General features: G+C 39.4%; 1 protein-coding gene and 1 pseudogene across 1 annotated transcript; one reads left to right on the top strand and one right to left on the bottom strand.

Annotated features, from left to right (window-relative positions):
- Positions 1 to 39,281: 39,281 nt before the first annotated feature.
- On the bottom strand, positions 39,282 to 51,954 carry LOC127232715 (acidic mammalian chitinase). The gene is made up of 9 exons (XM_051198914.1): positions 51,758 to 51,954; positions 46,838 to 46,894; positions 45,981 to 46,146; positions 42,387 to 42,511; positions 42,088 to 42,211; positions 41,401 to 41,586; positions 40,503 to 40,622; positions 40,276 to 40,417; positions 39,282 to 39,540 (listed from the first exon to the last, which is right to left on the bottom strand). Exons 1-9 carry the CDS (start codon positions 51,832 to 51,834, stop codon positions 39,296 to 39,298), a joined length of 1,242 nt encoding a protein of 413 aa, XP_051054871.1. The 5' UTR covers positions 51,835 to 51,954; the 3' UTR covers positions 39,282 to 39,295.
- A 5,625-nt stretch (positions 51,955 to 57,579) lies between these two features.
- On the top strand, positions 57,580 to 59,713 carry LOC127232647 (eIF5-mimic protein 2-like; annotated as a pseudogene).
- Positions 59,714 to 72,089: the final 12,376 nt, after the last annotated feature.

Genomic DNA, 72,089 nt, shown 5'->3' with positions numbered 1-72,089 from the left:
GTCTGCTATCTCTAATTGTACTGCCCTAGATAATCTTTCTAGAAAGATACTAAAACGTTCTCTAGGTCCTTGCTTTATCTTGGTATAGGGTTCTATCCTCTCTCCTAATTCATGAACCTTATCCCAAGCATTCAAAGCTGCTGTACTGCATAGAGACAAGATGTGTTCATCATAGGCAGCTTGGGTTTCTGGGTCAGCATAGAGACCCTCACCAAGAATTTTATCTTGGGGAGCTTTATAACCTTTCTTTAAGCCCTGAAGTTCAAGAGCTTTTGCTTCCTCTCTCCATAAAGCCCTCCATTCTATTTGAGAGGAGCTTTCAAGGACAGCTGCACACGCACGCACACACGCATGCACACAGCATACATGTACATGCTAATGGCATTATCCAACACAGAATTATATTATTCCCTCAAAGAACCAAAGCCTATGTAACAAAATAACTCCAGGCCCAGTTATGGCAAATATCTCTTCAAGTTATTGTTTGGGGAAATAAAAGAGGATTCCCCCCAAAAAAAATACTGGTTATTGACACTGCTATTAGTTCCCTGCTGGATCTTGAAAAATTTTGGACACAGGATTTGGAGGAAATAATCTGAAACTAACATAGAATTACAAGAGCAAACCTGGCTTCTACAAAGCAGGTGGCCATTCTTTCCTCTTTCTTTGCTCTTTTGAACATTATGTTGTAATATATAAATGTATGCATATATATGTATATATATTTTTAGATGACTTATAGATGTTACATAGTTACATACTCTATGTTTCCAATGATCCAATGATCACTCCACTTTATGATGCCATCCCTGACAGAGCAACAGGAAAAGTTAGGCTACAACAAAAGGAACCACAATAATCAGGAAGTCATTCTGAAATTCAGTTTTAGTTCTCAACTAATACTACATACTGATTTCACTGAGTACTAAGTGTTTGTTTCTTCTTTATTTACTAGCATTTACCCCCAGATTGTACTGCTGGTGGAGATTTTCCTAGGTAGATTTGTTCACTTACCAAACAATTCCTCCTCTGTGCTCTATATTTAAACTTTAAAATAAATAAAGTAAACTGGACAAAAAGCTGTTTTTGCCAATGGACAGGCAGGATATAGCCAGGCAGGAAACCCAAACATGGAAGAGAAAGGTATTAGGCACAGTCAAAGAGATGACATGCAACTTCTGAGAAAATAAGAGGCCCAGGCATCACCAGTAAGCCAAGACCACACAAAGATACACAGACTAATATAAATGGATTAATGTTTAAGAGAGAGCTAACTAAAAAGAAGCCTGAGCAATAGGCCAAACAGTTTATAATTAATATAAACCTCTGTGTGTTTATTTGGCCAGGGAGGGACAGATACTTCCATCTACACAGTGGTGATAGGGAATACAATTAAGAGTCACAAGGAGAACTTAGATTCCAGGAGACACAAGCCTGGGTCTTGATAAACAGGGAAATACAGACCCTATGGAGATGGCAAAGGGAGTCAATAGGATGATTGTAGTATCCGAAGTGGAGCTATTTACAGAAGTGTAGCTATGACAAGAGATAGCGGCCTAGGGGAAACAATCCCATGTACTAGACTCAATGTTGCGTTTCAAGGCAGAAGAACTCAGCAAAGGCCATATTGTGGGTCCAGAGTGGAAAAGAGAAAAGGAATAGAACAGTGAAATTAATGAAAAGGAGATAATGCACTTGAATACAAAGAATAGACCACAATCACCCACATATTTGTTTAAGTAAAGATGGTATTCTTTAATGATTAGAATGACTTATAAGAATGAGTGGGACATAAGTCAATATGCATGAGTGACACAGAGTGATAAAATAGTTAATTAGTTCCTTCACTCTAATACTGTGAACTGTATATAATCTTTAATTTGTTAGCTATTTCACTAATGTAGCCCATTAATACGATTCATGTGTTTGAGAAGATTCTTTCCTCCTAATAAAAGAGAACCAATACAGTATTATTTTCCTGTCAATAATGTGTTCTCAAATAGTCTTGATTTTTGTGAGCCTTGCCGAGGTGAATATGTTGGAGAATTGGAGCTCAGGAAAATTTGAAAAGGCACAGAAGAGGAGACAGAGAGTGTAAAGGCAGGCTGAGTGCAGGCAGATATCCACTTACATAAGTGACCAAGCTCTCCCTACCCAGGAACAGGACCTATTTTAGATCCATAACCCTGAGCTACGTTATTTCTCTAGTTTTCCAGCATCTTTAAAAATATGCTTATATATAAATACAAACCAAAGATTCTAATATTGCTTTTTGGATAAAGAATGGAAACAAAATTTCTTTCTTGATGACTCATCTCCCAGTGCATTGCAGTCTTCTTCCCCTAACTAAATCTCATAGTCTTATTTATTGGAGTGAAAGGGTGTATTTATAAGAGAGACCTTTAACCTTTGATGACTTTAGTTGGCTTGGAGCTAGCTGAGGGGCTTTTATTTTTTTTTCAATTTTATTCATTCACTTAATGGGTATGGATGTTTTGCCTGCACGTTTGTCTGCATGCTACTTGCGTGTTTGATGCAGAACAGAAGAGGGCATCAAATACCCTGGAACTGTAGTTACAGATGGTTATTAGCCTTCCAGTATATGCTGGAAATTGAATCTGGGTCCTTTAGAAGAAAAGCCAGTGCTTTTACCCACCAAGCCATCTCTCCAGCCCTGAAAGTGTTTTTTAAAAAAAAATAAAATAACTACCCACAGAGACAGCTGACCTGAACAAGGGGAAGTTCATGGACCCCCAGACTGATAGCTGGGAAACCAGCATTGGACTGACTCAGACCCCCTGAACATGGGTCTCAGTTAGAAGGCCTAGGCAGTCTAAGAGACCTCTCTGACAGTGGAACCAGGATGTATCCCTGGTGTATGAAAAGACTTTGGGAGTACATTCCCCATGGAGGTATATTCCCTTAGCCTAGAGACAGGTGGGAGAGCATAGACTCTACTCCAAATGACTGACAGATTTTGATGATCCCTCCTGGAAAGCATCACCCTCCCTGTGGAGTGGGGGGAAATGGGATGGGAGGGTGGTTGGGGGGGGCATGGGAGGGAGGGAGAGAGGAAAAGAGGGAGGAAGAAAGGGAGGGAGAGGGAACTGGGATTGACATGTAAAATAAGAAATATATATATTAAAGAAACCATTATTGCTCATGTATTACTTCACAAAGGCTGCTCTGCTACACATGCCTCACACCAGGTCACCATTCTTTGCTGTGTTGAGGTCAGCTCATTTTGTTGACAGATGAAAATGCTACAAGTTTGTAGCACTGACCAAGTGTTCCTGTCTATTTTCTTGATAACTTAAACATTTATCATGAACATTTGTCATGATTCAGTGTGTTTCTAATCCAAAATATATTACTTGTCTTTTTATTACTTGAAATTACTCTATATGAACTTAAAAGCCCAAAGATAAAATTATCTGACTGATGTTCTTAAAAGAAAATGCTGTTCGTAGACCATCAATGTAGGTGACAGTTATGTGACCTGATCTGTGTGGGGTGGGGGGTGGTGCCTGGCAGTGGCACCAGAACCTATCCCAAAGTCATGAATTGGCTTTTTGGAGCCCATTCCCTACGGTGGGATGCCTTGCTCAGCCTTGACACAGGGAGAGGAGTTTGGTCCTGCCTCAGCTTGGTACACCAGATTTTGTTGACTCCACAAGGAAGATCTTACCCTCTATGAGTAGTAGATGGTGGGAAAGAGGAGATAGGAGTGGGGAAAGGAAAAGGAGGGTGAAGTGGGTTTGGTATGTCAAATGAAAAATAATGTTTTTAATTAAAAAAGTAAATTCTATCCAGGTCTGAGGACATGATGATATTTCAGGGCTTAGAGCATCAGGGATTAAATATTAACATTGATGCATACTTAAAATGAGGCTTATATAACCTATGAGATGCTAGCAAAAAATAAAAAACTAAAACAATAAATATATGTAACAGCATCAACATGATACCTTGTGCTCTGTGAAAATCATGCTTGAATCCATTATCTTAATGATTCTTAGAAACAACTTCTGTGAAATTGGACAGAAGAGGTTTATCCATTACATTTCAACCAGGTAGACAAGGCCAAAATGAGTCATATGACCTGTCACAGGTTTAATTCCTGCCAAAAGTCCATTTTTCCATACTTTGTGGGGAGGCATTACAACAAGAGCCAAATAGCCTTGTATAACCTTCTCTTCAGTGTTATTTTCCAAGTGAATAAAATGAAGGAAGCAACACTAAGTAGCTACCTCATAATGGTTTGCAGTTATGTGCTAAGTAAACACTGGTCATTGTGACTAACCATAGCAGAGTGCTCAAAAAGAACAAAGTCACAATTTACCAGCTTCTATATTCTATTTCAGCAACAGACCATGGCTACTGAAGTTAATTGTTCCTCTTGTAAGGGGGAAGGCCTATCTAAGGAGATCTTTATCACAGAAATACCCAGTATTTCTTACATAAGTTCAATACCTAATGTTCTCACGTTATCGTCTCCATTTTCTGACCCCAGCCAGGAAAGTTCTTTAGAAACCTGTGGTTTCTTAAGAAATCTATAATCCCTGCACAACTTTCTTTGTTATGTTCTTCTGAGTAACAAGCTCTGCACACCAACTGATATCCTACCCCAGGCAAGGCCTAGTGCCTTCAACCTGGATGATATCAACTGCTGCCTGTGCACTCACATGGTCAGTGCCTTTCCTGAGATTCCAAACAAGATCTTGACCAACTCATGAAATGGTCTAACTATCTTCAAGGCATTAATTGGCCTGCAGACAAGAAAGTGCTAGAAAAATTTAGCCTCAGAGACTTTTTATCTTTAAGAACATTTAGTGAGTTTCAAGATTCCATATTTTTTTTCTCCACTGAGCAGTACTCCATTGTGTAAATGTAACACATTTTCTCTATCCCTTCTTCAGTTGAGGGGCATCTAGGTTGGTTCCAAGTTCTGGCTTTTACAAATAATGCTGCTATGAACATAGTTGAACAGATGTCCTTGTATTAATATGCATCTTTTGGGTATATGTAGTGAGATAGTCCTTCTATGGCACTGACCACGCCCATTGGGGGTGGAGCCATGGGCAGAAGTGACCTATGGAAGGAGGTAGGAGGAGAGCCGGGAAAAACTCTCTTGCTGGGGGGACTTGGACAAGAGAGCATCGGGTGGAATTTCCTGGTGTTCATCTGTCTAGGTTGTAAGTTATTTCTCCCTGAATAAGCATCTATTCGGCCTATTTGTTTATCCTGATCCTTATTTAACCACAATAGGTATATGCCTAAGAGTGGAATTACTGGATCTTGAGGCTGAGTGATGCCCATTTTTCTGAGGAACCGCCATACTGATTTCCAAAATGACTGTATGTGTTTGCACTTCAACCAGCAGTGGAGGAAGGTACCCCTCGAACTCCTGGAATCCAGTTGCAGAGAGGGAGGAGTGATGAGTAAAGGGGTCAAGACCAGACTGGAGAAACCCACAGAAACTTCTATGGAAAACCAGCATAGGACTGACCCAGACCCCCTGAATGTGGGTGTTAGTTAGGAGGAATGGAAGTCTATGGAGTCTCTGGTAGTGGATCAATATTTATCCCTACTATATGAATGGACTTTGGGAACCCATTCCACATAAAGGGATACTCTTTCAGCCTAGACACATGGGGGAGAGTCTAGGCCATGCTACAAATGATGTGACAAACATTAAAGAATCCCCATGGAAGGTATCACCCTCCCTGGGAAGCAGAAAGGAGATAGGATAGGGGTTGGAGGGGCAGGGGAGGACGGGAGGGTGCAAGAACTGGGATTGACATGTAAAACAGTCTTGTTTCAATTTTAAATTAAAAATTTATCATCAACAACAAAAAAGAACATTTATGGCAAGACATTCTTGTCATCCTCCATGCAGGTCAAAAGGAATGACATACTTTTCTTGTACCTGTTGTATTAAAGAGAATGAGTACAACATAGCTCTCTATGTATTTATAGGTCAATAGTCAATACAAACTTACTGAGTTTGACTGTGGGAAGAATGAAAATAAATCTCTCTTCTACAGATATAGCCCAGGGCTGGTACTAATGAACTATTCTACATCCGCAATAAGGAATTTCACTCCAGGACATAGAATTTTAGGAATTTTAAAGTACAATATCCTGGTCCATGTAGTCTAACTACTCACAACATGGGAGTAAGAATGAAAATGGAGACAAACCAAGATAAGGGTGTGCATAAAACATCTCATGGTCCTCCTTTATGAAAACTGCTAACTGTTGAACAAACCTTCCATTGTTCTAATACAACACTACAGCATTCTCTTACTGTTTGTTTGGAAATATTCAGCTGAGAAACTGGAGTGATGGCTCTGTGACCCTAGGCTCAATTCCTAGCACCCACATGGCAACTTGGAACTTTCTATAACTGTACTTTCATGAGATCTGATGCCTTCTTCTTGTGTGTAGATATACATGCAGAAAAAACACCCATATCCAATAATAAATAAATAAATAAATAAATCTTAAAAAGAAAAGTTGACATTCTCTTGGAGATTGGTGGTTTAAGATTGGTGGCTTTAAAAGGTTCCTTTTAATAATGATTCCCTGCACTTCCCCCCAGCCCTTGGCTAGATGTGAGTCTGGGCCCAATTCGGGCAGCCTCTCCCCTACACCCTCCCCTGGGAACTCCCTGGGTTGACCCCAGATTCCTCCCCCCCTACTGGGTTCTTTCCCCATTGAGAGCACTCTTGGAGCTCTGATACACCCCCCACCCACCCTCACCACGAGCCTGCCCTCCCCCTACCCTGTGTCACTACTCTGCCCACTTTCCTGCTGCTCTGGTTGAGTACTGCAACAGAGGGTGGAGCCAACAGTCCACACAACTTCGGGGAAATTCTCAGAGTGGCTCTGAACACAGGAGACCTGTCTATCTACGTGGGACCACCCGTAATTTCCACCTGCTTGGTCTCCAACCCCACCGCCAGTCCTCTACTGGAGTCCTGGGCCCCTTCCAGAGATCTGCCTATCTCTGCTGGATCACTCTGAGTTCCTGCTGGCAGGATCCTTGACCCCCATAGCAGGGCCTCTGCTAAAGAAGCCTCAGCTGGAGAGTACCAGACCCAGGCTAGATCTGCCGATTGGCACAAGAAACATCCAGAGTCCCAGCCTTCGGGATCTTTGACCCCCATCACCACTCTTCTACTGGAGCCTGATCACTGACCCCATCCCGGAGCCCCTGCCTGTGGAGAGACCTCCTAGAGATCTTGGACCACCCAGAGATACAGATATCAAAACTCTGACCCACATAAGTCCACTGGGGAAGTACCATAGAGAGAGGAAGAGACCCCAACAACACCTACTGTAAAAAGCTATGGGAAGACAGCAATACAAGAAAACACCTAACAACAGAAATACAAGCATGACACCAGCAGAATCTAGGGAATCTAAGTCAACTAGACCAGAACACAACAACAAAGCAAATGAAGCAGAAGGAAACAACTTAAAAATTACTGTCATAAAAATGATAGAGGCCCTCAAAGAAGATGTGAGAAAATCTCTTAAAGAAATGGAAGAAAAAAAAACAAACAAAAAAGTGGAATGTAAGGAGTAAGGATTTTCCTCCCGCCACTGGTCTGGTCCCATTGCCCCGCCTGTCCCACCAAGACTCTGTATTTGATATAATGCTGTTGGCCAGTTACTTGTTTCTTATCAGCTAACTCTGTCTTAATTATTAACCCATTTCTATGTATTTCCATGTGGTTTCACCTTACCAGGGAGTGAGGCAGGCATCTGGTCTCCCTGATCTCTCCATGCTGACTCCTCCTTACTACGTCCTCTTTTCTCCTTGTCTCCTAGTCCCTCCTATCTTACTTTCCTATTGGCCAACAGTGCTTTATTTATTAACCAGTATGAGAAACATATTTACAGAATGACATCTCCCATCATCTACTCTTTTCTGTCTAAAATAAAAAGAAGGGTTTTAACCTTAACATAGCAAAATATATCACACAACAGTTATCAAATAAGAATCACAGCTAACAATATTTAGTCCATTAACATTTAGCAAGACTAAAAAAAAAAACTATTCTATCATCTATCCTGTATTTGTGAATCTAAAGTCCTATATGTAACTTATCTTTAAGCTCAACTAAGGAAAAGTATAACCAAAACTATCTGTCTTCAACTCCTTCAAAGACCACAGAAGGATAGTATATAAACTCTAGAAATGACAGAGACATCTTGCCTTGTCAGTCACCTGACAAGTTATTCTATAATCTTCCCTCTTCAGACCATAGGCCATAGTGTGTCTGACAGACTCTTCAGCAAAGCAGGAAACTTTAAACTGTCTTCTTGTATTGGCAGTTTGTCGGTCACTTTTCTCTGTGTCCTGCAGACTGAAGCAGGAATTCTGTAGCAATGTCCATTTTGAATCAGCAGTCACTTTTCTGTGGGTCCTGCATGTCCAGTTTATACAACATAAAGTCAAACAGTCCAGACAAGAACAGTATTTTGTCCAAATGGCTAATCTTGCCATATTGGAAGTAAACTCCATAATGCCTTCTTCAATGTCCATCTTCCTTTTTGATGCAGTGGTGTTGCCTGGAGCAGTTATGTCTCACTATCAAGAAAAACCCTAAACCATTTTAAATGCCATATTCTGTAGGTCTTTGAAAGGTTTGAAGAATGCCTATTTATCTCAAATACATCTTGAAAATGTAAGTAACTTAACTCTAAGTTTTGACTATCTTAGGTAACTATAATCTGTACTAAGTTATACATTATATTTAAATGAACTATATAAACACAATGTCTAAACAAGAGGAGAAATATACATATCACAAAATTGACCTTAATTGTATCAATAAATGAAAATCCATTCCAAGGCAAAGTATTCATATCTATACTGTAATCCCATTTATACCTTTAAAAAGAGATTGATTGTTGTCATTAACCATTTATAACCAACCCCATTTAAATGAAAACAAACATTTATAAACAATATTTGGAAATTTGGGTATCATTCCTTCCAAACTACTTCCTGCTGATAGGGGGCGCTGTCATGGGGATCCAAAGAAAATACAGAAATCCTGGCTGTAGTCTGCAAGGCTGCCTTGTTCAAGCTGTTTTGAATGTTGGATCACCTGGTACTCTGTTTCACGGGGTCTGGCTTGATCAAACCACATTAGTCTGGAAGGAATCCACAGCTTTTCATTTTCTGTGGAAACAAAAATAGAAATCCATTTCCCCAGTAACTTGTCCTTCAACTTAAATTTTTGAGTCAAAGCATTTTTTAAAATATATAAATTGAATTAATTCAGCAGTGTTTCCTTTAACAGTTGTTTCCTCAACAGTCAAACGATATAAAGACAATCTAATGCCATACAGTATCCATATTCTCTCCATCTTTATGTGGCTTTTTTATTACTCTGTTTCTTTTACTTCTATTTTTTTATTTTTTGAGACAGGGTTTTTCTGTGTAACTTTTATCTGTCCTGGAATTCACTCTGCATACCAGGTTAACTTTGAAATCACAAGAGATCTGCTTGCCTCTGTCCTTTGAGTACTGGGATTAAAGGCATGTGCCACAACACCCAGTTCCTCGCTGAGATATATATATATATATACATATATATATATATGTATATATATGTATATATATATATACATATATATACATATATATATATATATATATGATTTTGGAGACAAAGCATTTTTTATTTAATTTGTTATTTTACATGTGGATCCCAATTCCCTCTCCCTCCCTACTTCACTCCCTCCCTCCCTTTTACCCTCTCTGCCCTCTCACATGTACTCTAACCACCCTCCCCTCCCATATTCCACCCCAATTCCATGTGTAGGGAAATGCCATCCATTGGGGTCATGTAGATCTGACAGGTCATGTTAAGTAGGGACTAGGGCTTCTCTCCTGTCTCTAGGTTAAGGCAGTTATCCCTCTATGGGGGATGTGTTCACAAAGTCCTTTTGTGTACCAGGGATACATTCTGGCTCCATTGTCTAAGGTCCCTTAGACTGCTCAGTCCTTCTGGCTGAGACCCATATTCAGGGGAGCCTGAGTCAGTCCCATGCTGGCTTCCCAGCTATCAGTCTAGTGGCCCGTTAGCTCCTCCTTGTTCAGGTAAGTTGTCTCTATGTGTTTCTGCTGCATGGTCTTGTCCTTTCCATCTGCATCTGGGTTCTAGTTCAACTCAGTGTTTATGTATGGGTGTTTGTTCCTGTTTCCCACAGACATTAGTTGAGGGCTCCATGAATAAGTTGTTGATCTCACTGTCTGGGAAGGGTATTTATGGTAGCCTTTCCACGAAAGCTCAAATTGTTAGTTGGCAGCAGTCTTGTAGTTCTCTAGACCATTCTTTGTGTTCAATTTTATCTTCAAACCATTTTATTCCATTTCTCTCCCAAGCCTATGTATCTTTTAAAACACACTGTAAACCTTTACAGTATTCCTTAATGTGAATCTGTCTTTACAGTAAATCTTTATCTTTTTCTGGCCACAAGTATTTATCTGGTAAACAACAACATTGCTAAAATGAAAGTTATAGTTGTTTCTGCCGTGGTTTATCAAAGATGGCGGCGGGTAACTTTACCACCAGCAATGAGAGCTATGCTCACCGTCTTTGTCTATGGTGCATCCAGCAGCATCCTGCCGGCTTGGAGATGTGCTCACTGCCATTGCCAGCTATGATTGTTAGCTGTGCTTCTTAAAAACCCTGCATTTTTTTGTCGCTTATGCTGAGTCAGGAACCCTCCCTTAAAGGAGCCATGGAAATATCTGCTTGTCTCTGGCAAATCAGAGTCTAACCGAGAAAAATGCTGTTAGTAAGAAGCCTTGCTTGTTTTTGTTCCTTTGTTTGTACACCCTTTTTTAAACTTTTGTTAAATTTTAAATGGAAGTTGTTATTAGCTACTTGGAAGCCATATGTAAGGAGTAAGGTTTTTCCTCTAACTGCTGGTCTGGTCCCAACGCAGCGCCTACCCCAAATAATACACCGAGACTCTGTATTTGATATAATGCTGTTGGCCAGTTACTTGTTTCTTATCAGCTAGCTCTGTCTTAATTATTAACACATTTCAACATATTTCCACATGGTTTCACCTTACTGGGGAGTGGGTCACTACTTCCTGTTTCTTCCTTGTTTCCTAGTCCCTCCTATTTGCTTTCCTATTGGACAAAGGTGCTTTATTCATTAACCAGTATGAGAAACATATTTACAGAATGACATCTAGCATCACTGGAAGAAATGAACAAATTTCTTAAAGAAAGTAAAAAAGTACAGAAAGCCAAGAAAAAAACAATTAAGCAGGTGAAGGAAACAGTTCAAGACTTGAAAAATAGAGAAAATAAAGGCAACACAAACCGAATAACTGCTGGAAATAGAAAAACTGAGCAAAAAATCGGGAACTACAGATACAAGCATAACCAACAGAATTCAAGAGATGGAAGAGAGAATCTTACGCACAGAAGATAAACTAGAAGAAATAGATTCATCGACCAAAGAAAATCATACATCCAACAAATCCTTAACACAAAACATCCAGGAAATGTGGAACACCATGAAAAGGCCAAACCTAAGAATAATAAGCATAGAGGAAGGTGAGGAAGCCCAGCTCAAAGGTGCCAAAAACATATTCAACAAAATCATTCAGGAAAACTTTCCAAATCTGAAGAAGGACATGCCCATGAAAGTACAAGAAGCATACCGAATCCCAAATAGGGTGGACCAAAGAAAAAAGGCCCTTCGACATGTAAAAATCAAAACACCTAGCATACAGAATAAAGAAAGAATATTAAGAGCAGTGAAGGAAAAAGGACAGGTAATATATAAAGGCAGACCTATCAAAATTACACCTGAATTCTCCATGGAAATCCTCAAGGCCAGAAGGTCCTGGATAGATGTTCTACAAGTATTAAGAGAACACGGATGCCAGCCTAGGCTACTATAGCCAGCAAAACTCTCAATCATGATAGCCTTTCCACGGAAGCTCAAATTGTTAGTTGGCAGCAGTCTTGTAGTTCTCTAGACCTTTCCTTGTGTTCAATTTTATCTTCAAACCAATATTGGCTCCCTCTTTTATGTTCTCTCTCTCTCTCTCTGTCTCTGTCTCTGTCTCTCTCTTTCCTATCTTCTATTCTTAACCAGGCTCAATCTTCCTGGACACACATGTTTTCCTTTCCTCCCCCTCCTTTTCACCTACTTCTCTCTCCATTCACTGCCCCGCCCCCACTTCACCTGAGCTCTGGGGGACTTGTCCCTTCCCAGTTCTGTGAGGGACTTTATATGAATCTCTTAGAATACAACTTGTATCCTAGTTCCTCTGGTGATGTGAATTATAGGCTGGTGATCCTTTGAGCTAGGTCTAAAATCCATATATGAGTGAGTACATACTGTGTTCCTCTTTTTGTGACTGGGTTACCTCATTCAGGATGGTTTCTTCACGTGCCATCCACTTACCTGCGAATTTCAAGATTCCATTATTATTTTCTGCAGAGTACTATTCCATTGTGTAGATGTGCCACATTTTCATTAACCATTCTTCCATTGAGGGGCATCTAGGTTGCTTCCAGGTTCTTGCTATTACAAATAGTGCTGCTATTAACATATTTGAACAGATGTCTTTGTTGCATGGATGTGAATCCTTTGGGTATATGCCTAAGAGGGGGATTTCCGGGTCCTGTGGTAAACTAATTCCCATTTTCCTGAGGAACTGCCATACTGATCTCCAAAATGGCTGTATGAGTTTGCACTCCCACCAGCAGTGGAGGAGTGTTCCACTTTCTCCACATCCTCTCCAACATAAGTCATCACTGGTGTTTCTAATTTTAGCCATTCTGGAAGGGGTAAGATGGTATCTCAAAGTTGTTTTGATTTGCATTTCCCTGACAGCTAAGGATGTGGAGCATTTTCTTAAGTGTCTTTCAGCCTTTTTTGATTTCCTCTATTGAGAATTCTTTCTTCAGTTCTGTACCCCATTTTTAATAGGGTTATTTGGTGTTTTGTTGACTAGTTTCTTGAGTTCTTTGTATATTTTGGAGATCAGCCCTTTGTTGGATATAGGATTGTTGAAAATCTTTTCCCAGTCTGTGGGCTGCCGTTTGGTCTTGTCCACTCTGTCCTTAACCTTACAGAAGCTTCTCTGTTTGAAGAGGTCCCATTTATTAATTGTTTCTTTCAGTGTCTGTGCCCCTGGTTTTATGTTCAAGAAGCGGTCTCCTATACCAATTTGTTCAAGGGTACCTCCTACTTTCGTTCTAAGAGTTTCAATGTAGCTGGATTGATGTTGAGGTCTTTGATCCATTTGGACTTGAGTTTTGTGCATAGCGACAGACATGGGTCTATCTACAGTCTTCTACATACCCTCATCTAATTGTGCCAGCACCATTTGTTGAAGATGCTGTCCTAGCCCCATTGTATAATTTTAGCTGTTTTGTCGAAAATCAGGTGTTCATAGGTGTGTGGGTTAATAACAGGATTTTCAATTCGATTCCATTGGTCTACCTGTCTAATTTTATGCCAATACCAGGCTGTTTTCAGAACTATAGCTCTGTAGTAGAGCTTAAAGTCAGGAATGGTGATGCCTCCTGAAGTTCTTTTATTGTATAGGGTTGTTTTCGCTATCCTGGATCTTTTGTTTTTCTATATAAAGTTGATTATTATCCTTTCAAGGTCGGTGAAGAATTTTGGTGGGATTTTAATGGGAATTGCATTGAATCTGTAGATTGCTTTTGGTAAGATTGCCATTTTTACTATGTTTATACTACCTATCCAAGAGCATGGGAGATCTTTCCATTTTCTGGTATCTTCTAATGCCCTTCCCGGAGAGTGGCATCAACAACTAACTTCTCCATGGAGCCCTCAACTAATGCCTGTTGAAAACAGGATCAAACACCCATACATAAATATTGAGTTGAACTAGAACCCAGATGCAGATGGAGAGGACAAGACCATGCGGCAGAAACACATACAGACAGCTTACCTGAACAAGGAGGAGCTAACGGGCCACTAGACTGATAGCTGGGAAGCCAGCATGGAACTGACTCAGGCCCCCCTGAATATGGGTCTCAGCCAGAAGGACTGAGCAGTCTAAGAGACCTCAGACAGTGGAGCCAGGATGTATCCCTGGTGCACAAAAGGACTTTGCAAACATATCCTCCATGGAGGGATAACTGCCTTAATCTAGAGACAGGAGAGAAGCCCTAGTCCCTACTTCATATGACCTGTCAGATCTACATGACCCCAATGGATGGCATTCCCCTACATATGGAATTGGGGTCGGGGATGGGAGGGGAGGGTGGTTAGAGTGCAGGTTAGAGGGCAGAGAGGGTAAAAGGGAAAAAGGAGGGAGGGAGGTATGGAGAGAGGAAGGAAGGGAGGAAGGAAGGGAGGGAGGGAGAGGGAACTGGGATCGACATGTAAAATAATAAATTAAATTTTAAAAAAAAATGCTTTGACTCCAAAATTTAAGTTGAAGGACAAGTTACTGGGGAAAAGGATTTCTATTTTTATTTCCACAGAAAATGAAAAGATGTGGATTCCTTCCAGACTAATGTGGTTTGATCACGCCAGACTGCCTGAAACAGAGTACAAGGTGATCCTACATTCAAAACAGCTGGACAAAGCAGCCCTACAGATTACAGCAAGGATTTCTGAATCTTCTTTGAATCCCCATGACAGCGCCCCTTACCAGCAGGAAGTAGTTTGGAAAGAATGACACCCAAATTCCCAAATAGTGTGTATAAAAGTTTGTTTTCATTTAATTGGACTTTGTTATATAAAATAAAATAAAATAATAAAATAGAAAAATAAAAAAAACTCTCAATCATTATAGATGGAGAAAACACGATGTCTAATAAAACAAGATTTTCCCAATACGTATCTACAAATCCAGTGCTATAGAAAGTATTGGAAGGAAAACTCTACCCCAAGGAAGGTAACTACGCCCACAAAAATGTAGGCAACAGATAATCTAACTATACCAGAAACCAAGGGAAAGGCAAAACTAATATATTCACAATACCACTGCCAACAACAAACCTAAATCAAACAAGCATCAACAATCAATGGTCCTTACTCACCCTCAACATTAATGGTCTTAACTCACCTATAAAAAGACACAGGCTAACGAATGAATACAAAGACAGAATCCATCCTTCTGCTGCATACAAGAAACACATCTAAGCTTCAAAGATAGACATTACCTCAGGGTAAATGGTTAGGAAAAGTTTTTCTAATCGAATGGAACCAAGAAGCAAACAGGTGTGGCTATCCTAATATCTAACAAGTTAGACTTCAAACCAAAATTAATCAAAACTGATGAAGACTGTCATTACATATTCATCGCAGGAGAAATCCATCAACACAAAGTCTCAGTTCTGAACATCTATGCTCCTAATACAAAGTCACCCACATTCGTAAAAGAAACACTACTAAAACTCAAAGCTCATATAAAACCTCACACACTTATAGTGGGAGACTTCAATAAACCACTCTCAACATTAGACAGGACCACAAATCAGAAACTCAACAAAGAAACAAAAGAATTAACAGAAGTTATGTCTCAACTGGGGTTAACAGACATCTATAGAACATTCCATCCAAAGACAAAAGAATATACCTTCTTCTCTGCTCCATATGGAACCTTCTCGAAAATCGACCACATACTAGGTGACATAACAAACCTCAACAGATACAAGAGAACAGGAATAGTCCCCTGTATCTTATCAGACCACCATGCTTTAAAATTGGAATTCAACAACAACACAAATAGCAAAAAACCTGCAAACTCATAGAAACTGAACAATGTGCAATTGTACCACTCCTGGGTCAAAGAAGTAATAAAGAAAGAAATTAAGGACTTTCTAATATTCAACGAGAATGAGGACACAACATACCCGAACTTATGGGACACCTTGAAAGCAGTGCTATGAGGGAAGTTCATTGCACTAAGTGCCCATATGAAGAAAATAGAGGATAGTCACATAAGAGAATTAACAGCGCAACTGAAAGCCATAGAACAGAGAGAAGCGAACTCACCCCATAGGAGTAGACACCAGGAAATAATCAACTTGAGGGCTGAAATCAACAAAACAGAAGCCAGGAAAACAATACAAAAATTCAATGCAACGAAGAGTTGCATTTTTTTTTTTTTTGAGAAAATCAACAAGATAGACAAACCTCTATTGAAACTAACGATAAAGCAGAGAGAGAACATACAAATTAAAAAATCAGAAATGAAAAGGGGAACATAACAATGGACACAGAGGAAATCCCGACAATTTTCAGGTCATACTTTGAAAATCTGTATTCCACAAAAATTGAAAATTCAAAATGAAATGGACAAATTTCTGGATAACTGTCACTTTCCAAAATTAAATCAAGAACAGACAAACAACTTAAACAGACCTATAACCCGCAATGAAATAGAAGCAGTCATTGAAAGCCTTCCAACCAAAAAAAGTTCAGGGCCAGATGGATTCAGTGCAGAATTCTACCAGACATTCAAGGAAGAACTAATACCACTACTCCTCAAACTGTTCCACAAAATAGAAACAGAAGGTTCAATGCCAAACTCTTTTTATGAGGCCACAATAATCTTGGTACCCAAGCCTCACAAACACACAACTAAGAAAGAAAACTACAGACCAATATCCCTGATGAACATCGATGCAAAAATACTCAATAAAATACTGGCAAACCGAATTCAAGAATACATCAGAGAATCATCCACCATGACCAAGTAGGCTTCATCCCTGCATTGCAGAGAAGGTTTAACACAGGAAAATCTGTCAATGTGATCCACCATATAAACATACTGATAAAGAAAATCCATAAGATAATCTCCCTAGATGCTGAAAAACCTTTACCAAAATTCAACACACTTTCATGATAAAGGTCTTGGAGAGATCAGGGATAACAAGAGTATACCTATACAAAATAAAAGCAATATACAGCAAACCAACTGCCATCATCAAACTGAATGGAGAGAAACTTAAGCCAATTCCTCTAAAATTGGGAACATGACAAGGCTGCCCTCTCTCTCCATATCTCTTCAATATCGTATCAATATCTAGCAAAGTACAAACAACAAAAGGAGATCAAGGGGATGCAAATTGGGAAGGAAGAAGTCAAACTCTCTCTATTTGCAGATGTTATGATAGTTTACATAAGCGACCCAATAAACTCTACCAGGGAACTCCTACAGCTGAGAAACATTTGCTTGCAAATTTCATAATGCCATTGTTTGTTTATAGCTGAGTAATACTCCATTGTATAAATGTACCACATTGAGGGTCATCTAGGTTGATTCTGGGTTCTGGCTATAATGTAAGTGCTGGAATGAACATTGTTGAGCAAGCTTCCTTGTGGTATGATTGAGTGTCCTTTGGGCAAATGCCCAAGAGTGGTATCACTGGATCTTCAGGTAGATTGATTCCCAATTTTCTGAGATGTCACTATACTGATTTCCAAAGTGGCTATCCTAGTTTGCACTCCCATCAACAGTGGAAGAGTGAGTGCTCCTTTGGGGAGTTTTCCAAGAAAGGCTTCAGCAGTGCTGCAGTGAGCACCTGTTTCCATATGCTCTCTGAGGAACATTATATCTGCAATGTCCCTTATCAGCCTCAGTTACTCACTGGGTGTTCATGAATTAGTGTTATTGGAAAAGAGGTAAATTTAATTGCCAGTTCAGCATGATTTCAGGTAAGCAATTAAGATTTGGGAATGTAATAAAAACTGGATTTCTGTGGTAAATTTCCCTAACAACCAAGTCTGGATTCATCTTCTGATACAACCTGAAAGAAAATGAAATTAACTACACCTCCAGTTCATGCAGTTATGTTAGCACTTCTCTTCATTTCTAGGTATTATCTGCATTCTATCCAAGATCACAACTTTGTCTTTATGCTTTATGTTTCAGGTTGTAAAGCATCTGACATTGAGGAGCTTTAGCCTGTAATTGGTCTTCAAATCGTGAGAATAAATACAAGATCAGAAGCTCTGGAGCAGTGGTTTCTATATCAGCCTCCCATAGAAAAAAACATCAGTATTTTTGGTCCTGCCTGAAATGAATTACACACCAGCACACCTGTCCTGTGCGTCTTCTCCTCAGCACCAACTGCGACCAATCAGGCATGATCTTCACTTGTCAGCTTTGTACAAGCTCAGAACATCCTCCCATTCTTCTGTTTAGGCCGAACATTTCCTGTATGGCTTTTAAAAATAAAATTCACTCTGGATATCTGCATCTGCTTCTATCATTTACTGAATGAAGTCTCTACGACAATTAGAGTAGTCACTAATCTGATTACAGGGGAAGGCCTGTTCAGACACCCTCTCCAATATTGCTAGGAGTCTTACATGGGGTCATCTTTGAGGTTCCTGGGAGTTTTCCTGATACCAAGTGTCTATGAGAGACTTTGGAGAAAGGGCAGGGAAGAGTCAAATTATGCAATTACATTATAATTTTAAAGTGGTTATTTTGGGGGGGTTGTCTATTAAATTTTATTTAAATAACATTTTGTCATTTATTTTACATACCAACCAGCTTCCATTCCCTTCTCTCTTCCCATCCTCTCTCTACTCTTTTCTGTCTCCTTCTCCACATCTGCTCCTCCTTGGCCAAGCAATGAACCTAGCCCCAGCAGTTCAGTTGAAGAGAGGGAGGAGAGGGAGGAGAGATTATATTAGCAAGAGGCATCAAAATCATGACAGGGAAACCCACAAAGATAGCTGATCTGAGCTTGTGGCATCTCACAGATTCTGGATCGATGGCTAAGGGAACCCCACATGGGAACAACCCAGGCCCTCTGCATTTGGGTGACAGTTGCACAGCTTGGTCTTTTGTGGGGCCCCTAGGATGGGACTAGGACCTGGCTCAGATATGTGAGCTGGCTATTTGAAACCTATTCCCAAGAGTGTGATGCCTTGCCCAGACTTGAAACAAGGGGGAGGAGCTTGGCCCTGCCTCAAATTGATGTGTCACTTTTGTGACACATCTGAATGAAGACTGAGGAGCAGTGGAGAAAGGGGATTGAAAGGAGGTGCAAGAGGGATGGGAGGAGAGGAGGGAGAGGAAACTGGTCATTATGTAAAATAAATTAATAAAAAATATTGAAATTCATATTCAAACCATTAGCATCTCTTGGGTTTTGTGTATGATTTGGAGAAAATCCTTTGTTGGTGTGAAATGCTATGGGCTCAGAGGTTGTAGTGGTAAAATAGGCTGTGAGAGTAATGGTGTATCTAATTTTTCTTCTTTCTTCTGTCTGCATACATACATGGTTCTGTAGGAAAGTGGAAGCTGTGAAAAGACAGTATTTGGTGTTTAAAAACAGTTTAAAATACAGAAAGAAATGTCATACCATGTTGACCATACTCCACAAGTGGCCACAGTGACTCTATAATTCCATCTGATACACTGTGCTCATTGGCTTGACCAGTAATCCTTTCTAGGACATTCATAAATGCCTTAGGAGGACCCAAATCTGTTTGAGCCATCCTGGTTTTGAAGATTTTGAAGATATGTAAGGACTTTTCATGAGGTGCCTTCCCATTATTGAGACTTAAAGAGATCCTTCCTAAGCTACCTCATTCAATGAAACCAGTGTTGGAGGTCATTTGCTCTCCCCTAATCCCAAGGAATGACACTTCTCCATTGCTTGTGGGAATGGAAACTTTGGATAACAATATGGTGGTTTTTTAGGAAAATGGAACTCAGTCTACCTCAAGACTCAGCAATTCCACTCTTAGGCATATACCCAAAGGATGTGCATTCATACTAAAAGGACATATGTTCAACTATGTTCATAGCAGTATTATTTCTAATAGCCAAAACCTGGAAGCAGCCTAGATGCTCCTCAACTGAAGAATGTATAAAGAAAATAAAGAACAATGGAGTAGTGCTCAGCAGAAGAAAAAAATGGCATCTTGCACCTTGAAATTCACAGGCAAATAAATGAAACTAGAAGAAACTATCCTGAGTGAGGTAACCCAGATATAGAAAGACAAGTATGGTATGTACTCACTCATATGGATTTTAGATATAAAGCTAGAAAACAAGGAGGACCCTGAGAAAGACATACATGATCTCCTAGAGAAGGGGAAAGTGACAAGATCTCCCAAGAAAATTGGGAACATAGAGGAGATGGAGGGAGGTAGAAAAAGAGGAGGGAAGGGGGAAGGAAAGAGAACATGAGAGAGCAGGAAGACTGAGTTTGGAGAAAAATAGAGAAGGATAGCAAGAAAAGAGATATCTTGATTAAAGGGAGCCATTATAGGTTTAAAGAGAAATCTGATGTAGTGAGATAGTCACCTTGTCTGCACCTGTGGCATAGATCACTCCCACTGGGGGTGGAGACAGGGCCGAGGGAACTAAGGCTGAGGAGAGGGCTCAGAGAGCTCTCTTGCTTGCAGCACAGGGACAGGAGTATATCTGGAGGCATCCTTGGGACCAGGAACCTGCTGGTGTTCATCTGTCTATGTTGTGAGTTATTTCTCCCTGAATAAACATCTATTCATCCTATTTGTTTATCCTGATCCTTATTAAACATCAATATCTGGTGTCAAAATCAGGATCCAGATTTTCTTTTTTTTTTTTTTTTTTTTTTTTCAACAATCTTACTTAGTCTATTCAAAGAACTTACCAAGAACCTTAGCTATTAATTTTGCTTATAGAACAATGCCTAGCATTCAATAAACATTTTCTTTTTTTTTTTTTTTTTTTTTTTTGCATATAGAGTATTTTTTATTTAATTTTATATAACAAAGTCCAATTAAATGAAAACAAACATTTATACACAATATTTGGGAATTTGGGCGTCGTTCTTTCCAAACTACTTCCTGCTGGTAAGGGGCGCTGTCTTGGGGGATTCGAAGAAGATTCAGATCAGGATCCAGATTTTCACTGGACCTAGTTTTCACCCAGGCAGCAGATGCCTCTTCCTTCCCCCACCATCCTTTAAAGTGCAGGGTCCCTTTCTTAACCAGGTGGACACACCACAGCTTGTGGGACATTTGCCTCTGCCCAATAACTCCTTTACCTCCACAGCAGCCCACTGCTTCTCAACTTTTGCCCATTTCCCCACTTTGCATTCCCACAGAGCTGCATGTTGTCAGCCCTGCTTGTGTGTTTCCTGTGGCCCAGCAGTACCAGCAACACCTGTTAGCCCTGTGGTCCCAGCAATTTTCACAAGGCTCCTTTCACTCATTCATTTAACAAAATTTCACTTGCCATAGTTTGTTAAGAGCTATTCTACAGGGACCAAGATCAGAAGGATCTCCTGCTGCAGGACGCTATTTGGTGGGACACCTCCAGGCATAACTACCACAAGTTTGAGATCTACAACTAAAAGCATCAAAGTTCCAGGACAGCAGAATTACACCTAAGGTAATTGCAATATTCTTCGCAATTTAAGTTGATATAATATCTGAGATCAATTGTTCCATACCTATGGCAGATAATCTTATGATGCAGGACATTAGGAATTTTTTTGCTTCTTATATAGAAGGAATTTTAACAGAAGAAAATCATGACTTAACCAATATATACATTTTTTGTAATAGCAATGGGCTTCATCATTATTATGATATTTTTAAAGAAATGGTTTGAGATTAAGCAAACAATAAGGAACTTATACAAACCATAAGAGACTTAGTAACAAGGATTCAAAATATAGAAATGACAATAGAAAGCTAAAAAACAGAATGCGGAATATTGAAAATAACAATGGAGAGCTTAAAATTAGAATACAAAACATAGATTGTTTAGAGAAAAAGGTTCAGAATATTGAAAATGATAATGGAGAGCTTAAAATTAGAACACAAAACATAGAATACTTAGAGGAAAAGGTTCAGAATATTGAAGATGGCAATAGAGAGTTAACAGATAGAATACAAAACATGGAACATAAAAATAACCAACTAGAAAACAGAATTTGTTCCATGTCTGATGCCTCAATAACCAAAATGGAAACAATGCAATGCGTTAACATGCAGAAACAGCTCGCTCCTTGTTGGATGAAGCTACTAATAAGGTTAAAAAACTGGAACATCATATGGGAAGACTAGAAGATAGAATCTGTTCCATGTCTGAGGATAATGGCAAGCTAGCAGATAGAACATTGTTTCTGGAAGGCAGTTTACATGACATTCAGATAATATCTAAGGATGAGAATATTAAAAATATGGAATCATTTGTAGTTGGAGAAAGTAAGAGACTGACTGATTCAATGAAGTCCCTAGAAAGTTATATGATTCAACACATTCCCACACTCAAAGCAACAATGGTGAATAGATTTTAGGCCTTAGAAGACCTTCAATCTGATACATCAGAAGAAGAACTACAGGGAACAGGGAATGAAAGAGAGTTAAAATTTTCTACACTATTTAGGGTCAGGGGAGTTTTCCCTGTAACTATTAGTGAAAAACCAGCAATGAAACAACACCCAAAAGGTGTCGTTTATCAGTGGGAACCAATACATATGAAAGATTCAAAAGGTACAAAGGAAGCAGTGATACTACTTCACCATATGTGAAGCAATTAATAGAATCATGGGCAAGGAATAACAAGGTAACCCCTAAGGATTGGGATCAATTAATATCAGCTGTCCTTGAAAACTCCTTTCAATTAGAATGGAGGGCTTTATGGAGAGAGGAAGCAAAAGTTCTTGAAATGCTGGACTTGAAGAAAGGTTATAAAGCTCCCCAAAATAAAACTATTGGTGAGGGTCTTTATGCTGACCCAAAACCTCAAGCTGCCTACGATGACCACACCTTGTCTCTATGCAATACATCATCCTTGAATGCTTGGGACAAGGTTCATGAACTAGGGGAGTGGATAGAATCTTATACCAAGATAAGACAAGGACCAAGAGAATGCTTTAGTGTATTTCTAGAAAGGTTGTCTAGGGCAATACAATTAGAGATAGCAGACACAGATTCTAGGCAAATACTCACAGAATCATAAGCTTATGAGAATGCAAATCCACAGTGAAAACAGGTGCTTTGGCCTTTTAAAATCAGATTAGCACCCTTGGATGAATGGGTCCTATATATATCCAACATTGAGTATAATGACAATAACACTGAAGCATGGGTAGGAGAAGCCATATCTAAATGTTGGAGAAGACATCAAGATAACAGAGGTCTTAACTATGGTGACATAGAAGTTTGTGTAGGAGAAAACATCTCCAAAGGTTTGAAAAGATATCACAATGTCCAATGTTTTAACTGTGGTAGGATAGAACATCTAAAAAGAATTTGTAGGCAAATCATTTCTAGAAATAACACTCCCAGGAATGAATCAAACAGGAGGCCTCAGCCTTCTGGGTTATGTAGAAGGTTTGGCAAAGGCTGACACTGCATCAGTAAATGTAGATTGACCAGAAACAAGCAAGGAAACCCTTTACAATCAGGAAACTCCTTGCGGGGGCCTTTTGAAGCGCCATGTCAAAGGTGGTCTGGACATTCCCAGTCACAGTGGAGGACAATTTCCCACAGAACGATTAGAAAATCCAGTGCCTATTGTAAAAATTCATACTGCTCTGGATGACAAACTAGTGATGGAAGTTGAATCAAACATGAAAGAAGGAAACAAAAACGGTATATCTTGGCAAACCTCTATAGACAGTCAAAGGCCTAGATTGATAGTTAAGATGAATAACAGACTGTTTGATGGGATACTTGACACAGGGGCTGATGTAACGATCATAACTAATAAATCTTGGCCTCCAAGATGGACCCTGCAAGAGGTAAATGTTCAATTCTTAAGGATTGAAACCCTGTCTCAGTTAAAACAGAGCACAAGATGGATTGAATGTATAGGACCGGAAGGGCAGAGAGGAAAGTTGAGACCATATGTGGCTGATATAGCAATAAACCTATGGAGTCTTGATCTATTACAGCAATGGAATGCACAGATTAACATTCCTCCAGTATTAGATGTGAACCATAAACAACCTTATGATTGTGGAAAAACTATTATAAAATACTATACAAGACAGATACCAAATGTCCAGGCTGTAAAAAAAAAAACAGAATACAAGTGCCCAACAAACAGAGGAACCAAAAGCCCTACCCTTAAAATGGCTAACAGATGAACCTGTCTGGGTAGGACAATGGCCTATGACGTCTGACAAGTTAGAGGCTTTAGAAAACCTGGTCCAGGAACAGCTAAATGCTGGACATATTGATGAACCTATGAGCCCTTGGAACTCTCCTGTATTTGTTATCAAAAAGAAATCTGGTGCTATCTCTGAGGGTCCACTCTGAGTTCCTGCCAGCAAGATCCTTGACCCCCAAATCCAGGCCTCTGCTAAAGAAAGAGGCCTCAGCTGGAGAGTTCCAGTTTCCAGAGAGATCCAACTATCCTCCAAAACCTTCCCAACTTTCAGCTCAGCTTTTGTCTATTCCGCCAGCTATTGGCCAGAGGTGAGTCTGGGCTCATTCGGGGCTGCCTCTCTCCTACAACCTCTCCCCCGCCCGAACTACCTGGGTAGGCCCCTGATCCTGCTGCTCCTGTGTCCTGTCCCCATCGAGAGCACCCTTGGAGCTCTGATACACCCCCACCCATCCCCACCGCGAGTCTGCCCCCCTACCATGTGTACAACCCTGCCCACTGTCCTGCTGCTCTGGTTCAGCACTGGGACAGAGGTTGGAGCCAATAGTCTACCCTACTTCAGAGACTCCTAGGAGCAACTTTGAACAAAGGAGACCTGCCTATCCACGAGGGACCACCCGTAATTTCGATCTGCTTGGTCTCTGACCCCACATCCATTCCTCCACTGGAGTCCCGGGCCCCTCCCAGAGATCCGCCTATCTCTGTGGGTCCACTCTGAGTTCCTGCAAGCAAGATCCTTGACCCCGAAATCAGGACCTCTGCTAAAGAAAGAGGCCTCAGCTAGAGAGTCCCAGTTTCCAGTGAGATCTGACTATCCTGCAAAACCTTTCCAAGTTTCAGCTCAGCCTTTGTCTTCTACTGCCAGCCATTGGCAAGAGCCATTGCCCAGTGGCATCTTCTACTGGATCCGCACCCCTGACCCCATCCCTGGTCCCTGTATGCGGAGAAACCACCTAGAGAGCTTGGACCACACAGAGCTACAGATATTGAATATCAGACCCACATAAGCCCATCGGGAAAGTACCATACACAGAGGGGGAGACCCCACCAACACCTACTGGAAGAAGCTATGGGAAGAAGGCAATAAAAGAGAACACCAAACAACAGAAAGAAAAGCATGACACTACCAGGATTGAGGGAATCTACACCAACTAGAATGGAACACAACAACAAAGCAGAGGAAGCAGAAGGGTACCACTTAAAAATTACCATCATAAAAATGATAGAGGCCCTCAAAGAAGATGTGACAAAATCCCTTAAAGAAATGGAGGAAAAACCAAACAAAAAAGTGGAAGAAATGAAGAAAATCCTTAAGGAAAGTACAGAAAGCCAAGAAAAAACAATTAAGCAGGTGAAGGAAACAGTTCAAGACTTGAAAACTGAAATATAGAAAATAAAGGCAACACAAAAGGAAGGAATGCTGGAAAGAGAAAAGCTGGGCAAAAAATCGACAACCACAGACATATGCATAACCAACAGAATTCAAGAGATGGAAGAGAGAATCTCAGGCGCAGAAGATAAACTAGAAGACCAAAGAAAATCATACATCCAACAAATCCTTAACACAAAACATCCAGGAAATGTGGAACACCATGAAAAGGCCAAACCTAAGAATAATAGGCATAGAGGAAGGTGAGGAAGCCCAGCTCGAAGGTGTCGAAAACATATTCAACAAAATCATTCAGGAAAACTTTCCAAATCTGAAGAAGGACATGCCCATGAAAGTACAAGAAGCATACCGAATCCCAAATAGGGTGGACCAAAGAAAAAAGGCCCTTCGACATATAAAAATCAAAACACCTAGCATACAGAATAAAGAAAGAATATTAAGAGCAGTGAAGGAAAAAGGACAGGTAACATATAAAGGCAGACCTATCAAAATTACACCTGACTTCTCCATGGAAACCCTCAAGGCCAGAAGGTCCAGGATAGATATTGTACAAGTATTAAGAGAACACGGATGCCAGCCTAGGCTACTATATCCAGCAAAACTCTCAATCACTATAGATGGAAAGAACAAGATATTTAATGACAAAACCAGATTTTCCCAATATGTGTCTACAAATCCAGCCCTACAGAAAGTATTGGAAGGAAAACTCCACCCCAAGGAAGGTAACTACGCCCACAAAAATGTAGGCAACAGATAATCTAACTACACCAGAAACCAAGGGAAAAGCAAAACTAATATATTCACAATACCACTGCCAACAACAAACCTAAATCAAACAAGCATCAACAATCAATGGTCCTTACCCTCAACATTAATGGTCTTAACTCACCTATAAAAAGACACAGGCTAGCAGAATGGATACGAAGACAGAATCCATCCTTCTGCTGCATACAAGAAACACATCTAAGTTTCAAAGATAGATATTACCTCAGGATACATGGTTGGGAAAAGATTTTCCAATCAAATGGAAATAAGAAGCATGCAGGAGTAGCTATCCTAATATCTAAAAAGTTAGACTTCAAACCAAAATTAGTCAAAAGAGATGAAGATGGTCATTTCGTATTCATCGCAGGAGAAATCCATCAACACAAAGTCTCAGTTCTGAACATCTATGCCCCTAATACAAAGTCACCCACATTCGTAAAAGAAACACTACTAAAACTCAAAGCTCATATAAAACCTCACACACTTATAGTGGGAGACTTCAATACACCACTCTCAACACTAGACAGGACCACAAATCAGAAACTCAACAAAGAAACAAAAGAATTAACAGAAGTTATGTCTCAACTGGGGTTAACAGACATCTATAGAACATTCCATCCAAAGACAAAAGAATATACCTTCTTCTCTGCTCCATATGGAACCTTCTCGAAAATCGACCACATACTAGGTGACATAACAAACCTTAACAGATACAAGAGAATAGAAATAGTCCCCTGTATCTTATCAGACCACCATGCTATAAAATTGGAATCCAACAACAACACAAATAGCAGAAAACCTGCAAATTCATAGAAACTGAACAATGTGCAATTGCACCACTCCTGGGTCAAAGAAGAAATAAAGAAAGAAATAAAGGATTTTCTAATATTCAATGAGAATGAGGATACAACATGCCCGAACTTATGAGACACCATGAAAGCAGTGCTATGAGGGAAGTTCATTGCACTAAGTGCCCATATGAAGAAAATAGAGAATAGTCACATAAGAGAATTAGCAGCGAAATTGAAAGCCTTAGAACATGGAGAAGCAAATTCACCCCGTAGGAGTAGACACCAGGAAATAATCAACTTGAAGGCTGAAATCAACAAAATAGAAACCAGGAAAACAATACAAAAAATCAATGCAACGAAGAGTTGGTGTTTTGAGAAAATCAACAAGATAGACAAAACTTTATCCAAATTAACAGAAAAGCAGAGAGAGAACATACAAATTGAAAAAAATCAGAAACGAAAAGGGGAACATAACAACAGACACACAGAAATCCAGACAATTTTCAGGTCATACTTTGAAAATCTGTATTCCACAAAAATTGAAAATTCAAAGGAAATGGACAAATTTCTGAATAACTGTCACTTGCCAAAATTAAATCAAGAACAGACAAACAACTTAAACAGACCTATAACCCGCAATGGAATAGAATCAGTCATTGAAAGCCTTCCAACCAAAAAAAGTCCAGGGCCAGATGGATTCAGTGCAGAATTCTACCAGACATTCAAGGAAGAACTAATACCACTACTCCTCAAACTGTTCCACAAGATAGAAACAGAAGGTTCATTGCCAAACTCTTTTTATGAGGCCACAATATCTTTGGTACCCAAGTCTCTCAAAGACACAACTAAGAAAGAAAACTACAGACCAATATCCCTGATGAACATCGATGCAAAAATACTCAATAAAATACTGGCAAACCAAATTCAAGAATACATCAGAGAAATCATCCACCATGACCAAGTAGGCTTCATCCCTGGAAGGCAGGGATGGTTTAACATACGAAAATCTATCAAGGTGATACACCATATAAACAAACTGAAAAAGAAAAACCATATGATTATCTCCCTAGATGTGGAAAAAGCCTTCGACAAAACAGCTAAATTATACAATGGGGCAAAGACAGCATCTTCAACAAATGGTGCTGGCACAATTGGATGAGGGTGTGTAGAAGACTGCAGATAGACCCATGTCTGTCGCCATGCACAAAACTCAAGTCCAAATGGATCAAATACCTCAACATCAAGCCAGCCACATTGAACCTCTTAGAACAGAAAGTAGGAGGTACCCTTGAACAAATTGGTATAGGAGACATCTTCCTAAACATAACTCCAGGGGTACAGACACTGAGAGAAACAATTAATAAATGGGACCTCTTCAAACTTAGAAGCTTCTATAAATCATAGGACACAGTGGACAAGACCAAACGGCAGCCCACAGACTGGGAAAACATTTTCAACAATCCTGTATCCAACAAAGGGCTGATCTCCAAAATATACAAAGAACTCAAGAAACTAGTCAACAAAACACCAAATAACCTATTTAAAAAGTGGGGTACAGAACTGAAGAAAGAATTCTCAATAGAGTAAATCAAAAAGGCTGAAAGACACTTAAGAAAATGCTCCACATCCTTAGCTATCAGGGAAATGCAACTCAAAACAACTTTGAGATACCATCTTACCCCTTCCAGAATAGCTAAAATTAGAAACACCAATGATGACTTATGTTGGAGAGGATGTAGAGAAAGGGGAACACTCCTCCACTGCTTGTGGGAGTGCAAACTCATACAGCCATTTTGGAGATCAGTATGGTGGTTCCTCAGGAAAATGGCAATTAGTTTACCACAGGACCCGGCAATCCCCCTCTTAGGCATATACCCAAAGGATTCACATCCATGCAACAAAGACATCTGTTAAACTATGTTAATAGCAGCACTATTTTTAATAGCAAGAACCTGAAAGCAACCTAGATGCCCCTCAATGGAAGAATGGTTAATGAAGATGGGGCACATCTACACAATGGAATACTACTCTGCAGAAAAAAATAATGGAATCTTGAAATTCGCAGGCAAGTGGATGGCACTTGAAGAAACCATCCTGAATGAGGTAACCCAGTCACAAAAAGAGGAACACAGTATGTACTCACTCACATATGGATTTTAGACCTAGATCAAAGGATCACCAGCCTATAATTCACACCACCAGAGGAAGTAGGATACAAGGTGTATTCTAAGAGATTCATATAAAAATCCCTCACAGAACCAGGAAGGGACAAGTCTCTCAGAGCTCAGGGTAAGTGGGGGTGGGGCAGCGAATGGAGAGAGAAGTAGGAGAAAATGAGGGGGAGGAAAGGAGAACATTTGTGACCTGGAAGATTTAGCCAGGTTAGGAATAGAAAACAGAAGAGAGAGAGAGAGAAAGAGAGAGAGAGAGAGAGAGAGAGAGAGAGAGAGAGAGAGAGAGAGAGAGAGAGGACATAAAAGAGGGAGCCAAAATTGGTTTGAAGATAAAATTGAACACAAAGAAAGGTCTAGAGAACTACAAGACTGCTGCCAACTAACAATTTGAGCTTCTATTGAAAGGCTACCATAAATGCCCTTCCCGGAGAGTGAGATCAACAACTAACTTATCCATGGATCCCTCAACTAATGCCTGTTGGAAACAGGAGCAAACACCCATACATAAACACTGAGTTGAACTAGAATCCAGATGCAGATGGAGAAGACAAGACCAGGCAACAGAAACACATATAGACAGCTGACCTGAACAAGGAGGAGCTAACAGGCCACCAGACTGATAGCTGGGAAGCCAGCATGGGACTGACTCAGGCCCCCCTGAATATGGGTCTGAGGCAGAAGGACTGAGCTGTCTAAGGGACAGTGGAGCCTGGATGTATCCCTGGTGCACAAAAGGACGTTGTGAACATATCCCCCATGGAGGGATAACTGCCTTAATCTAGAGACAGGAGAGAAGCCCTAGTCCCTACTTCACATGACCTGTCATATCTGCATGACCCCAACTGGATGGCATTCCCCTACATATGGAATTGGGGTGGGAGGATGGGAGGGTGTTTAGAGTGCATGTGAGAGGGCAGAGAGGGTAAAAGGGAGGGAGGGAGGGAAAAAGGAGGAAAGGAGGGAGGGAGGGAGAGAGAGGGAACTGGGATCGACATGTAAAATAATAAATTAAATTTAAAAAAATGCTTTGACTCCAAAATTTAAGTTCAAGGACAAGTTACTGGGGAAAAGGATTTCTATTTTTGTTTCCACAGAAAATGAAAAGATGTGGATTCCTTCCAGACTAATGTGGTCTCATCAAGCCAGACCTCCTGAAACAGAGTATGAGGTGAACCTACATTCAAAACAGCTGGACAAAGCAGCCTTACAGACTTCAGCCAGGATTTCTGAATCCTCTTAGAATCCCTCATGACAGCTCCCCTTTCCAGCAAGAAGTAGTTTGGAAAGAACGACGCTCAAATTCCCAAATATTGTCTATAAATGTTTGTTTTCATTTAAATGGACTTGGTTATATAAAATAAATAAATAAAAAATAAAGGGATCTTGTAAATGGAGACTGCTTACAGACCTGAGAGCCATCAATAAAGTTATTCAGGCAATGGGTTCTCTACAGCCTGGAATGCCCTTTCCTTCTTTGATACCTAAAGAATGGCCTATTATAGTTATTAATTTAAAGGATTGATTCATCACTATACCTTATCAAAAACAAAATAAAGAGAAATTTGCCTTCACAGTACCTAATTACAGTAATTTCAACCGGTGAAGAGATATCAATGGAAGGTTTTGCCACAGGGAATGCTAAATAGCCCCACCTTGTGCCATTATTTTGTAGAAAACCGTTTGAAATAATTCGTAAACAGTTACCACAATCCATAATCTACCATTACATGGATGATATTTTGTTAGCTGACTCTAAAATAGAAATATTAGAAAAAATGTTTGAGAAAGTAAAGGAAGTTTTACCTAGTTGGGGATTACAAATTGCACCTGAAAAAAAAATGCAAAAAGGAGAGTCTATCAACTACTTAGGATATAAAATAGGTCTACAGAAAATTAGACCGCAAAAAGTACAGATCAGGAGAAATCGCTACCAGACTCTTAATGATCTTCAAAAATGACTAGGAGAGGTTTCTCAACTACAAACCATTACTGGAGTAGAAGGACATGATTTGAAAAACTTGAAAATGACCCTGAATGTGGCCAGGACTTGAATAGTCCATGAATACTATCACCTGAAGCTGAAAAGGAGTTAGAATGAGTAGAAAAGAGGATACTAGAAGCACATGTGAACCATGTATTCTGGTTATATTACCATCTAGAGAATATCCTTCAGAGATTTTGATGCAGAGGGCAGATGTCATATTAGAATGGATATTTCTACCCCATAAACAGAATAAAAAAACTGAAAACATATATAGAAAAGATCTCTGACTTGATTATAAAAGGTAAATTAAGATTTTGTCAATTGACAAGAGGGGACCCAGAAAAAATTATAGTACCTCTAACTAATGAAGAAATTTCTTCCTTATGGAAAGATAATGAATATTGGCAGAGAGCATGCCATAATTTTTTGGTAATGATTAGCAAAAATTGTCCTAAAAGTAAAAGAATCAAATTCATAAAGAAAACTATTGGATCCTTTTATGCATTGTAAGAAAAACACCTATCTCTGGAGTTCCTACTTTCTACACTGATGCAAACAAATCTGGTAAGGCAGAATATAAATCAGAAAAAAATAAGTAAAGTAGTTCAAAGCCCTTACAATTCTGTACAAAAGGCAGAATTGTATGCCATTCTCATGGTACTTATGGATTTTAAAGAACCCCTCAATATAGTTACCGACTCTCAATACACAGAGAGAGTTGTCTTACACATTGAGACTGCAGAATTTATTCCCAACGATGCAGAATTAACTTCATTCTTTATACAGCTACAAGATACTATCAGAAATAGGACTCATCATATATATATATATATATATATATATATATATACACATACATACATACATACATACATACATATATATATATATATATATATATATATATATATATCACATCTGCCAAATCCTTGATGAAATTGATCGGTTATTAATAGGAAGTGTGCCAGAAGCCTCGGAGTTTCTTAAGAAACACCACGTGAAAAGCAAAGGTTTAAAAAAGGATTTTTCTATCACTTGGCAACAAGCTAAGGAAATAGTAAGGAAATGTCCTACTTGCTCGTTCTATAACCAAACCCCTTTACCAAAAAGCAGTAACCCTAAAGGTATAAATAGAAATGAAATATGGCAACTGGATGTGTTTCACTTTGCAGAATTTGGAAAATTAAAATATGTACATCACACTATAGATACATTTTCAGGGTTTCAATGGGCTACTGCTCTGAGCTCTGATAACACACCTATTAGAAGTAATGCCATTATGGGGATACCTGCAAAAATAAAAACTGACAATGCTCCATCACATGTTTCCAGCAAATTGAAACAGTTTTTTGAGTATTATAACATAAAACACATACTGGTATACCACACGATCCTACAGGATAAGCAGTAGTTGAGAGATCCAACCGTAATTTAAAGGAAATGCTCCATAAACAGGCAGGGGTAACCAAGACACCCAAACACAGATTACATAATGCTTTTTAACATTAAACTTTCTTAATGCTGACGAAAAAGGAATAACAGCTGCAGAAAGACACAGGACAATAGAAAAATTAAAAAAAACTTCTGAACTAAATCAGCCGGTATAATTCAAAGATGTATTGACTTCAGTATAGAAACCAGGATATGTGTTACATTGGGATAGGGGTTTTGCATTTGTATCCACATGGGAAGAAAATCTATGGATACCATCTAAGTTGATCAAGATCCAAGTTGAACAAGAGAAACATCTTAATGAAGAGAAATGACAAGTCATCCAACAAATTGGGTTCCATGAGATGTGCCTGAGACCTCTCAAAGGTATGGGAAGTGTTCTTTTCTTGTCCTTACAGGAAAACAGAAAATGCCCATCGTCAAATAGCCAAGAGACACTAAACATGTAGGTACCTACAGAAGAGAAGATAGCTCTCCAGAAAGAATCACTTAATGAAGAGGAATCTGATTTATGGTGTGTATATATATATATATATATATATATATATATATATATATATATATATATAATTCTAGCAAACTATTTCTATACAGAAATTTATTTCTATTTTTATTTTGGCATCAGAAGTTTACTATCTAGTATTCATCTAATCCCAATTCTTGTAAATCAATGCTAGCTTTGGAGTTGGATTTGGCTTTCCTTCTCTAAATTCAAGCATGTTGTTAAGATTAAATTCACAGTTTCTGCCTTATATCAAGAAGCCAATTGGTGTAAGGCAGAAGAAAACAAAATCTGGGGACTCATTTGGTTATACGCAATTTTCTCTCTGAAATCCTAATTTTCTCATATACATTTTGATGTTTATTGTTGCTTTTCCCTATATGCATACCTTAAAACTTGAAAAATTTAATTTGATATTGATTTTTATGTTTTCCACAAGGAATAATAACAATTCCTAACAGCAATCCTTGAACTCTCCAGAAAGAAGATGGGACCCCACAACATCATTTCCACTTGACTCAACCTGAGGCATCTGGACTACAAACATCACCCTAAAACTTGTTTGAGGTTGTTTTGCATGAGACAACTCCTTATTAGCTAGCTGTTATGGTGCACCTACTTATTATACCCTGGCCAGAATTTCATATAGAACTCCAGTCAAACATTTCCTGCCACAAAGTGACTAGCTACACATGTTACAGCCAGTCCTGTGGAAATTTTGTTGCAAAAAGTTTCTTCCTACAGGATCCCATGGAGCAATCATCATCCCAGTTCAGCCAGAAGTAATCTTAAAATAATGATGCCCCCTTTCCCTACTCTTGGCATTTAGGGATAATATTCATCTTCTTAGGGTTAGGTATGGAAGGTGATGCTTAGACTCGGGGATCTCTTTTAGACAGGGATAGGATATGGTTGGGAAAGGTATGGTTTAGATGGGATATGGGTAGATTAGCCTATCTTCTTGTGAATTATTTTAGAAATCGTGAGATATTAGTATTATACAGCTTACATTGTTATAGATTATTATATGTGATAACCTATGTAAAATTAAGTTTATTCCCTTCCCAGAATTGTACATAAACTGTATATTTTGTCATATTGTGTAAATCTCTCCAGTTATGTTTTTGCACAATATCCTTACCAAATTCTATGTATGTATACTTTTACTTATGTTTAAGACACTTTTGTATATTGATACAATTTAGTATGCCTTTATCATGCTGCACTTTATAGTTCTACCTCTGGTCTAGACATTTCTACTCTACCTCTGCTTTAGGGATTTACATATATACATATACATATACATACACATACACATACACATACATACATACATATATATATTGCTTCGGTATTTGTCCCTGCTTTACACAGGGAAGTTTCAATCAGTGTTATAGCTAGGTTCCTGAGTATTACAGATTATCTTTACCCATGTTTCCTATACCTATGAGATTAGTCAGAAATAGATGCTTAATCTTCAAAGACTTCATAGACCTGCAGAACATGGCATTTAAACGTTTTGATACTAGTACTCAGTAGACATGAGACACTGTTGCTCCTGACAGCACCATGCACCTTCCAGAAAAATGTTGGACACTGTTGTCACTACTTCTGGAGTCCATCCTTGCTTTGGCTAATGGGCTCTTGAGCAAAGAACTGTCCCCACCTCGACCACTGATTTGGACATGCGGTCCTATGTGCTTGCAGGAGACAAACATAGAAGACGTCTGAACCCTGCCAAGTCAGGGTAAGACAGCTTTTTTTTTTTTCATTTTATTTTTTTTATTTAATTTTATATAACAAAGTCCAATTAAATGAAAACAAACATTTATACACAATATTTGGGAATTTGGGCGTCGTTCTTTCCAAACTACTTCCTGCTGGTAAGGGGCGCTGTCTTAGGGGATTCGAAGAAGATTCAGATATCCTAGCTGTAGTCTGCAGGACTGCTTTGTCCAGCTGTTTGGAATGTAGGATCAGCTTGTACTCTGTTTCAGGCTGTCTGGCGTGATCAAACCACATTAGTCTGGAAGGAATCCACATCTTTTCATTTTCTGTGGAAACAAAAATAGAAATACTTTTCCCCAGTAACTTGTTCTTCAACTTAAATTTTGGAGTCAAAGCGTTTTTTTTTTTTTTTTAATTTATTATTTTACATGTCGATCTCAGTTCCCTCTCCCTCCCTCCCTCCGTCCCCTCCAGCCCTCCCTCCCTCCTTCCCTCCCTTTTGCCCTCTCTGCACTCTCCCATGCACTCTAAACACCCTCCCCTCCCAACCCCCCACCACAATACCATATGTAGGGGAATGCCATCCAGTTTGGGTCATGTAGATCTGACAGGTCCTGTGAAGTAGGGACTAGGGCTTCTCTCCTATCTCTAGAATAAGGCAGTTATCCCTACATGGGGGATATGTTTGCAAAGTCCTTTTGTGCACCAGGGATACATCCTGGCTCCACTGTCTGAGGTCTCTTAGACTGCTCAGACCTTCTGGCTGAGACCCATATTCAGGGGGGTCCGAGTCAGTTCCCTGTTGGCTTCCCAGCTATCAGTCTAGTGGCCCTTAGCTCCTCCTTGTTCAGGTAAGCTGTCTCTATGTACTTCTACCACATGGTCTTGTCCTCTCCATCTGCTTCTGGGTTCGACTCAGTGTTTATGTATGGGTGTTTGCTCCTATTTTCAACAGGCATTAGTTGAGGACTCCATGGAGAAGTTAGTTGTTGATCTCACTCTCCGGGAAGGGCATTTATGATAGCCTTTCCACGGGAGCTGAGATTGTTAGTTGGGAGCAGTCTTGTAGTTCCCTCGACCTTTCTTTGTGTTCAACTTTATCTTCAAACCAATATTGGCTCCCTCTTTTATGTTCTCTCTCTCTCTGTCTCTGTCTCTCTCTTTTTCTCTCTCTCTCTCTCTCTTTCCTATTTTCCATTCCTAACCAGGCTCAATCCTCCTGGTTGCACATGCCTTCCTCTCCTCCCTCTCATTTTCTCCTACTTCTCTCTCCATTAGCTGTCCTCCCCCACTTTACCTGAGGTCTGGGGGACTTGTCCCTTCCCAGTTCTGTGAGGGACTTTATATGAATCTCTTAGAATACAACTTGTATCCTAGTTCCTCTGGTGGTGTGAATTATAGGCTGGTGGTCATTTGATCTAGTTCTAAAATCCATATATGAGTGAGTACATACTGTGTTTCTCTTTTTGTGACTGGGTTACCTCATTCAGGATGGTTTCTTCAAGTGCCATCCACTTGCCTGCGAATTTCAAGATTCCATTATTTTTTTCTGCAGAGTAGTATTCCATTGTGTAGATGTGCCCCATCTTCATTAACCATTCTTCCATTGAGGGGCATCTAGGTTGCTTCCAGGTTCTTGCTATTAAAAATAGTGCTGCTATTAACATAGTTTAACAGATGTCTTTGTTGCATGGATGTGAATCCTTTGGGTATATGCCTAAGAGGGGGATTGCCGGGTCCTGTGGTAAACTAATTGCCATTTTCCTGAGGAACCACCATACTGATCTCCAAAATGGCTGTATGAGTTTGCACTCCCACCAGCAGTGGAGGAGTGTTCCACTTTCTCCGCATCCTCTCCAACATAAGTCATCACTGGTGTTTCTAATTTTAGCCATTCTGGCAGGGGTAAGATGGTATCTCAAAGTTGTTTTGATTTGCATTTCCCTGATAGCTAAGGATGTGGAGCATTTTGTAAGACAGCTTTTTTACCTCCCTGCTTTTGTTGTTGTCTGTCAGGTACTCTAGGCCTTAGCCAAAACTGGCTGTACCAATGCCACTGTGAGACCTTGGGTGACTGTCCAGGTAGCCTGCTGTTTCTGTCTTTGCTGCACCTTTTGGAAGTTGCCCATCCGCACTTCCTGCCTACCCTAGTATTGTTATTTTCCTTCTTAGTTCTTTGAGGTTGAAGAATAAATTATCACAACTATTATACTCTCTCCCTAGTTATATATACTAGGTACTAGACTTAAGCTTTCCAGCTTAGGACAACTCTATTGTAAACCCTGTTTCGACTTCACCCTAGGACTAGATAGTTAGGTCTTAAGTTTGTATGTTCTTGATTTTCCTTGTCTTAGAGCATACTTATTATTCACTGTTTTGTATATAGTTGTGTATCTAGTCCAAATCTTTTCTTTAGACTAAAAGGGTAATTTATAGTGAGATATTCACCTTTTGTGCATGTGTGGCATAGACCACACCCATTGGGGGTGGAAACAGGGTAGAGGTGACCTGGGAGAACTAAGGCTGAGGAGGGGGCTCAGAGAGCTCTCTTGCTTGCAGCATAGGGACAGGGGTATATCTGGAGGCATCCTTCGGACCAGCAACATGCTGGTGTTAATCTGTCTATGTTGTAAGTTATTTCTCCCTGAGTAAACATCTATTTGGCCTCTTTGTTTCTCCTGATTCTTATTAAACATCAATAATCTGATACTAGGGAAATGCCCAGGGATCCACAAGGATGACCCCAACTAACAATCTAACAATAGTGGAGAGGTTACCTTACATGCCCTTCCCCTATAATGAGATTGATGACTACCTTAAACACCATCATAGAGCTTTCATCTAGTAGCTGATGGAAGCAGAAGCAGAGATCCACAGCTAATCACTGAGCCAAACTCTCAGAATCCAGTTGTAGAGAGGGAGAAGTGATGATCAAGAGGTCAAGACCATGCTGGGGAAACCCACAAAAAAAAACAGCTGACCTGAGCAAGTAGGAGCTCACAGACCCAAGTCTGACAGTTGAGGAACCAGTATAGGATTGAACCAGGCCCCCTGAATGTAGGTCTCAGTTGGGAGGCCTGGGCAGTCTATGGGGTTAGGGTAGTGGTACCAATATTTATCCCTTGTGTACAAATAGACTTAGGGATCCCATTCCCTTTAAAGGGATATCTCTCAGCCTAGATACATGGGGGAGGGCCTAGGCCCTGCTGCAAATGATGAGTGAGACTTAGATGATCCCCTACGGAAGGCCTCATTCTTCCTAGGGAATATAAGGGGTGGGATTGGGGGTTTGGTGGGGGGAATTGAGAAAACAGGAGGGATAGGGAAATTGGATTGGTATATAAAATAAGATTGTTTTTAATTTAAATAGAAATAAATCTTAATAATAACAAAAGTGTTTCTGGTGGTATGATGAAACACCATAACCAAAGTAAACCGAAGGGGGAAAGGTTTATTTGGCTACACTTCCACACCATAGTCCATCACTGATGGAAGCCAGACAAAATCTCAAATAGGGCAAGAAACCTGGAGGCAAGAGCTGGTGCACAGTCTATGGAGGGGTGCTTATTGGCTAGTTGTTTTTTAGTGTACTGTCACAACTGTTGTGAATTCACTTGTGCAGGTGCTCTGTAGTGTCCAGAAATGTTTCTTTGTATTTCTTCGCCCACTGTTTTACTATTACAAACTCTTGAGAACCTCTTCTGCAATTATCCCTGAGCCTCCGGGGGACTATAGGGGTTGTGATACAGATGTCACATTTAGATCTAAGCATATCAGTTTCTTGTTTTCTGTATATTGACCAGTTGTGTGTCTTTGTGTTGATTTTTATCTATGACAGAACAAAGCATCTCTGATGAAGTGTTGGGCACTAAATCATTAGGAGTCAGTTTGATACTCTTGATAAAGACACCTCTAAGCCTCTTTTGCTAGGCAGGCTCCCCAAGAAGAGTCCATGGCATATATCTAGCTACTGCTTCCAATTTCAGTGGTGCTAGAACAGCACCATATCTCTAGAAGAAGTGGAACAAAGTCTTAGATTTCAAGCAACATTGCATATCCTCCACAGTCCTTGAGAATGGTCTTTAGGCTGCTGACCCGCCACCAGACATCAAATACCTTCCATAGCCTAAGCCATCATGGAGATGGACATGAGCGGGTAGAAAACTATAGGGTCTTGGCTCCACCATGTCATCACATATTCTCCCCCCCCTCCAGCCCATATATGCCAGGTGTTTCTAAATAGAAAAAAAGTTTTCCACAAAATCATGAAAAATCAAGAACACCCATGTTTTGACTGCCAATTTTATTACATAACTTTAGATGGAAGCAAGATGTCTTTGGCAAGGAATAAAGGAAAGTACAGAAGTATGGAGTAGAGTGACACAGTCAGGTTCATGCCCAATTGCAGCAATTACAGCTGGTATCAAAGACAAGGTTTGCCTGACAGTGCTGCTGGTATGTGATTCCATTTTGGCAGTGCCAGAAGGCATTTCTGTCACCAGCCACAGGGTAGAGACCATCAGCTTTGCCAGCACAGAATCCACTGTCTCCAGAGCTCCCATCCCCACTCCCACTCCCACCCCCACTTCCTGGAGGAGAGGTCACTGGTTCTGTAGGCAGATCAGGGGCTGTGCAACCTGAAATGTACAAATAGAGAGAGGAGACTGGTTGGCCTTGTGAGGCAGAGAACTTCACCTAGAAGCAAAAATAACCTAGGCACATTGTTGCCAAGAGAGGATGCAATTAGTCGAAGTCTCACAACAGAAGAGACTCGAAGACAATTGTATATCAAGAATTAGGAAAAAGTGTCGATCCAGCCAGTTTTCTATTTTTCTCTCTTTTGCCAGTTAAGGCATTCAAAAAAGACCTAGTTTGCACAAACAGACAATTAGAGAGGTTGAGACATTCCCTGAGTAATTGATATATAAGAGCACTGGAACGCTTCCTGTTAAATTCTTCACAGGACCCTAAGCAGAACATTGAATAACACATACGTGCATTAAGGGACATACAGATACACACACACACACACACACACACACACACACACACACACACACATACACACACACACTATGGGACACACGTAGAGATTTGTATGATAAAAGTAAGCACAATTTCTTCAGACTCTTACAAACCTTGAACTCCTAGATCTGATCCCACACACTCCAAAGTTAGGTCTGCTTTCCCATAATTCCCTTATAAACTGAGAATTAGGGAAGGTCCATAGCTGTCTTTAACCTGAGCAAATGAAATGGAATGGAATGGGAAGAGTATCTTCCAAGCAATGGGGATGAGCATGTCAAGAATGCCTTTAAATTAATAAAGGGATATTAGTAATACACCCTTTGCATACTTATGCTGTCACTTACTTGTAGTAGGCACACCGAGGCCTTTATTCAGAGTAGAGGTCAGAGGGAATTTGCCCTGGCCACAGAAAGAGCCAGTGAAGTCATCAAGGTCAATGGCCCAGATCATGGCACCTCCAAAATTGTTCTGCTTAAGCCACTGAGTCTGTTTAAAGATAGGAGATGTAAGATTAATTTGATTCCTGAGTCTTGGTGCTGTGATGTCAACAAATCAAAAGAACTGACCTTACCTTGACACTGAAGCTCTTGACATTGTCATAGCCAATCCACTCATTGGCCTTATAGGCATAGGGCACTTCCTGGGGGGCATTCCAAACCTCAGTCGCTCCATTTCTCAGGAAGGTGCAAATCTTTAGAAATCAAGAAATTTAAACCCTTTAAATATTAATCCCATAAAAGAAATAAACCAATTAATTTCTTTCCTTTCACATCCTCAGTTGGAGTTTTCTCAATTTTATAATTCAGTTTTGTTTGTAGTAAAGAAAATTGAGTTGTATTCACCTTTGCAGTGGTGGAGGTAGGACTCAGGACCTGATCATACTCAGTACATGCTCTATCACTGAACTACACCATACCCCATCTTCCTTTTTAAGATATAATCCCATTATATGTAGCTTTGAACTTAGGATCATCCTGCTTCAATTTCCTGGATGTTCAAACTAAAGGAGTGAGGAACCAAACCTGGAAAATTTTTTCATGAAAAATCATTGTACAGCATGATCCTACTTTGTTTTGTCCTGTAGTACTAGAGTTTAAAACCAGGGCTTTGTGCATTCTAGCTCTACCACTGACCTATTATTTCCAGATTGAGTTATTTGTCAAATTCTTATATTTTATCCATATTTTAATACTAGATTTTTGGAATCCATAATAGAAAGAGGAATATATTTATTTTACTTCATTCTGTGCTATAAATGTTCTTAATAATATGATCTTTTGCTTGAAAGAGTATTATTTGGATTAAATATAGAAGTATATTATCCAAACACTTAAAACGCCAGGAGTAAACTGCTTACTATAGGTAGGTACTAGACAAAATGAACACTCAGATCCAGGAGATCCTAAACTGAAGGCTATGTACAACGTTGGTGTGAAATTCACAAAGCAGTACACAGCCAATCTACTGACCTCATAGTAGGCCAAGAACCCAGACTCCCTAGTATAGGGGCCAGCAGGGCCAGCACCAGAGGTAGGGGCCCCAATTCCAGTATTGGAGGGATTACTCAGGAGGAAAGTGTGTCCATATTCTGGGAATCCAACAATGAGCTTCTCAGCTGGGGCTCCATTGTTCTTCCAGTAATTCATGGCATAATCCTGTAATGGCAGTAGGTTAGGCACAGGACACAAACAGCCAATGGCCAGTGCTTAATTATATTAGCTCCCTGTTTTAGCAGACAAATTACATGCTGTTCATGACCAATAGATTTATTTCTTGATATTTTCTTTTCAAACACTTTTGATAAAATTAAAGTTAATGAGATATGGTCAGTATCTTAAGAAGATCTCCCTGTGGAGTAGCAGGGGGTAATGGGATGGAAGGGTGGTCACAGGGAATGAGAGGAAGGGAGAGAAGGAGGGAGGGAGAGAAGGAGGGAGGGAGAGAAGGAGGGAGGGAGAGAAGGAGGGAGGGAGAGAAGGAGGGAGGGAGAGAGGGAAGGAGGGAGGGAGAAGGAACTGGGATCAATAAGTAAAATAAAAAAATAAATAATAATAAATAAAAAATAAATTGGATAGCTACTGAGCTTGTGTAAATTTGGGACCTTAGTTTCCATAAGATTTACTTCACCACCAGTCTGAATTCCTGTAGTGTCTTACCACATTGAGGTAGGCATTGCTGCCAGTCTCAGTAGGGAGTTTGTATAGAGGACTGTTCTCTCCTGTGTAGCCCTCCCAGGAACCATGGAGGTCATAAGTCATGACATGGATGAAATCTAGGTACCTGGTAAGTAGCAAGATGTGAAATCATTTGTGATTACTGTTTCTCACATCTAGGCAGACAAAGAAAATTTTCCAAAGCAAGTGCACAGAAAAGGTCTTTCAGCATAAGACACCTCTAGGAAAAACATAATGCTGGAATGGTTCCCACAGAAATTTAGGATAAGTGCATCACTCACTGGGAAAGTTCAGGGATCTCATAGCCAGCTTCAATATTGGAAATGCCAGCAGCTACAGCCGCAGTAACCATCAACCTGGGCTTGCTGTTCTTAATAGCCTCCTGCTCAAAGGCTTCACGAATTTCCTGCAGAATAACACAAGTATGTTTGAAGTTAATTTCAGACACGTATATAAAATAAATGCATATCTGCACAGTTTCCTTCTTCTCCATAGTAATTTTAACACTTTTGTCTGACTTTAGTCTATCAATGTCTTAATAAAGTCAATAGCACAGATGGCATTGATTTCAAAAATCACAGCTATACAATATGCATAGGAATTGGAAATTTTCACCAGGGTCTCACAGAAAGTTAATGTCTGTCTGGGTCATGAGAAGATCCAAGGTCCCAGATGACCAGTCAGAGCTCATTTGTATCATACCATATTGAAGCTACATTCTCTGTAGTGCCCTTAATCTAGCTTTCAGTGGTATAGAAAGTTGTTTCCATACACCTTACAACACCAACACATCATTCAATAAATTGCTGATAAAGGTGGTGGTGGCAGAGTAACAGGTTCAACTCAGTGCCAGATGTTAATTCACCTGCACTCTATATGACTCTCATTTATTTCAAGTACTAACTTGAGTTCAAATAATAGCATTATTTGGGTCATCAGAGGGTATTCATGGAACACCTCTGAAAATTGTTGTGTAGGTTGTGGTTGAAAAAACTAGCTGGGAGAACATTTATAAGCAGATTGTTTTGTCTGTCTTCAAATGTTAAGCCCAGATACTGTAAGGTCTGTGGTTTTATTTTCTGTCACTTCACTGAGCAGAACTTCAGCCAGTGATTACGTGTTATAATTTATTATAGTCTTGTCTTAACTAAGAGTAGAGTACTATTTCTGATCTTTGGAGCTATTCAACAAAAACTGAAGTGGGTCTGTGGAGATATCTCAATTGTTAAAGTGCTTCCCATGCAGGCAGAAAGACTTGAGTTCAATAGTTCAATTCCCACAGAACACATATTTTAAAATGCTTAAGCAAAACGAAGTGGTATGTTTTTTGTTAATCTTGGTAATGAGGAAACTGAGACAGATAGATCCCTAGGGTTCACTGGACAGTACTACTCTGTAGTTTTTAGGATACTGAGAATATGGCTCAAAAATCAAAGTGGACAGTGTCTGAGGAATGACACCTCACATTCATGTGTACCCCATACATGTATGTAACATATACATATACACACATGAATTGTTCATAATCATGTGTGTGAGTGAAAGCACATGTGATCACCTCAAATACCTGTCCTCAGCTTCTACCTTATTGAGGTGCTGTCCCTTCTGTTCTTTGCTATTGTGCATGCCAAACTAGCTGATTCACATGCTTCCAGGGATGCTCCTATCTCCACCTCCCATCTCTATAGGAGCCCTGGGATTGCAGATGTATGTTACTGCATTTGGCCTTTATGTGGGCTCTGGAAACTCAGGTTCTCGTGCTTTGAAGAAAATTTTACCTGCTGAGGCATCTCACTAGGCCAATATCGAAGTTATTCTGAAGTCAGCTGATGACCTGATACATGAATTGATTTAGAAAATAATCTACCTTAGAAGAAAGTCTGAAACCCATGTTGTAGTGAAGTCACTAAAAGGTGAGAAAATAGACAGGATATTTTCACATGCTTGGTCCAGAAATTTCAAAGGGGAAACCAGTGCCTTCTACCAAACTGCTAACTGAGCATGCCAAACAAAACCACAATACTACCTCACCCTACACCTGCAACCAAAATCTATGTCTACTGAAGAACTATGATCAGCCAGGGTTACCTTAACTTTAGTACTCCTCAATTTTCTAGGCTTGGTTTGTTTGGAAGAGATGGTATAACAGGAAATGATGTGTTTATTTAGCAGGTTCATAATCTGGACTACACTCATTCACATGGTGGAAACTACACACCCAGAAGCTGCCTGCTAACATATTTACCTTTGGGTAACAAATACATCTCCAAAACAGAGACAACTTCAACATGCAACGCACTTTATTATACTATATGCAGAGCTCAAATCACTGCTTCCCCTTTCAATGTACTCAGTAAACAGGTTTTCTTACTGCTGTGGTGTAAAGGATCAATTTAATCACTGCCAATTTCTTCCCTAATCTGAAAATTATTTTATAACATCATAATTGTTGCTTTTATCATTCCACTTACTTTTCTTGGCAATCATGTACCCTTGCTGATGGGTTCAGTGGTGTTCTTGACTATACCCTCTAAGTCGATATTCAGTCAGTTCCTTGTGGTTATTCCACATATCTCATATTCATATTTAAAGCTAAATTTCCCAGTTCCCTTCTTATTCTTCCTGACTATACCAACTGCACTACAATGAAATTAGTCCTCAAAAACAGAAAACTAGGAATCCTTTCAACTTTAAACCAAATGGCTACTGAGATTTTTTTCTCTTTATATATCTGTAGGTATTCTCTTCTCCTACCAGTGTTAGGGTACTGTTGGGACCTTGGTTACCCCTTGCTTAACTTACTTCATTGAATTCCTACTGTATCTGGCATTTGCACTCCTAATTCATGATTCATAGTTAATCCAAAAATAATCATTTCAAAACATACAAGTCTGGTTTTACTTACCAGTACATAAAATGTTTCAGAGATCTCCAGTGTCCTTAAGCAAGTTCAAAATTCCTTAACTTAATGTAAAAGTCTCCACATGATCTGATTCTTGCCACCTATGTGTTCTTACAGGCACCACAAATCTATCTTCTTTTGTGTCATTTCCATCCTCACTGAATTGACTTTGCCCAAGAGCAGAATTGGGCACTCATTTGGTTTTGGATTCTGTAGAACTTTATCACAGCATTCATCAGAATGTGCTAGAGTTGTGGCTTATGTTCCATTCCCCAGATGTGTGTTCTTTAAAGTCAAGATTCCAGTTATCCTTGGTTTTGACTTTTGCTAAATAACTGACACAGAGCATGTATTACTCAATAACAGTATACATTTTTTTGTGCAATGACTCAGTAACAGACAGCACACACTATCAGTGTGATTTCCAAATTACTTACATGTTTTCAGTACCTTCGGTACTTATCTGTAAAATGAAGACCATAAGGCTTGAATAACCTTTACTATAGAGTGAATGTTAGATGAAATGAAAATGGTTCTGAAAACAGCATAGTAATATTCAATAAATAGCTTGTTCAAGAAATGCATTGTAGTAGGATATTCACTTTGTCTCCTTCTGTGGCACTGACCATGCCCATTGGAGGTGGAGCTAGGGATGGAAGTGACTGATGGAAGAGGAGTTGGGGAAAGCTCTCTTGCTGCTGGGATGCGGAGAGGAGAGCATCCGGTGGAACTTGCTGGTGTAAATCTGTCTAAGTTGCAAGTTATTTCTCCCTGAATAAACATCTATTCCACCTTTTTCTTTATCCTGATCCTTATTAAACCGCAATAATGCATGGTATCTATAGACCTTTGCTTTGCTAGGATTCCATAATTCTAAAGTCATGGTTGGTTTTGCTGTACAAACACCCAGTTTTCTTTGGGAAAAATAGGCTTTGAATATTATAGGGATACCATCTCTTCCTGCTTTCCTCACCTTCACCAGGACAGTGAAGAGATGCTTGTCCTGGGGAGGGCTCCCACGAGAGCCTGGGTATTCCCAGTCCAGATCCAGTCCATCAAACCCATACTGGCGCAGAAATTTGATGACTGAAGTTATGAAAGTTTGGCGGTTCTGAGAAGAGGAGACCATGGCAGTGAAACTGGAGAAAATTCAAATAAAGAAGAGTAAGTCTTCGTGTTCTTTACAAACTGGCATAAAAAGTGTTTGCAGTTCAATTTCTGCCTCACAGTCCTCGTCCAGGATCTGATTGAGGATAAAAGCATGTTCCAGGGCTCTCCTTTTCTCTCTTTGCAATCACTATTCTTGCCAGCCACAGTATCTCAGCATTCACTTTATCTTGTTTGTTCTTCCCCACTCCCAACTCAGACGTTTTTTACCAAATTGCCCTTATTATTTTGAATGCCAAACTAAGTTCACAGACAATTTTGTGTCTTCAAATATGCCCCAGTTCATGTGTACTTTTGTAAGACTTGTTGATATACTTGGCCTTCTGTTCCTTTCTCAGAAAGACAGACAAAAGATAAACACAACCTTCATCAGACTTTGTGCTTTCCATATACTTTATGAAGAGGCTTCTTTCAAAGCAGGCAACTAAAGCTCAGAGGATGACATTCCCTAAATATTCATCCAAATTTAGCTTTATGAAGGCCACAATAGTCATTCTAAAATTCTAATAAGTACTAATGATCTTGCATGGTAATTTATTAAGTTAGATATTAACTTAATGAACATCCTTAATACCCCACTGAAGTTTTGAAGTCTAAAAGGACAGGGATCATGCTGGGCTACATAGTTTTTAAAGGACACTTGGCTTTCTAAAGAGAACTTACGGGGCAGTTCCAAAGTTCCAACCTCCAATGGCCAAGAGGGTTTTCAATTTGCTGTTCCTTTAAAAAAAAAAAAAAAGATAATCAGAGAAATTTTTAAATCCATGGATCCTGCCATTTAAAACTGTTGTTATCTTGACTACTGACAGTATGCTGTACAAACTGAACAACCAGGACACAAAGAAAAAGATTGTCAAATTTTGCCAAGATAAGTCAGGACAGTCCTTCAAAATTCCTGCTTCATGGAAAAGTCTGCCAAATACTCTAAGTATATATGCCAAAGAATGGATGATCCAGTGTTGCAGAGGAACTTTGGATGACTATCCAGGTTGCCAGTTGTCTTTTTCATTTCTATATTTTTGGAAGTTGCTTATAATATACTTTGTTTACTCAAGTAATATCATATCCTTCTTGGATATTTGGTGGAGCTGAGGACCAGATAGTTATAATCAGATAGAAGGTAAATTATACCAAGATAGGATAAATAACAGAATATTTTCTTTGAAATTGCCAAGTACAAATGGATATTGTAAATCAGATAATTCTTACCTGATATTTACTCTTATTGTTTATAAGTTATTCTATGTCAGAGTCAAATCCCTTGCTTTTCATTTAGACAAAAAGGGAGAAATGTGAGATATGTGTAAAGATAAGTCACTGTGATTGGTTTAATAAAAAGCTACATGACCAATAGATAGGCAAGGTTTTCAGGTAGAGGGAATGCTTGGACAAAGAAGGAAAGAGTCACCAGTGAGACACAGAGTATACAGGTCATATAGGAGAAGTGGGGAGGAATGGAAGGGGTAGAGTAAGGAGAAACTATCATCAGGATATATTGTATGATAAAATAATCTATCCTTACTAAAAGACAAAAATCTTTTCATACACATATATGCAGATATATATATATGTATGTATGTATATATATATATATATATATATATATAGAGAGAGAGAGAGAGAGAGAGAGAGAGACCTACAATAGTAGATCTCCATATGAGTTTTCAAAAAGTCTTTAGTGTTAGTTGTCTCTCCTGTTATTCCCTCCTTTCTTCTGCCCCCATCTCCTTACCCAGTTAATCCTACTATTCTACTTTCCTTTTGGTCTCTTTATAAAACTATATTCTATTTCCTTTCTTTGGAAGATTTTGTCCTCTTACCTGATCTCTTATTATGTAATCTTTGTAGCTAAACACACATATCTTAAATCTAACATCTACATATAAGAGAAAACATGTGATGATTGTCCTTTGGGTCTGGGTTAACTTGATCAGGATTATGGTTTCTAACTTCATTAATTTAGCTGCAAACTTCATTTTTCTTGACAGCTGAATAATACTATATTGTATAAATATGCAATGTGTCATTATCTCTTCATCAGTTGATGGACATCTAGACTGTCTTTCATTTCTGGCTATTATGATTATCACAGCAATGACCATGAATAAGCAAGTGTCTCTGTAGTAAGATGTAGAGTCCTTTAAGTATATCCCCATGAGTGATTAACTGGACCTTTAGGTAAATTGATTTTCAGCTTAAAGAATAGGAGAAAATATATACAAATTTGTTGTCTTGTTAGGGATGCTACCTCAAATATGTCAAAAACTCATTTCAGTAACAAGGTAACATTTTTTGAAAAGACTGCATATGTCCCAAAAGGTATATAAAATAGGTTAATCTATTACTCATAAAAACAAGTGCAAAATAAAACAGTATTGAGAGTGTCTCTTATCAAAAACAGAATAGATAACTGGTATTATCAATTATGTAGAGAATACAGAGAGCATTTGAACACAGTTGGTGGGAATGTAAATGTCTATAAACATTATATGCAAATATGAAGATTCCTGAACAATTTCAAAGTAGAATTATTGCAATACATAGTAACCCACTTAAGTTTATGCCCAAATTATGTAAAACCAATGACTCAGGCAGATAATAGCACTTCCATAGTCATTGTCGCATTATTTTTAGGTATCCAAGGTACATAATCACTGTAAATGTCCAGCAAAGAGTGAACCTTTAAAAAGTATGTGTTGTGATATGCACTGAATTATATTATTCAATCTTAAAAAGAATAAAATCTGCCACTTGTAACAATATTTTAAACCTAGAAGATATGTTAACTGAAAATAACAAATAACATAAGAACTCCATTATAAACAGAATCTAAAATATTTGAACTCATAGAAGTTTCCTTTTATTGAAAATATATTCTTTTATCATACAGTATATCCTGATTACTGTTTCTCTTCCCTCTACTACTCCTAGTGCCCCTCTCTTCCCCTCTCTGTATCTACTACCTTTCTGTCTCTCATTAGAACAGATCAAATTTCTAAGATATAGCTAAACATGACAAAACAAAATATGATAAAATAAAGCAAAAACTATCATACTGAAGTAATCATGTTTAGGCAGGGGAAGGAAATAATAAAGAGATGTTGGTCAACAAATGCCAACTTTTAGTAAGGTAGGAAGAATGAATTCAAGAGCTTATCTTTACAACACAGTGTCTCTAATTTATAGCACTGTATACTGATGGGAGATGTCATTCTGTAAATATGTTTCCCTTATTGGTTAATGAATAAAACACTGTTGGCCAATAGGAAAGCAAGATAGACAGGAGGAGTAGGAGACTAGGAGGAAAGAGGAAGTGGAAGGGAGAAGATCCAAGACGGAGGATGGAGAAGACACCATCCCCTCTCTCCAGTAAGATGAGACCATGTGGAAGTACTTAGATTAATAGAAATGGGTTAATCATTAAGATAGAGCTAGCTGGTAAGAAACTAGTAACTGGCCAACAGAATTATATCTAACACAGCATCTCTGTGTGTTATATGGGGCTGACGAGGCAATAGGACCTGATAGGCCAGCCAGAGAAAAAACCTTACTCATAACATAATGGCGCCCAACGTGGACTGAAGAGCTCCCACTTAAAACTTAAGAAAAGCTTAATAAAGGGTTTTATAAACAAAAGAACAAAGACCTACAGAATATGGCATTTAAAATGGTTTAGGGTTTTTCTTATCAGTGAGGCACAACTGCTCCTGGAAACACCACCTGCATCAGAAAGGAAAATGAAACTTGGAGAAATGAATTAGGAAGTTTACTTCCAATATGGCAAGACTAGCCATTTGGGCTATTGTCTGGACTGTTTGACTTTATGCTGTATAAACTGGACATGAAGGACCCACAGGAAAGTGACTGCTGAAACAAGATGGACATTACTATAGGGTTCCTGCTTCATGGAAAAGTCTGCCAGACAGTCTGAAGGACACAGAGAAAAGTGACTGACAAACTGCCAATACAGGTGGACAGTTTAAAGTTTACTGCTTTGCTGAAGAGTCTGCCAGATGCACTATTGACTGAAGATGGAACATTAGAGAAGAAATTCGGGTGACTGACCAAGCAGTGAGATATGTCTGTCATTTCTAGAGTTCCTTATCCTTCTGTGGTCTTTAATGGAGTTGAAGACAGCTATGGTTATAGTTTTCCTTAGTTAAGATTAGAAATAAGTTACATATAGGACTTTAGACTTACAAAGATAGGATAGATGATGAAATATTTTCTTTAAGTCTTGCTAAATGTTAGTGGACTACATGTTGTTAAGTGTAATTCTTATTTGATAACTATTGTGTGATATATTTTGCTATGCTAAGGTTAAAACCATTCTTTTTATTTTAGACAAAAAAGAGGAGATGATGGGAGATGACATTCTGTAAACATGTTTCTCTTATTGGTTAATGAATAAAGCACTGTCGGTCAATTGGAAAGCAAGATAGGCGGGACTAGGAGACAAGGAGGAAAGAGGAAGTATTAAGGAAGAGATCCAGGATGGAGGACGGAGAGAGAAGAACACCAGCCCCTCTCTCCCATAAGATGAGACCATGTGGAAATACTTAGATAATAGAAATGGGTTAATCATTAAGACAGAGCCAGCCAATAAGAAACATTAGAAAAAGGCCAACAGCTTTATATCTAATACAGCGTCTCTGTGTGTTATTTGGGGCTGGCGAGGCAGTGGGACCTGACAGACCAACCAGGGGAAAAACCTTACTCATCACAGTATACTATTTTGAAAACCCATTGAAGTACATATTATTTTATAAATATGTGTAAGGTAATGTATTTGCTAATTTTCACATGAACCATTATACAAATTGTTCTTATTTTAGAACATTGGTGCATACATTCATTTGTATCAACAAGAAATAAAAATAACCTGTCTTCCACAAGTTCTTGGTCCTGATAATGATGCCATGTATAAGTTTCATCATGTGGAGCAGGACATAAATCAAACAGAAAATAATCACAGAAGAAGGGGTAGGAAGACCTTACAAAACAGAGACTGTGAACTAAAATTAAAGTGTCCATCCAGATACAACATGGAAAATTTACATATGAATTCACTGCAGTTAGAACAGCATTCACAAGATATCCAAATTCTCAACCCAGACAAAATGCCAGCATGGAAAGGGAGAGTGGGCATAAATGTCAAATCCCTAGGTGAAACACTAATGCCAATTGATGACCTCTGGGAAAGTCAGTTTTCTTTAAAAGTGTGACTCCTTATAGGTAAACCATATTCCAGTGGAGTCCCACACACTCAAGAATATATGGACAGCACAAATTAAACTCAGTGAGTTTAAAACAAAAATGAAGACACTAAAGTTGCATGGGTAGAGAAAGAGAGAAAATCTGGGAGGGATTGAGAAGGAAGTGTTACAATTTGAATATTATATACAAACTCTCAAAATTAATTTTCAAATAAATAAAAGATAGATGATAGATAGATAGACAGACAGCAGACAGATAAAGCATGTCCTTGTTATAATAAATTATGAATAACATTTTCAGAAGCACTGGTGCTTGGCAACTACTGGTCCAAAAATTGCCAATTTAGATGTTTCCCCTTTCTTTTACCTGTTTTTCAGGCCATTGAAAGCTTTGTAGAGATCAAGATCATTCCATTCTATGGTGGTGATCTCATTGTTCCGCATACCAGCAAAGGCATAGATCAGGTGAGTACACAAGCAAGGATCAATATCATCAGGTGTGAAACGCCCCAGGCCTGGCCGATATTGGGCCCAGTTGGTGAAGTAGCATACCAGATTGTAAGCAGACCCTGTAGTGGTTTAAAAAAAATATGATGGTCTGGTACAGATATCACTGAGCTATGATAAAAGTTTGGGCTTTGCTTCTGTTTCTCTCCCCACCTCATAGGCCTGATCTCCAGGTGGAGGTGACTTGTGAGTACTCTTACAGATAAGGCAAGAGATGGTACAGATTCATTCTGAGAGCTTGGGAAAGCTTAGGCTTATTCTAAGACAAATGATCATACTTCTTCAAGCCCAATGGTTCCATGAAGCTCAGTGGATAAAACTCTTAGGTGGTCAAACTATAGAGGATCTCAGTAACAGCTAAGCTAAAAGTCTACTCACCACAAAACAAACCTCTCTCTCTCTCTCTCTCTGTCTCTCTCTCTCTCTCTCTCCTCTCTAATACATTTTGTCTCTTGTTACATTTTTCCAAATTGAGTAATACTGGAGTGTTGCTTGTTATTTGTACACTGTGTGAAGACATATCACTGTGATTCATTTACTAAAAAGCGGAATAGCCAATAGCTAGGCAAAAAAAGGAAAGGTAGAACTTCCAATCAGAGAGAGGAACTAAGAAGATAGAATCTAGCAGCAAGAGTGATGCAAGTGAGATGTAAACGGGTCAAACGTACAGAATGGGAGAGAACTAAAAGCCACATAATAGCAGGTAGAGTAATAAGAACAGGATAATTTAAGTTGTAGAACTAGTTGGGAACAAGTCTAAGCCTCAGTGTCATGATTGAGCAGTCCCATAAAGAACATCTGACTTCACCAGGGTGTATTTTTAATTACATTAATCAGACAACAGCTTTCTGTAAATTCAGATTTTTGAGTTTATGGTAGGTAATTATTTTGTCAACAGTAAAACATGGAATTAGTGACTTACCCAGATGAGCATTCAGCAGAAGGGCCAGACCTAGTGAGAGAGAACACATATTTATTCTGAACCAACTTCCTGAATTCTCTCTGATAGAACTCTAGGACCTTATGATCCATCCTGCTTACCAAGTGTTGTGACAGCAAAAAGCAACTTGGCACGTATATAAAAAGGTTATCTTTTCAGCAAACATTCTTTGATCTATACTTTACCAGATGGTCAAAAATAGTCATTACCCTTTCTGAGTAATGGTCTGTATTCTGTGTCATATTTTTTTTTTTTTTTTTTTTTTTTTTTTTTTTTTTTGTGAATGTGAAGTCTACTATCTACGAAGCAGGGCTGACTGAAATTGCTCTAAATTCACTGCACTCAGTGACCAAGCAGTCAGCTGTGTCTCATTTCCCAAGACTGATCTGAGCTCAGAACTTCAACAGAAAAGACATCCACTAATGCAGAGAGTTGAGCTATGGGAATATGTTGGAAGCACCTTCAGAGAAATTCTGCTTGAGAAGATATGAATGCCTCCAGATGCTTCACCTAGGCTTCAATGAAGCACTTTCTTTTGGGCTTTATCTCACTCTGTAGCCCAGACGGGCCTTGATCTGGAGAACATCCTATCTGTGCCACTTGAGTACTGGGACCACATGCTTGAACCACTGTCAAGAGAACTGGGCCACTGCTTCTTTTATATATTGGACTTTGGTATCCCTTTGGAAAAGGCTTTGAAGAATAACAAAGTTCCTAAAGCACAAATTTAGAGCAGCTAGTAAGTTTAGATGTGAACTGGCTCTAAAAACTACTTAACAGCATGGCCCTAAGTAGATTCCTGTTGTTTTTATCTCCAACAGAGCTAGTTCCAGGACACAAAGAAATAAATGAACATAGTATCAATTTAAGGCAGGTCATACAGAAAAATCAATGAACGACTGGACAGGCCAGGAAAGAGTAAGACAAGTATTGAAAGACAGTGAGACTTGTTTTCAGGGCCATGACAGTGGCATGAGCTTTGAGAACAAGAGAAAGACTTATTGTATGAGGGAAGGACATTTGACGTGAGGAAGGAATAAAGGGAAAGTATAGAGATGTACTGTAATGACTGCTTCATGGTTGTGTGATCCTGAGAAAAAAAGGACACAAGGCAAGATTTCAGACTCACCTGTAACAAGAATGAGCTTGGCCATGGTGTCTTCAGTACTGCTCCAGCAGGCCTCAAATGGCTTTTTATACCATCTGAGTGCCTACGTATCACAAAGGGTTCTAAATGTACAGTGTTTAATGAAGAAGTGTACATGATTAATCATTAAATTCACATATCTATTCAGAAGATTGTATTGATTACTTTTCTCACCAATGTCATCACTTTTCCTGCACTGTGCAGACTAAATAACACCATGTCTCTTTAGAAGGGATATGCAGAGCATTAGACATGACCTTTAAACTCAATAAATAGCTTTTTTTGGCAGTTACCAGTATGGACAAACACCTGTACATATACTGAAGTTAAATTTCATTTTGTGGACATTTCGTACCTGGCAGTAAAGAATGTTCTTATTGCAAAGTAAACACTAAAAGCCTTTGGAAATTATTAGCTGTTTTTGAAATCTTTTTTTTTATAGAACTTCCACATGTAACATGTATAGCCTATGCCTAAAGAATGTTCCCTCTTTGGGGGATGCATCCTAAATATTCTGCCCAGACCTGTTCTTAGGAATGTTTTTCAAGTTATAATTATTAGGTAATTTGGTTTAAGACTTTATGGATTGGAAATTAATTCTGATCTGCCATTCCTTCTAGTAAATATCTCCTTTAGACAAAATGTTGTATTCACTATTTCTGAGAATAGCACTATTCTTTTATTTAACTTATTATTTTACATGTCGATCCCAGTTCCCTCTCCCTCCCTCCCTTTTACCCTCTCTGCCCCCTCACATGCACCCTGACCACCCTCCCCTCCCATCCACCCACCCCAATTCCATGTGTAGGGCAATGCCATCCAGGTGGGGTCATGTAGACCTGACAGGTCATTTGAAGTAGGGACTAGGACTTCTTTGCCGTTTCCCCTGCCCTCCCATGGGGGATTTGTTCACAAGGTCCTTTTGTGCACAAGGAATCCATCCTGGTTCCACTGTCTGAGGTCCCTTAGACTGCTCAGTCCTTCTGGCTGAGACCCATATACAGGGTCAGTCCCATGCTGGCTTCCCAGCTACCAGTCAGGGGACCCATTAGCTCCTCCTTGTTCAGGTCAGCTGTCTCCATGTGTCTCTGCAATCTGGTCTTGTACTCTCCGCCTGCATCTAGGTTCTAGTTTGACTCAGTCTTTAGGTATGGGTGTTTGTTTCAGTTTCCAACAGGTATTGGATGAGGGCTCCATGGATAAGTTAGTTGTTGATCTCATTATCTGGGAAGGGCATTTATGGTAGCCATTCCACAGATGCTCAAATTGTTAGTTGGTGGTAGTCTTGTCGGTCTCTAGAATTTTCTTTGGGTTCAATTTTCTCTTCAAAGCAATATTGGCTCCCTCTTGTATGTTCTCTCTCTCTCTCTCTCTCTCTCTCTCTCTCTCTCTCTCTCTCTCTCTTTCTCTTTCCTGTCTCCTATTCCTACCCTGAATCAATCTTCCTAGTCACATGTGTTTTCCTCTCCTCCCCCTCTCTCCTACTTCTCTCTCCATTCACTAACCCCCCCCACTTCCCCTGTGTTCTGGGGGACTAGTCCCTTCCCCCATCTGTGAGGAAATGTCCAGAAACCTACAAGACTGACACCAACTAACAATCTGAGCAAATTAGAAAGGCTACCTTAAATGTCCTTCCCTGATAATGAGATTGATAACTAACTTATATACCACCATAGAGCCCTCATCTAGTAGCTGATGGAAACAGGAGACACCCACTGCTAAACACTGAGCATAACTCCTGGAATCCAGTTGCAGAGAGGGAGGAGTGATAAGAAAATGGGTCAAGACCAGGCTACAGAAACTCACAGAAACAGCTGACCTGAACAAGGGGGAGCTCAAGGAACCCCACCCCCAGACTGATAGCTTGGAAACCAGCATTGACCTGACTCAGACCCTCTGAACATGGGTCTCATTTAGAAGGCCTTGGCAGTGTAAGGGTAAGGCAGTGACAGTGGAACCAGGATGTATCCCTGGTGCACAAAAGGACTATGGGAGCACATTCCCCATGGAGGGATACTCCCTTAGCCTAGAGGCAGAGGAGAGGGCCTAGACCCTGCTCCAAATGACTTGACAGATTTTGATGATCCCTCCTGGAAGACATCACCCTCCCTATGGAGTGGGGGCATGGAATGGGATGGGAGGGGGTTGGGGACATGGGAGAAAGGGAGGGAGAGGGAACTGGAATCAATATGTAAAATAAGAAAAATTATACATATATATACATATATGTGACTCAGCAGGCTGTGTTTATTCGTGTATGCATATGTAACAATAAGAAAGAAAGGTCATGAATTTGAGGAGTGTGCGCCATAAGAGGGGTTGTGGGGAAGAAACAAAAGAAGAATGATACAATTATGTTTTTAATTAAAAGTAAAAAATTAAAAAGAATAAAGAACACCTTTTGATTGAAAATGATGCAAAAAATAAAAGAGATAAAATTGTATTTTAAAGATAAAAAAAAGAGAGAAGGGACTCCACTAAATCAGTTTGTGCATTAGAGTTAGATCTTGGACCCACTGCCATTGACCTCTTATAGTATCCCAGTCACACCTTTATCACCTATATTAAGGAAGTCAAGTTTGTTATCATTCCCATCGTGATCTTAACTCTTTTGTTCATATTTTTGCTCTGCCCTCACTTTGAGTGAACTCCAGGAGCATGGTCCATTCGTGGTTGTGGATTACTGCATCTGCTTCCATCTGTTTGTCTTTCTGGTTTTGGGCATCCACACTTAGGATGGTTTTTCTAGTTCTGTCCATTTGCCTGCAAATTTTAGGATGCCGTTGTTTCTTACTGCTAAGTAATAATACACCATTGGGTAAATATACCACATTTTCTTTATCCATTCTCCAGTTGAGGGGCATCTATGCTGTTTCCAAGATCTGACTATTGCAAATAATGTTTCTATGAACATAGTTGATCAAATGTCCTAGTGGTATGAGAGTGCATCATTTGGGTATCTGCCCAACAACAGTATTGCAGGGTCTTCGGTAGGTAGATCCGTAATTTTCTGAGATGACTATATTAATTTCCACAGTACAAGTTTGCACTCCCACCAGCAATTGGGGAGTGGTTGCCTTTCTCCACATCCTCTTCAGCATAAGCAGTAGTTGGTTTTCTTTTTATTTTAGCCATTCTGATCAGTGCAATATGGAATCTCAGAGTGGTTTTGATTTGTAAAAGGGTCATTACCCATTACCAAACTCTTTTTTACAAGGCTACAATTAACTTGGTACCCAAGCCACACAAAGACACAACTAAGAAAGATAACTACAGACCAATCTCCCTCATGAACATTGATGCAGAAAAAATCAATAATACTGACAAATCAAATCCAAGAACACATCAGAAATATCATCCACCATGATTGAGTAGGCTTCATCCCAGGGATGCGGGGATGGTTCAACATACAAAAGTCCATCAATGTAATCCATCATATAAACAAACTGAAAAAGAAAAACCACATGATCATCTCACTAGATGCTGAAAAAGCCTTTGACAAAATCCAACACCAATTCATGATAAAAGTCTTGGAGAGGCAGAAGAGACAGTGCCACAGTTGCCGCCAGCTCTTTTCTCTTCAACTTAAATTTGGATGTCTTTTATGAATAATCAAAAGCAGCAAAAACCAATGCTATCAGGCCAGCATTTTAAAACCAGAAAAAGAGATGAAAAAGAGATGTTTGACCATACTCCGTTTCAAGACTGTATTATTCAAGGCTTAACTGAAACTGGTACTGATTTGGAAGCAGTAGCTAAGTTTCTTGATGCTTCTGGAACAAACCTTGACTGCCACCGCTGTGCAGAAATACTCTTTGACATTCTGGTGACTGGGGAAATGCTGGCCCTAGGGGGGACACTGGAAGATGGCATGTTGCGCACAGATGGCTGTGTGTTTGCAGCACAAGAAGACCTAGAGACCAAGTTAATAAGGTGCTACAAATACCTGGAGAAAGGTTTTGAAGATGAAGTTAAAAAGTTAATTGCTCTTCCTAAAGGTATTTTCAGAGTTGGAGAGGAACAAGCTCGCTATATTGACAGAGGTTCTTCTGGCTAATAGAACACTTAATGCATCCATTCTTAACAGCCTTTATGATGAGAAATTTGTTAAAGAAGGGGGTTTTAGCAGCATTTGCTGTAAAGCTCTTTAAATCATGGGTAAATGAAAAAGACATCAATGCAGTGGCTGCAAGTCTCCATAAAGTCAGCATGGACAACAGACTGATGGAGCTGTTCCCTGCCAATAAGCAAAGTGCGGAGCACTTCACCAAGCATTTCACTGAAGCAGGCTTCAAAGAGCTTTCAGAGTATTCTGCAACCAGCAGACCATCAGGGCGCAGAAGGAACTCCAGAAGGCGTTTCAGGAGCAGATATCCCACGGGGAATCCCTTCAAGAACATAATTTTGTATGTCAAGAAGGAGATGAAAAAAAATAACCCAGAACCAGACGGACAGTCTGGTCAAGCGTGATGAGCACCGTGGAATGAACAAAAAGGAGGAGCTTGTAGCAGAACAAGCCATCAAGCACTTGAAGCAATATAGCCCTCTGCTCGTTGCCTTTACTACCTAGGGTCAGTCTGAGCTGACTTTGTTACTGAAGATTCAGGAGTACTGCTATGACAACATTCACTTCATGAAAGCCTTCCAGAAAATAGTGGTGCTTTTTCATAAAACTGAAGTCCTGAGTGAAGAGCCCATTCTGAAATGATATAAAGATGCACGTGTTGCAAAGGGGGAAAATGTCTTCCTTGAGCAGATGAAGAAATTTGTAGAATGGCTCAAAAATGCTGAAGAGGTATTCTAGAGATAGGAGAGAAGCCCTAGTCCCTACTTCATAGGACCTGTCAAATCTACATGACCCCAACTGGATGGCATTCCCCTACATATGGTATTGTGGTGGGGGGTTGGGAGGGGAGGGTGTTTAGAGTGCATGGGAGAGGGGAGAGAGGGCAAAAGGGAGGGAAGGAGGGAGGGAGGGCTGAAGGGGAGGGAGGGAGGGAGGGAGAGGGAACTGGGATCGACATGTAAAATAATAAATTTAAAAAAAAAAAAAAAAAAACGCTTTGACTCCAAAATTTAAGTTGAAGAACAAGTTACTGGGGAAAAGTATTTCTATTTTTGTTTCCACAGAAAATGAAAAGATGTGGATTCCTTCCAGACTAATGTGGTTTGATCACGCCAGACCGCCTGAAACAGAGTACAAGCTGATCCTACATTCCAAACAGCTGGACAAAACAGCCCTACAGACTACAGCTAGGATATCTGAATCTTCTTCGAATCCCCCAAGACAGCGCCCCTTACCAGCAGGAAGTAGTTTGGAAAGAACGACGCCCAAATTCCCAAATATTGTGTATAAATGTTTGTTTTCATTTAATTGGACTTTGTTATATAAAATTAAATAAAAATAAATAAATAAATAAATAAATAAATAAATAAAAATGCTGAAGAGGAATCGGAGTCTGAAGGTGAAGAAGGTGATGGAACTTTGAAACAACATCCTCAGTAAAGCAAACAGGACTTGTAGATAAAATGTCATGTCTCATGTGTCCTGGTTCTTACATCTTCCTACCTCCCTATATCAAGCATGATGTAAGGGCTTTCACAGCAATTTTTATTTTAACTGTTTTTATGGTTCCTGGAAACCGTGGGTTTGGTTTCTGAAGCCATGTGTAAGGAGCTGCAGGGGCTGTAGAACTGAATCTGATGTCGCATTGGTTTGTCAGTTACCTTCTACATGTATTTTCTACATGTGATGAAAGGCCTTCTACAATGAACAGTTCACTTTATTCCCAGGGTTTTCTATATAAACAGTTTTAAAGATATGATTTAGTTAAAAATAATTTGTTACAAAAAAATCTGTTTGCAAATTAAACTGTAAAAGTGTCCAAAATTTGTGTGATAATTTAGTATGCCCAGAGCCATGTTCATCAGTGAAAATCCTGTAAACAATTGAATCTATAACATGACTCTGGAGTGTTTGGACAATTGGTTGTATGTGAGCATTTTATTGTATTTTTAACCCCAGATGTTGTTTGCTCTCTGGAGTGCAAACTTGAGTTCGAGAACTCACACATGGCAGAGTAGGAAGAAGAAAGTTGAGCTTATTCCTAGAAAGTTGTGTGTTCATTTGTATCTTTCCAGGTGAGTAAAGTAGATACTCTTCATACAGACATTCTACTCAAGACACAGCTAGACTGTGAGGAAAGGGTTCCCAAAGGACTGTGAGTCACTAACCCATAAGACTGTTGTGAGTGTTTCAGGTGAGCATGTTCTAACTGTATCTAAACATTACTCCATTTCCTGTTATACAGGTGATGGACAGTCATAGCCGTCTCCCACTTGTTTATATGGGCCTGACTTCATTTTGCTATATTCAAATACCTATTAACATACCCTAGTTACAATTTTACCATTTTTGCCTTTCTTTTTTTTTTTTTTTTTTTTTTTTATTGCCATAGGCCAAATACTTCCTTTAAATGAATAATCCATTTATTTTAATGGCTGCTTTTTTCATTGCTTTTCTTTTGGCTATCCATCTGTAGTTTGTAGGGGGGAAATGTAGCCACCTTTTTGGAAAGGCTAAAAGTGAACATTTTGGAAGTTTCTTAATTGGTAAAAGAAAATAGTCTAGAATAATGCCACCAGAGATTGAGTGGAAATTGCCCATTTTTGAAGGTGCCATTCTTAGAAGCAAATAATTTGGTATTTAAAATTTACCTTGAGAGAATAACATGGAATATAATTTGAAATAAAGATATAGTAACCTTGAGAACATTGTAGCAAAAGCATTGACATGTGAGGTGAATTTGTAAAATGAATGACTTTGTAAAGTTTTATGCACAGGCAAATGTACTCATTAGATTCTGTGTAGTGATCTGCTTTTTCTTTGTAATTTGTAGTCCTAAAAAGAATTTTTTTAAATAAAGTCCATCCTTAAATTAAAAAAAAAGATCTTGGAAAGAGCAGGGATAACAGGATAACAGAGACATACCTAAACATGATAAAGGCAATATATAGTAAGCCAACAGCCAACTAAAAGGAGATAAATTCAACATGATACCTCTAAAATCAGGAACAAGACAAGGCTGTCCACTCTCTCCATGTCTTTTCAATATTGAACTTCAAGTTCTAGCTAGAGGAATAAGACAACAAAATGAGATCAAGGTGATACAAATTGTAAAGGGAGAAACTGTTGTGCAAAGTTGCATATGTGTTCGCATATGTGTGCTACTTTTACAATCTCAAAAAGTTCATGCAGTTAATGAACCTTTCTGGTTCCTCATACCTAACATATGTTGGGAAGAGTTTGAAGTTTAGCAGTGGGAATGACTTGAATCTCCACCTATATGGCCCTTTCCTCTGGTTCCACACTTCATCCTTTCTACTGGCCCACAATCTGATGGCAAACCCACCAGGAAAGGAAATTTATCTTCACACGTTGTTCCAAAGAAATAATCTCTGATTCATTAGCTTGTATTTGAAGGCAAAGAAAAGTTTTAAAAGTACAAAAAGATCAAGATAGATAAGATGGCTCAAAGGCACCGAAGCCAAAGAAGCAAATGAAGGAGATGGTCACTTGCAGTAGTCACGATCACAGGAGGAATAGTGGAAGCACTGATCTGCCTCTTCTCAGGCATAGCAGAATACAGGATATTCTATGATCTTCATAGGCTCAACAAGAACAAATAGAAGAGTGCTTTTCATCATGAATAGAGTCATTTAGTGTAGATGACTTATATTGAAGGACTAACAAGGTGATGACCCCAAAGAGGTGAGATGAGACAAGGCAGGATAGTCCTGGTGGCAGATCATGAGAAAGACCTCTCCTTATGAGCCAGTGAGGAATCATTCAACCTCATCCCCAACCATCCACATGAAATTTGGGTCACATACAGACTCAGTTTAAAGAGCTAGAGTATCCACAGTGATCATCTCTGAGAGCAGTGGTGATGCATAATGGGGCAGATGATCCTAAGAAGAAAGGAGAATCTGAGGTCAGTGAAAGAGCACTATGGGTCTCAGTGATATGGAGAGCAGAGAAAAGAAAAGTACTAAAAAGATGTGGTAGGATCTTAAGTGGACAGAATATTGAAGCCATCCACAGAGACCTAAATATAAAGAGGAGGTCTCAAGGAAAGAACCAACAGAATATCATCACCCACTAGACTCATGAACATGAATGAGGGCCAGTGTGTTATGCTGAATACTGAAGCCAACATTTCCTCAGGATGAAACACTAGTAGGAGAAGAGTCGCAAGCATAGAGAAACTGAGAGAAGCCACTTTGGCGATAGAGGCCAGAAGAAAGAAGAGGAATGGGAATAGGAAAATAATTGAAGGGAAAGAGTTAATAAAGTTGTGGACAATAAGAAGAATGAAATACCTTTGCTTAAAAATGATCCTTATTCATACAATGAGTAAAAAAAAATTACATCAACAAATGAATGAACGTGAGGTGAATTAACATTCTTGAATACCAAAGAGTGAAAGAAGTGGTCAAGTAATTACTTCACTACCAAATTATTATACATAAAACTATCAAATCCAGCCAGATAGTGGTTTTGAATGACTTTAATCTCAGCACTTGGAATCAGAGGCAAGGGGATCTCTTTCAAGGCCATCCTGGTCTACAAAGTAAGTTCCAGGACAGCCAAAACTACACAGAATAAACCTGTCTCAAAAAAAGCAAAGCAAAGCAAGACAAAAAAATCTATCAAATCCATTATACATAAATTTTTAATAATCTACTCCACGATGGAGCATATGAGCTGTTTCTGGGCTTAAGGCCAGTCTAACTAAGGGAAATCAAAAGAGTATTGTTCCCTGTCAATATTGAGCCCTCAAACAGTTTTGAACTTACTGAGAACTGCCAAGATCAACACTGTAAAGCATGTAAAGCAATCAAAGCCAAGGAGAATCTGATAAAGCACAGGAGAGGAGGAGCAGGTACACGGGTAAGCTTTGGGAGAGCAGCCCTCCCTCCACATTAATGAACCCTCTCAACTCTGCTGGTGACTCATAGTCTCCCCTCTTGATTTTTTTTCGCCCTCTCCTTTAAAACTTTTGTTTATCTTCAAATACAAACTAAGTAGTTTGGGATTATTCCTTGTGAAGGTAAGTTTCCTTTCCTTGAGGGTCTGCCATTTCCTTGCAATCTCCATTCCTTCATCGGGCTTCAATGATCTTATAAATGAGAGTGAAGGGGAGCATGTTCCAGGCCACAGCTTGGGGCTGTATGGACCTCAATGGCTCTGGAATCTGAAGGGGGGATTTTAAAGAATGAAATACAGAAAAACATTACTGTTAATAGAATCACTGGTTCACAAAAGCTGTTCTGTCACAGAAGCCTCCTTCAGTCATTCATCCTCGGCCAGCTTGAGGTCAGCTCTTTGTGCTAACAGTGGTGAGTGGTATGAACTCCAGTAATGGACCATCAAGTTGTTCCTGCTTTATTTCTCTATGATTTGGAAACTCTGAATGCCTCTCTATATTTTGACTTAAAACAAAATACATTGATTATTTTAGAGTTAGAAACTCTCTAAGTTTAAGGATTGGGACCACTAAGCCAAAAAAAAAAAATCTAATGGTGAAAATAGCTACATGGAAATCTGTAAAATAATTATTATGCAAGCATGATGACACACAGTGATTCTGCAGTATTTAGAAGGTAGAGGCAGTAGCATCAGGACTTTAATATAATCCTTTGCCACAGATTGAGATATAGGACAACCTGCCCAACATAAAAGTCTCTCAAAAAAAACAACAGGAAAAGCATTGGAAGGCATCAGCATGGTAACTTCTTCTCTGTGAAAGGGTGCTTTATCCAGTCTATCATCTTACTGACTCTGGAAAACGACTCTGAGAAGTGACAGGAAAGGAATGTACATCCCAGCTCACAACAAGCCAGCCAAGGCATAGATCAGCTATATAACACATTCCAACTAACATGAAGACTTTTGGCTCCTAACAAACAATCCATTTACTCCACGGGAGAAAAATGGTCACCTGACAGCTTCCCTTCCATGTCTGTTTCCAAGTGAACAAAATGGGGGAAACAACAGTAGCTACCTCATCAGGTGCGAGTGAGAATTAATAAGTAGATGAATGTAAACTTCTCAGAATAATGCCTGATGGTTGTGTGCTAAGTAAACACTAGTAATTGTTCTTACTAGGGCATGGTGCCTGAACACATCATAATCACAGCCCAAGAGCTGCAGCATTTTAGTTCAGCTACAGCAAATAACTTCTACATTTACTTCTTTATTTGTTGGCAGGTACATCTAAGATCTTTATCAGTGAAGTCCTTATTCATTCTTACTACATTGCAACAACCAAAGTTCTTGTGTTAATCGTGCCACATTACCAAGGGAATTCTTTGCAAATTATATTTAGTGAACAATCTGTATTATTTATTCTCTCTCTTATGATAGCAGGCCCTGCCTAGCAGCTGTTATCCCATGCATTGTCCAGATATGTGGCTTTCAAATCTGATTACCACAGTCCCTGCCTATGCACTCTTATGATCAGTGCTTTTTCTGAGATTCAGAACAAGATTGTCTTCAACTCATGAAATGATGTGACTCTCTACTCATTGGCCTGAGAAATAACATGTAATGGACAATACTGTGGAATAATGCTTTTGTACACTGTGAAAATTTGTCATTCAGATTAGTTTAATAAAAAACTGATTGGCTGGTGGTCAGGAGTGAAGTATGGGTGGGACAACCAAACTAAGGATGCTAGGATGAAGGAAGGTAGAGTCTGAGGAGTCCTTAGCCAGATGGAGAGGAAGCATGACATGCAGGAGAAGTAAAGGCCACAAGCTTTGTGTCATAAAGATTGAGGTTTTCTCTCCTGCCAGGTCCCACTGCTGCTTCAGCCACAAATAAGCACAAAAGATTTATATTAATTATTAAATTGTTGGCCCACGGCTAGGGCTTCTTACTAGCTAGTTTTCTCTTAATTATTTAACCCATTTGTATTAGTCTATGTACTGCCACATGGTCTTATCATACTGGAGAAGGGTCCAGACCTGTTGCTCCTTTCTCTGCTACATTGCTACCCTTTGGCAGCTTCTCTCTGCCTCCTCTCCCAGAATTCTCCTCAGCTCCTAGCCCTGCTTATCTTTCTGCCTGGCCAATCAGCATTTTATTCATTAACCAATAAGAGAAATATATATATGAACATCCCCTATTGATGCCAGAATATACATTAATAGATATGGGTTAATTTAAGTTGTAAGAGCTAATTAATAATAAGCCTGAGCTATCAGCCAAGCATTTATAAATAATTTTAAGTCTCCATGTCAGTTATTTGGGAGATGCTTGTGGGAAAGAAACTTCTGCCTACAGGAAGAAATGAGGTTTGTAGTCTTAACTATAACAGTTAGAGCAATTCTTCCTCATCAGCCTCCTGGTACATAAGCAGTACTCAGGTAGTACTGGCATAGCTTTCTCCTTGCTGGTTCAGGGATAACATTAAGATTCACTTTCAATTCAATGTCTGAATGTTCAATTTTTTCCTCAATTCTCTTTCTTTATATTTTTTTAGGTTAGGGGAGCAAAACTATATATACATATGTTTATATGTATGTATATGCATATAATGAAAAAGTTATAAAATAATCCCAAGGAAAAACTCCACCTGCCATATTTCTTAGTGTTTGTTAACATATAAGTAAAGGAATAGGTAGGCAAATAAGACAAAATATTCATTCTACAGACACACACATATACTTATGTGTGTGTGTGTATAAATTGAAGTAACATATATAGTAATTAATAATTTTTTTGCACTGTTAACAGGGTTTATGCAACAAGGATTCATTTAACATTACTGTATTTAAGTCAATACTGTGGATATTTGTTCTGTCTATGCATTAAGAAAATTAAGAAAAGATTCTCTGCCCAGAAAGACTTTACTAATTAACAGGTGAGACAGATATTAAATTATAAATAATTATGTATTAGATAGTATGGGGAATACTGTAATGTGTTACAAAAATGTAATGAGTAAAGCAACCCAAAGATATCAGTGAAGGGCCAGCAGGCTTTAAAGAGTGGTCACCCAGGCTATTGACAAGAGGACATGTGAACAGGACCAATATCTTCGTTCTATGATTTTTACACTTTTAAGTACTATGATATCTTAAAATTTTTAATAATTTTTATATCAGGTAAATTGCAATTTAGTTTATGCTAAACATGCAAATTATGTGAGCAAACAGATGAAGGAAATGAAAACAGCCTTGTATTCATCTAAGGGATGGTGTCATAATTAGAGGAAAAGAACTTTGCTAAGACTACCCCCCCAAAAAAAAACCTCCCTGGCATGGTAAAGGAACAATAGTGAGAAGGTTCAAAAACAGAGAAGGTAAAGTTGCAGGAGATCTGTCAGCACAAAGCTGATTGTTTAGCACAGGGGCAAGCAAATGTTATATTTAAAGTACCAGATATTTCTTCATCATTTCTGGACCATATGGTATCTGTTGCAAGTACTCAGGCAAATAAATAAATTCCATATATCACAAAATATTGTTGTTTTTATTTCATGCATTCAAATTGTAGAAACCCCAGTGATAGTAGGTAGAGGTCTATAATCCCAGCCACTTGGAATATAAAGGCAGAAGGATCCGGATTTCAAGATCAATTTCAGCTATATGGATAGTTTTAGGCCAGTTTAGGATACAAAAGACCTCATTGAAGACACTAATTAATTAAATGTTTATTTAATCTTATTAATTATTTATAATGTAAAAACTACTCTTAACACTCAGACCATTGTACAAACACAAGTATTGAGTCCAAGGACCATAAGCAGCAAACCCTTGGTTTCAAGAATTTTAGGTCATATCAAGATAGAGTAGACTAGAATGGGACAGAGGGTGGAGCCAACAGTCCACACAACTTCGGGGAAATACTCGGAGCAGCTCTGAACACAGGAGACCTGCCTATCCACGCGGGACCACTGGTAATTTCCATCTGCTTGGTCTCTGACCCCCATCTCCAGTCCTCTGCTGGAGTCCCGGGCCCCTCCCAGATATATGCCTATCTCTGCAGGACCATGCTGAGTTCCTGCCGGCAGGATCCTTGACCCCCATAGCAGGGCCTCTGCTAAAGAAGGCTCAGCTGGAAAGTACTAGACCCAGGCTAGATTTGCCTATAGGCACAAGAAACATCCAGAGACCCGGCCTTCAGGATCTTTGACCCCCATCGCCAGTCTTCTACTGGAGCCTGATTCTGACCCCATCCCCGGGCCCTGCCTGTGGAGAGACATCCTAGAGAGATTGGACCACCAAGAGATACAGATATCAAACCTCTGACCCACATAAGTCCACCTTGGAAGTACCATAGACAGAGGGAGAGACCCCAACAACACCTACTGGAAAAAGCTATAGGAAGACAGCAATATAAGAAAACACTTAACAACAGAAAGACAAGCATGACATCACCAGAATCTAGGGAATCTACACCAACTAGAACAGAACACAACAACAAAGCAGATGAAGCAGAAGGGAATGAATTAAAAATTACTGTCATAAAAATGATAGAGGCCCTCAAAGAAGATGTGAGAAAATCTCTTAAAGAAATGGAAGAAAAAAAAACAACACAGTATAAGAAATGAACAAATTTCTTAAGGAAAGTAAAGTAAAGAAAGTACAGAAAGCCAAGAAAAAACAATGAAGCAGGTGAAGGAAATGGTTCAAGATTGAAAACTGAAATAGAGAAAATAAAGGTAACACAAACCGAAGGAATGCTGCAAATAGAAAAACCGAGCCAAAAAAAAAAAAAAAAAAAAAAAAAAAACGGGAACTGCAAGCAGAAACAATAGAATTCAAGAGATGGGAGAGAGAATCTCAGGCACTAAAGATAAACTAGAGGAAATAGATTCATCGACCAAAGAAAATCATAAATCCAACAAAATATCAACACAAAAATCCAGGAAATGTGGGACACCGTGAAAAGACCAAACCTAAGAATAATAGGCATAGAGGAAGGTGAGGAAGACCAGCTCAAAGGTGCCGAAAACATATTCAATAAAATCGTCTATGAATTCTTTCCCAATCTGAAGAAGGACATGCCCATGAAAGTACAAGAAGCATACCGAATCCCAAATAGGCTGGACCAAAGAAAAAAGACCCCTCAACATATAATAAAACACCTAGCATACAGAATAAAGAAAGAATATTAAGAGCAGCGAAGGAAAAAGGACAGGTAACATAGAAAGGCAGACCTATCAAAATTACACCTGACTTCTCCATAGAAACCCTCAAGACCAGAAGGTCCTGGATACATGTTCTATAATTATTATGAGACCACGGATGCCAGCCCAGGCTACTATACCCAGCAAAACTCTCAGTCACGATAGATGGAGAAAACAAGATATTTAATGACAAAACCAGATTTTCCCAACATGTATCTACAAATCCAGCCCTACAGAAAGTATTGGAAGGAAAACTCTAACCCAATGAAGGTAACTACGCCCACAAAAATGTAGGCAACATATAATCTAACTACACCAGAAACCAAGGGTAAAGCAGAAAAAAAAAATATTCACAATACCACTGCCAACAACAAACCTAAATCAAACAAGCATCAACAATCAATGGTCCTTACTCACCCTCAACATTAATGGTCTTAACTCACCTATAAAAAGACACAGGCTAACAGAATGGATACGAAGACAGAATCCATCCTTCTGCTGCATACAAGAAACACATCTAAGCTTCAAAGATAGACATTACCTCAGGGTAAATGGTTGGGAAAAGATCTTCTAATCAAATGAAACCAAGAAGCAAGCAGGAGTGGCTATCCTAATATCTAACAAGTTAGACTTCAAACTAAAATTAATCAAAAGAGATGAAGACGGTCATTTCGTATTCATCGCAGGAGAAATCCATCAACACAAAGTCTCAGTTCTGAACATCTATGCCCCAAATACAAAGGCACCCACATTCATAAAAGAAATGCTACTAAAACTCAAAGCTCATATAAATGCTCACACACTTATAGTGGGAGACTTCAATATACCACTCTCAACACTAGACAGGACCACCAATCAGAAACGCAGCAAAGAAACAAAAGAACTAACAGATGTCTCAAATGAGTTTAACAGACATCTATAGAACATTCCATCCAAACACAAAAGAATATAACTTCTTCTCTGCTCCACGTGGAACCTTCTCTAAAATCAACCACATACTAGCTGGCATAACAAACCTCAACAGATACAAGAGAATTGGAATAGTCCCCTGTATCTTATCAAACCACCATGCTTTAAAGTTGGAATTCAACAACAACACAAATAGCAGAAAACCTGCAAACTCATGGAAACTGAACAATGTGCAATTGCACCACACCTGGGTCAAAGAAGAAATAAAGAAAGAAATTAAGGACTTTCTGATATTCAAGGAGCATGAGGACACAACATACCCGAACTTATGGGACAACTTGAAAGCAGTGCTACAAGGGAAGTTCATTGCACTAAGTGCCCATATGAAGAAAACAGAAGATAGTCACATAATTAAAACACAACTGAAAGCCTTAGAATAAAAAGAAGCAAACTCATCCCGGAGCAGTAGATGCCAGGAAATAATCAACTTGAAGGCTGAAATCAACAAAATAGAAATCAGGAAAACAATACAAAAAATCAATGCAACAAAGAGTTTTTTTAAGAAAATCAACAAGATAGACAAACCTTTATCCAAACTAACGAAAAAGCAGAAAGAGAACATGCAAATTAACAAAATCAGAAACAAAAATGGGAACATAACAACGGACACAGAGAAAATCCAGACAATTTTCAGGTCATACTTTGAAACCTTTATTCCACAAAAATTGAAATGGACAAATTTCTGGATAACTGTCACTTACCAAAATTAAATCAACAAAAGACTGTAAGGAGTATGGTTTTTCCTCCCGCCGCCTGGTCTTGTCCCCCACCGCCGAGTCTTGTCCCGCTGCCGCGCCAGCCCCAAATAACACACAGAGACTCTGTATATGATATAATTCTGTTGGCCAGTTACTAGTTTCTTATCGGCTAGCTCTGTGTTAATTATTAACCCATTTCTATGTATTTCCACATGGTCTTAACAGCGAGAGGCGGCTGGCGGTTCTATTCTCTCCAGACTCTCCATCTTGACTCCTCCTTACTCCTTCCTATTTCCTCCTTATCTCCTCGTCCCTCCTATTTTCCTTTCCTATTGGCCAACAGTGCTTTATTCATTAACCAGTATGAGAAACATATACTGATTGACATCTCCCATCAACAGACAAACAACATAAATAGACCTATAACCCACAATGAAATAGAAGCAGTCATCGAAAGCCTTCCAACCAAAGCAAGCACAGGGCCAGATGGATTCATTGCAGAATTCTACCAGACATTCACAGAAGAACTAATACCAATATTCAAATTGTTCCACAAAATAGAAACAGAAGGTTCATTGCCAAACTCTTTTTACAAGGCCACAATAACCTTGGTACCCAAGCCTCACAAAGACACAACTAAGAAAGAAAACTACAGACCAATATCCCTGATGAACATCGATGCAAAAATACTCAATAAAATACTGGCAAACCAAATTCAAGAATACATCAGAGAAATCATCCACCATGACCAAGTAGGCTTCATCCCTGCATTGCAGGGTTGGTTTAACATACGAAAATCTATCAATGTGATCCACCATATAAATAAACTGAAAAAGAAAAACCACATGATCATCTCTCTAGATGCTGAAAAAGCCTTCGACAAAATTCAACACCCTTTCATGATAAAGGCCGTGGACAGATCAGGGATAACAGGAACATACCTAAACATAATAAGAGCAATATACAGCAAACCAACTGCCATCATCAAACTGAATGGAGAGAAACTTAAGCGGATTCCTCTAATGTAGAGAGCTGCGAAGTGCTGTGCCTTAAAGATGGCGCTGGCTTCTGCCTTCCACCTTCCCGATGGTGAGTGCTCTCTGTGGTAAACAAGTCCTTATTTGGCTAAGCCTGTTCAGCTTGCTTGCTTCTGTATAAGAGCAGCCTATCTGCAGGGTCCATGTGGCTCACTAGGGTTGTTCAGTGCAAGGGGATCTAAGCCTGTGCGGGTGTTTCCCCGGTGTTAGAAGAAGAAGCTTGTTCAAGGATCCTGATTAAACTGCTAGAAGATCTCCCCTGAGTTGTGTCTTCCTTGCTGGTGGAGGTTGGGTGCAACAACTGGTGGCCCGTATGGGGACCAAGATCAGAACTTCTTGCAGTCAGGGCAGCGCTGGTAAGTTCCCAAGGTAAGGTGGGACAATAAAGACCGCGGAAATAAGTGGCAATAAGGTTCCCTAGGAAGAGTGGGACAATAAGGACCGCGGAAATAAGTGGCAATAAAGTCTCAGGCATTGAGCGAGAGGTTGTTAGGAACCAAAAGTAAAATCTTTTGAAATGGGGACATCTCAGTCTCATCCAATTTTTCTGACTCTTCAGGAGCTACTTTTGTCAAAGAAACTTAAAATAAAGAAAAGCACATTAGAAAGGTTCCTGGGCGAATGTGATGCCATTGCACCTTGGTTCACAGTTTCGGGAAACCTTACAGTAGCGTGCTGGGACAAGTTAGGCAGGGATCTTGACTTCACTTGGGAGCAAGGAACGCTAAAGCCCAGAGTCAGGCCTGTTTGGAAGTTAGTGCATAGCTGCATTGAGGACCAGAAATGCTGTAGAGAGGCGGTGGAAAAGGGGCAAGCTGTACTAGAAATGCTACAAAAAGAAAGATCAGAAGAGGTTAAGAGCACAGGGAAGTCTGATATGGATGAAACAGACTCTGAGGAAGAATTGCAGGCCCTTGTAGAAAAGGTTCAGAAACAATCCCTTAGAGAATGGAGAGGGGAAGAAAAGGAGAAATGGCGATGTAAGGAGGAGGAGGATATCCCAGAATAAGGCCTTTGGTGCCTCCTTATCAGAATGAGGAAGGACGGGGCCGAGGGACAGAGTGTTCCTTTTGCCCTGAGGTCTGGAGAGCCGTGCGAACTGACTTTGGTCTAGCCTTTCCAGTTTTCCAGAATGCCCAAGGCAATAGATATGAGTAGCCTTAAGACTTCAAAGTCATCAAGGCTTTGGCTGAGTCTGTG

This window comes from Phodopus roborovskii, unplaced genomic scaffold (genome assembly GCF_943737965.1).
Source record: "Phodopus roborovskii unplaced genomic scaffold, PHOROB, whole genome shotgun sequence".
NCBI lineage: Eukaryota > Metazoa > Chordata > Mammalia > Rodentia > Cricetidae > Phodopus > Phodopus roborovskii.
The sequence above is the reverse complement of the archived record's forward strand: the minus strand, read 5'-3'. Positions and strand labels throughout refer to the sequence as shown.

Excerpts from the sequence above, each read along its gene's own strand:
- LOC127232715 (XM_051198914.1), bottom strand. The coding sequence starts at position 51,834 with ATGCGGAACAATGAGATCACCACCATAGAATGGAATGATCTTGATCTC. Across the intron at positions 40,623-41,400 it reads GGTTCTTGGCCTACTATGAG|ATTTGCACCTTCCTGAGAAA; the intron begins GTCAGTAGATTG and ends TGATTTCTAAAG. Across the intron at positions 40,418-40,502 it reads TCAAGAGCTTCAGTGTCAAG|ACTCAGTGGCTTAAGCAGAA; the intron begins GTAAGGTCAGTT and ends ATCTTTAAACAG.